General features: G+C 40.7%; 59 non-coding genes across 59 annotated transcripts; all 59 read left to right on the plus strand.

The window, feature by feature from the left end:
- The first annotated feature begins 20,168 nt into the window (after positions 1-20,168).
- Positions 20,169-20,240, plus strand: TRNAE-UUC (transfer RNA glutamic acid (anticodon UUC)). The gene has a single exon. It is a non-coding gene; the product is annotated as a tRNA-Glu (tRNA).
- Positions 20,241-20,906: 666 nt separating this feature from the next.
- Positions 20,907-20,978, plus strand: TRNAE-UUC (transfer RNA glutamic acid (anticodon UUC)). Its single transcript has one exon. It is a non-coding gene; the product is annotated as a tRNA-Glu (tRNA).
- Positions 20,979-21,645: 667 nt separating this feature from the next.
- Positions 21,646-21,717, plus strand: TRNAE-UUC (transfer RNA glutamic acid (anticodon UUC)). Its single transcript has one exon. It is a non-coding gene; the product is annotated as a tRNA-Glu (tRNA).
- Positions 21,718-21,796: 79 nt separating this feature from the next.
- TRNAE-UUC (transfer RNA glutamic acid (anticodon UUC)) lies at positions 21,797-21,868 on the plus strand. The gene has a single exon. It is a non-coding gene; the product is annotated as a tRNA-Glu (tRNA).
- A 367-nt stretch (positions 21,869-22,235) lies between these two features.
- Positions 22,236-22,307, plus strand: TRNAE-UUC (transfer RNA glutamic acid (anticodon UUC)). Its single transcript has one exon. It is a non-coding gene; the product is annotated as a tRNA-Glu (tRNA).
- Positions 22,308-22,674: 367 nt separating this feature from the next.
- Positions 22,675-22,746, plus strand: TRNAE-UUC (transfer RNA glutamic acid (anticodon UUC)). The gene has a single exon. It is a non-coding gene; the product is annotated as a tRNA-Glu (tRNA).
- A 518-nt stretch (positions 22,747-23,264) lies between these two features.
- TRNAE-UUC (transfer RNA glutamic acid (anticodon UUC)) lies at positions 23,265-23,336 on the plus strand. Its single transcript has one exon. It is a non-coding gene; the product is annotated as a tRNA-Glu (tRNA).
- A 79-nt stretch (positions 23,337-23,415) lies between these two features.
- Positions 23,416-23,487, plus strand: TRNAE-UUC (transfer RNA glutamic acid (anticodon UUC)). Its single transcript has one exon. It is a non-coding gene; the product is annotated as a tRNA-Glu (tRNA).
- A 1,257-nt stretch (positions 23,488-24,744) lies between these two features.
- TRNAE-CUC (transfer RNA glutamic acid (anticodon CUC)) lies at positions 24,745-24,816 on the plus strand. Its single transcript has one exon. It is a non-coding gene; the product is annotated as a tRNA-Glu (tRNA).
- Positions 24,817-25,044: 228 nt separating this feature from the next.
- Positions 25,045-25,116, plus strand: TRNAE-UUC (transfer RNA glutamic acid (anticodon UUC)). Its single transcript has one exon. It is a non-coding gene; the product is annotated as a tRNA-Glu (tRNA).
- Positions 25,117-25,333: 217 nt separating this feature from the next.
- Positions 25,334-25,405, plus strand: TRNAE-UUC (transfer RNA glutamic acid (anticodon UUC)). The gene has a single exon. It is a non-coding gene; the product is annotated as a tRNA-Glu (tRNA).
- Positions 25,406-25,635: 230 nt separating this feature from the next.
- On the plus strand, positions 25,636-25,707 carry TRNAE-UUC (transfer RNA glutamic acid (anticodon UUC)). The gene has a single exon. It is a non-coding gene; the product is annotated as a tRNA-Glu (tRNA).
- Positions 25,708-26,527: 820 nt separating this feature from the next.
- TRNAE-UUC (transfer RNA glutamic acid (anticodon UUC)) lies at positions 26,528-26,599 on the plus strand. The gene has a single exon. It is a non-coding gene; the product is annotated as a tRNA-Glu (tRNA).
- Positions 26,600-27,117: 518 nt separating this feature from the next.
- TRNAE-UUC (transfer RNA glutamic acid (anticodon UUC)) lies at positions 27,118-27,189 on the plus strand. The gene has a single exon. It is a non-coding gene; the product is annotated as a tRNA-Glu (tRNA).
- A 78-nt stretch (positions 27,190-27,267) lies between these two features.
- TRNAE-UUC (transfer RNA glutamic acid (anticodon UUC)) lies at positions 27,268-27,339 on the plus strand. The gene has a single exon. It is a non-coding gene; the product is annotated as a tRNA-Glu (tRNA).
- A 669-nt stretch (positions 27,340-28,008) lies between these two features.
- Positions 28,009-28,080, plus strand: TRNAE-UUC (transfer RNA glutamic acid (anticodon UUC)). The gene has a single exon. It is a non-coding gene; the product is annotated as a tRNA-Glu (tRNA).
- A 518-nt stretch (positions 28,081-28,598) lies between these two features.
- On the plus strand, positions 28,599-28,670 carry TRNAE-UUC (transfer RNA glutamic acid (anticodon UUC)). The gene has a single exon. It is a non-coding gene; the product is annotated as a tRNA-Glu (tRNA).
- Positions 28,671-28,748: 78 nt separating this feature from the next.
- Positions 28,749-28,820, plus strand: TRNAE-UUC (transfer RNA glutamic acid (anticodon UUC)). Its single transcript has one exon. It is a non-coding gene; the product is annotated as a tRNA-Glu (tRNA).
- A 669-nt stretch (positions 28,821-29,489) lies between these two features.
- Positions 29,490-29,561, plus strand: TRNAE-UUC (transfer RNA glutamic acid (anticodon UUC)). The gene has a single exon. It is a non-coding gene; the product is annotated as a tRNA-Glu (tRNA).
- Positions 29,562-30,079: 518 nt separating this feature from the next.
- On the plus strand, positions 30,080-30,151 carry TRNAE-UUC (transfer RNA glutamic acid (anticodon UUC)). Its single transcript has one exon. It is a non-coding gene; the product is annotated as a tRNA-Glu (tRNA).
- Positions 30,152-30,229: 78 nt separating this feature from the next.
- On the plus strand, positions 30,230-30,301 carry TRNAE-UUC (transfer RNA glutamic acid (anticodon UUC)). Its single transcript has one exon. It is a non-coding gene; the product is annotated as a tRNA-Glu (tRNA).
- A 79-nt stretch (positions 30,302-30,380) lies between these two features.
- TRNAE-UUC (transfer RNA glutamic acid (anticodon UUC)) lies at positions 30,381-30,452 on the plus strand. Its single transcript has one exon. It is a non-coding gene; the product is annotated as a tRNA-Glu (tRNA).
- Positions 30,453-31,121: 669 nt separating this feature from the next.
- Positions 31,122-31,193, plus strand: TRNAE-UUC (transfer RNA glutamic acid (anticodon UUC)). Its single transcript has one exon. It is a non-coding gene; the product is annotated as a tRNA-Glu (tRNA).
- A 78-nt stretch (positions 31,194-31,271) lies between these two features.
- On the plus strand, positions 31,272-31,343 carry TRNAE-UUC (transfer RNA glutamic acid (anticodon UUC)). Its single transcript has one exon. It is a non-coding gene; the product is annotated as a tRNA-Glu (tRNA).
- Positions 31,344-31,422: 79 nt separating this feature from the next.
- Positions 31,423-31,494, plus strand: TRNAE-UUC (transfer RNA glutamic acid (anticodon UUC)). The gene has a single exon. It is a non-coding gene; the product is annotated as a tRNA-Glu (tRNA).
- Positions 31,495-32,163: 669 nt separating this feature from the next.
- TRNAE-UUC (transfer RNA glutamic acid (anticodon UUC)) lies at positions 32,164-32,235 on the plus strand. Its single transcript has one exon. It is a non-coding gene; the product is annotated as a tRNA-Glu (tRNA).
- Positions 32,236-32,464: 229 nt separating this feature from the next.
- Positions 32,465-32,536, plus strand: TRNAE-UUC (transfer RNA glutamic acid (anticodon UUC)). Its single transcript has one exon. It is a non-coding gene; the product is annotated as a tRNA-Glu (tRNA).
- Positions 32,537-33,054: 518 nt separating this feature from the next.
- Positions 33,055-33,126, plus strand: TRNAE-UUC (transfer RNA glutamic acid (anticodon UUC)). Its single transcript has one exon. It is a non-coding gene; the product is annotated as a tRNA-Glu (tRNA).
- Positions 33,127-33,204: 78 nt separating this feature from the next.
- TRNAE-UUC (transfer RNA glutamic acid (anticodon UUC)) lies at positions 33,205-33,276 on the plus strand. The gene has a single exon. It is a non-coding gene; the product is annotated as a tRNA-Glu (tRNA).
- Positions 33,277-33,355: 79 nt separating this feature from the next.
- On the plus strand, positions 33,356-33,427 carry TRNAE-UUC (transfer RNA glutamic acid (anticodon UUC)). The gene has a single exon. It is a non-coding gene; the product is annotated as a tRNA-Glu (tRNA).
- A 669-nt stretch (positions 33,428-34,096) lies between these two features.
- TRNAE-UUC (transfer RNA glutamic acid (anticodon UUC)) lies at positions 34,097-34,168 on the plus strand. The gene has a single exon. It is a non-coding gene; the product is annotated as a tRNA-Glu (tRNA).
- A 228-nt stretch (positions 34,169-34,396) lies between these two features.
- TRNAE-UUC (transfer RNA glutamic acid (anticodon UUC)) lies at positions 34,397-34,468 on the plus strand. The gene has a single exon. It is a non-coding gene; the product is annotated as a tRNA-Glu (tRNA).
- A 668-nt stretch (positions 34,469-35,136) lies between these two features.
- Positions 35,137-35,208, plus strand: TRNAE-UUC (transfer RNA glutamic acid (anticodon UUC)). The gene has a single exon. It is a non-coding gene; the product is annotated as a tRNA-Glu (tRNA).
- A 971-nt stretch (positions 35,209-36,179) lies between these two features.
- Positions 36,180-36,251, plus strand: TRNAE-UUC (transfer RNA glutamic acid (anticodon UUC)). The gene has a single exon. It is a non-coding gene; the product is annotated as a tRNA-Glu (tRNA).
- A 380-nt stretch (positions 36,252-36,631) lies between these two features.
- On the plus strand, positions 36,632-36,703 carry TRNAE-UUC (transfer RNA glutamic acid (anticodon UUC)). Its single transcript has one exon. It is a non-coding gene; the product is annotated as a tRNA-Glu (tRNA).
- A 518-nt stretch (positions 36,704-37,221) lies between these two features.
- TRNAE-UUC (transfer RNA glutamic acid (anticodon UUC)) lies at positions 37,222-37,293 on the plus strand. Its single transcript has one exon. It is a non-coding gene; the product is annotated as a tRNA-Glu (tRNA).
- Positions 37,294-38,264: 971 nt separating this feature from the next.
- Positions 38,265-38,336, plus strand: TRNAE-UUC (transfer RNA glutamic acid (anticodon UUC)). Its single transcript has one exon. It is a non-coding gene; the product is annotated as a tRNA-Glu (tRNA).
- A 79-nt stretch (positions 38,337-38,415) lies between these two features.
- On the plus strand, positions 38,416-38,487 carry TRNAE-UUC (transfer RNA glutamic acid (anticodon UUC)). Its single transcript has one exon. It is a non-coding gene; the product is annotated as a tRNA-Glu (tRNA).
- A 669-nt stretch (positions 38,488-39,156) lies between these two features.
- On the plus strand, positions 39,157-39,228 carry TRNAE-UUC (transfer RNA glutamic acid (anticodon UUC)). Its single transcript has one exon. It is a non-coding gene; the product is annotated as a tRNA-Glu (tRNA).
- A 380-nt stretch (positions 39,229-39,608) lies between these two features.
- TRNAE-UUC (transfer RNA glutamic acid (anticodon UUC)) lies at positions 39,609-39,680 on the plus strand. Its single transcript has one exon. It is a non-coding gene; the product is annotated as a tRNA-Glu (tRNA).
- A 518-nt stretch (positions 39,681-40,198) lies between these two features.
- Positions 40,199-40,270, plus strand: TRNAE-UUC (transfer RNA glutamic acid (anticodon UUC)). Its single transcript has one exon. It is a non-coding gene; the product is annotated as a tRNA-Glu (tRNA).
- A 971-nt stretch (positions 40,271-41,241) lies between these two features.
- TRNAE-UUC (transfer RNA glutamic acid (anticodon UUC)) lies at positions 41,242-41,313 on the plus strand. The gene has a single exon. It is a non-coding gene; the product is annotated as a tRNA-Glu (tRNA).
- A 230-nt stretch (positions 41,314-41,543) lies between these two features.
- Positions 41,544-41,615, plus strand: TRNAE-UUC (transfer RNA glutamic acid (anticodon UUC)). The gene has a single exon. It is a non-coding gene; the product is annotated as a tRNA-Glu (tRNA).
- Positions 41,616-41,982: 367 nt separating this feature from the next.
- Positions 41,983-42,054, plus strand: TRNAE-UUC (transfer RNA glutamic acid (anticodon UUC)). Its single transcript has one exon. It is a non-coding gene; the product is annotated as a tRNA-Glu (tRNA).
- A 229-nt stretch (positions 42,055-42,283) lies between these two features.
- On the plus strand, positions 42,284-42,355 carry TRNAE-UUC (transfer RNA glutamic acid (anticodon UUC)). Its single transcript has one exon. It is a non-coding gene; the product is annotated as a tRNA-Glu (tRNA).
- A 669-nt stretch (positions 42,356-43,024) lies between these two features.
- Positions 43,025-43,096, plus strand: TRNAE-UUC (transfer RNA glutamic acid (anticodon UUC)). Its single transcript has one exon. It is a non-coding gene; the product is annotated as a tRNA-Glu (tRNA).
- Positions 43,097-43,463: 367 nt separating this feature from the next.
- Positions 43,464-43,535, plus strand: TRNAE-UUC (transfer RNA glutamic acid (anticodon UUC)). Its single transcript has one exon. It is a non-coding gene; the product is annotated as a tRNA-Glu (tRNA).
- A 229-nt stretch (positions 43,536-43,764) lies between these two features.
- On the plus strand, positions 43,765-43,836 carry TRNAE-UUC (transfer RNA glutamic acid (anticodon UUC)). Its single transcript has one exon. It is a non-coding gene; the product is annotated as a tRNA-Glu (tRNA).
- A 971-nt stretch (positions 43,837-44,807) lies between these two features.
- TRNAE-UUC (transfer RNA glutamic acid (anticodon UUC)) lies at positions 44,808-44,879 on the plus strand. The gene has a single exon. It is a non-coding gene; the product is annotated as a tRNA-Glu (tRNA).
- Positions 44,880-45,397: 518 nt separating this feature from the next.
- Positions 45,398-45,469, plus strand: TRNAE-UUC (transfer RNA glutamic acid (anticodon UUC)). The gene has a single exon. It is a non-coding gene; the product is annotated as a tRNA-Glu (tRNA).
- Positions 45,470-45,988: 519 nt separating this feature from the next.
- On the plus strand, positions 45,989-46,060 carry TRNAE-UUC (transfer RNA glutamic acid (anticodon UUC)). Its single transcript has one exon. It is a non-coding gene; the product is annotated as a tRNA-Glu (tRNA).
- Positions 46,061-46,139: 79 nt separating this feature from the next.
- TRNAE-UUC (transfer RNA glutamic acid (anticodon UUC)) lies at positions 46,140-46,211 on the plus strand. The gene has a single exon. It is a non-coding gene; the product is annotated as a tRNA-Glu (tRNA).
- A 1,107-nt stretch (positions 46,212-47,318) lies between these two features.
- TRNAE-UUC (transfer RNA glutamic acid (anticodon UUC)) lies at positions 47,319-47,390 on the plus strand. Its single transcript has one exon. It is a non-coding gene; the product is annotated as a tRNA-Glu (tRNA).
- A 230-nt stretch (positions 47,391-47,620) lies between these two features.
- On the plus strand, positions 47,621-47,692 carry TRNAE-UUC (transfer RNA glutamic acid (anticodon UUC)). Its single transcript has one exon. It is a non-coding gene; the product is annotated as a tRNA-Glu (tRNA).
- A 668-nt stretch (positions 47,693-48,360) lies between these two features.
- Positions 48,361-48,432, plus strand: TRNAE-UUC (transfer RNA glutamic acid (anticodon UUC)). Its single transcript has one exon. It is a non-coding gene; the product is annotated as a tRNA-Glu (tRNA).
- Positions 48,433-50,127: 1,695 nt separating this feature from the next.
- Positions 50,128-50,199, plus strand: TRNAE-UUC (transfer RNA glutamic acid (anticodon UUC)). The gene has a single exon. It is a non-coding gene; the product is annotated as a tRNA-Glu (tRNA).
- A 971-nt stretch (positions 50,200-51,170) lies between these two features.
- TRNAE-UUC (transfer RNA glutamic acid (anticodon UUC)) lies at positions 51,171-51,242 on the plus strand. Its single transcript has one exon. It is a non-coding gene; the product is annotated as a tRNA-Glu (tRNA).
- Positions 51,243-53,241: 1,999 nt separating this feature from the next.
- On the plus strand, positions 53,242-53,313 carry TRNAE-UUC (transfer RNA glutamic acid (anticodon UUC)). The gene has a single exon. It is a non-coding gene; the product is annotated as a tRNA-Glu (tRNA).
- A 230-nt stretch (positions 53,314-53,543) lies between these two features.
- TRNAE-UUC (transfer RNA glutamic acid (anticodon UUC)) lies at positions 53,544-53,615 on the plus strand. Its single transcript has one exon. It is a non-coding gene; the product is annotated as a tRNA-Glu (tRNA).
- Positions 53,616-64,308: the final 10,693 nt, after the last annotated feature.

Here is a 64,308-nt window from a genome sequence, read left to right on the forward strand (position 1 = left end):
TTTGGTTTTCCCAACTTGTTAGAATGTACAACAGGCCTGGGAGCAATTGACCGATGCGACAACTTCTAGTCATCTGCTCCTGTTATTACAACATAAATAATTTCATTTTCTTACAATTTCAGTGTTTATGTTTATAAATGGATCGAGTATGGCAAATATTCGAATTTTGGAGACCTCCTTAAATATGACGTATACCTGGCTTCGTATTATATTAATTTTGCGAGAAATATTACGGAATTTAGATATCTGAAGAGGAAGGGCGAGACTTAATCATACTTTTATTCATTGGCAGGGTTTAGATTTGGCCTTAGATGTCCATGGAATAAATGAGGATGATTTAAAAACTACCAAATATACGAACATCTTTTACGTTGAGAAGTTAATCATTCTCTCTATTAATCCCAAAGCCCACCCAGAAACCATCAGTGGAAAACTTTTTGCTATCGACTCCCAAGTAAGATCTATATAAATACCATAAGTTCATAAGTTATGTTCCATAAGTTTGTCACTGGTTACTGAGAGCTTGTGACGTAGATGAAACGTAAAAGATTCCCGTAAAACGACGCCTGGTGAGGCGCTGTCAATCTAAATTTAACCTAACTTTACCTGACCTAATATTATTGGGGTTCAAATAACCAAAGGAAACCTCACCTGACCTAATATTTTTGAGTTTCAAATAACAAAGCCAAACCTAACCTTACCTGACCTAATACTATTGGGGTTAAAATAACCAAATCTACATCATCACGAACGACTGTCGTCCTCACAGGTATGCTACCGATTGGGCGTGTTATCAAAACAGCATTGTCCAAAACGGCTTTTTCATAAACGCGTTTGCCATTATAGCCATTTCTCGTTTTAGCGCATTTTGATTACAGCGTTTATATCTTGAGCGTTGTTTCGTACGCCTTTTCCAAAATATTGTTGTTTATCTTCATTGACTTCCAAAAATAATATGTCTTTTCCAAAAAATTATATTTTATATTTACTTCCGATATAACATTACTCCTTTTTGCATAATATTGTTCTTTGTCCTATATACTTAATATAATAGAGATTTCCCTCCCTATCAATCACAGTTTGGGCGGAAACAGCAACCGCGGTTTTGCTTCCACGCGGTTTTGCAAACCGCTGTTTTGGGAACCGCTTTATTCCAAAACGCTCTTTTGAAAATCGCTCAACTACCCGTGAACCGTTTTCACATCCCGTTAGAGAACTGCTTTAACGTACGGGAAACAGCTTTTTAGGGAACCGCGATTATGAGAGCTTCTCCATTTGAATGATTCAGTGATAATTTGGTTAATGATTTCCAGGATTCATTACCTAAGAACATTTGTTCCATTTTTACTCTTTGCAGATCTGCTTGATTTTTCTGATTACTTACGTTGTGATTTCTTGTCTTTTGGCTGTTGACTTTAACATTCGATCGTCGTTTCGCACCTTGGATAATAAAATTAATTGCGGACCAAAACTAAAGCTTTTAAAAGGATTTTTCTATAACCTATGGTGATTATATGCAAATATTTTTCTACAAGGTATATATAGAAACGTTTCAAACGTTATACACTTCTGCAAAGAAATTATACTTAATGATCTACTAGACTATTTATTATCTTTTGCAGGGTCGATTCTTCAAGCCAAGCACACATTGACCAGGTTTATTTTCGGATTATGGTTGATCAGTGTATTTTTCGGATCCTGCGCTTTCATGAGCAACATGAAATCAGATGTTCCAACTGAATGGGACCTTATCGGCAGAATTCAAGATGTCGCTGCGAAACCGTCTCTTGTTCCAGTCTTACAAAATGAACATCATTACTCTAATAGGTTTTTAAAAGTAAGCCAAAGGTGTAACAAGCCATAACAGTTCGTATAGTCCCCTCTTATCTAGCCCCTTTTTTTCATGTCATCTCCCTTCTTTTGAGGAAATAGATAATGTACAAATAGCTTTAGCCTCTGTTACTAGGGAGAAATGAGGTAAGTGGGAGTGGAAATGATGATGGGCGACCTGCGGCACTGAAACTGTCCCAATGTACCTTGCGCATGCCCTTATCCTTAGGTAGGCGATTGTTAAGTGTTGCGCCATTGTATTTGTATGAGTTTTTAAGATACAGGGGCGTCATTTACGATTCAGTAATGTACGACCCTACCTAAACGCTGAGGATGCTTTTAGGCCTACGGTGCCATAGCTGGGGTACAGAGCCCACATTTTAGGTACGGGGGTTACTACTCCATCCCACACTCCCTCAAGCTGGTACCATCTTCGCAAACATGCATTTTTCAGGATGTCCAGAAGTTAGGTGCTTCTCGGACTTCTCCTAATCTATTTGAATTCAATTTCTAAACAGAATCGATATGGAGAAATTGGTCAAACTATTTACGAACGTGCTGAACGCAATGAGGCTTTGGTTTTTGCGGAGTTATTATACGAACTTGAAATGGGAATGACGTGGGAAACAGAATTTGTCCGATTTTTTCTTGACCCACGCGACTCAATGTGGCCAGTTGATTACTCGTTTCCATTCTTCAATAAGTCGAAGGACCTATACTACATCGGTAAAGAAGCAGTCTTTGAAACCTTTATGGCAGCGCCGATAAACCCAAAAGTTTCTCAGGAATGTATGGATATCGTAAATGCAGGGTAAGTATAGCAATAATGTTTCAAGCTTGTAATAAAGATAAGACCCTAATGCCGATGGATTAGCAACGTTCATAATATATACACTAAGAAAAACGCGTACAAATGTTACACAACGCCTTGAACAACTGCCTCGACGTATTGAGAGTGCAAAATATAGTAACCACTACGCGTAATGATGTATTTTTTTATCTACAACAATTTTTTTCTAAAATGACCTTGAATTACACCTCAGACTCTTATTGGCTAAAGGGGGCTAAAAACTGGCTCGCCTGCCGCTCATCTTATTCGCCTGAGTACTAACGCTAGTGGTGCTACCTCTTTTATACCCCAGAGGGCGATAAATATTATTTTCTTGAATCGCGTTTCTCCTGCGCAGTCTCCTTATATACCGCTTCACTGTCTTATATTTCTACCTTCCTTTGGCAACATTTAAACTATAACATTCTCCTCTACCTTTTAGAATGTACCGTATGATCGAAATGGAGCCTTATCAATTCCACCACGTTAATGAAAAATTGAAATTCATGCCCTATATATGGCAACCAACTGAACAAGATAACTGTGTCTTTACCTTGCGCGAAGCTTACGTGGTTTTTGTCATTTACCTCGGCGGAATTACTCTTAGTTTGGTTATATTCATTTTCGAGTTGGCTGTGAAAATGGCTTTAATGAGATTAAATTAAATTCAATTATATCGAACTTACAAGGGCATCAAAACACTGGAAGAAGGCAATAAGATGCAGGTGGAAAATCAAATTCAATGAAGCATAATTTATTTCGAAAATTAAAACTTTGGGAATTTTCGCTGTAATCTCGTGAAAAACATTTACTAAGCCTCCACTCTCGATCCATGTCGAGTCTTTGTATCTTTGCGTCACGTGGTGCCTGTGACGTATTTTAAATAATTTTTACTATGATTTCTTTACAGTCAATTTAATACACAGCAGTACACATGTCATATTTAAAGGAAGTTAACTATATAAATTGTGTTTCCGATTATTAATAGTAAAATAGATATCTAACGCGTAGTGAGTGATTTAGGTTAAAATTCACGTTCAATTATTCATTCTGTCTCTCACGACTTTTGCTTTCGAATTTCCCTCATCAAGATGCATTCATGTATCTAAGTATGATCAGGAATATACTGTATACTGATAATAGTAATTATTGTGCCCCATATCTCCCAAGTTAATTTCTATGGTGGGCCAGGCTTGAGTACTATCCGTCATGCCTCAAAACTCTGACGTTTATCATTGCTTTAGAATTTTCGCGAGAAAAACTTGTCATACCTAAAAATTAGTCTAGCTCTTCCCACGAAATCCGCCTGGAGACGTTGAGAAAATGGCTGCACAATGATTCCTAATAGCTGTATGAATTCCGGGTATAATTAATAGTTTTGACTTAGCTAAATAATAAATATATTTACTGGAGCATGCAGAGAAAGTAAGTAAACGTTCCAAAAACTATGGAAAAAGTGCAATTAAATCTAGGTATATAATTTGAGAATAATAATGCGTGTCCACAATGGACTGTAATTACATTTCTTCATATGCAATTTACGTATTCCAAAACTAGGGAGGCTGGTCTATAAACAGTGGCCCAACCCTTTTGCATTATGATAAGTTATACAAAGAAAGGGTTTAAAAGGTTTTCATAGCAGAAAAGAAACCCAACCCTTCGTTGCCCTTTTCGCACTCGTCCATAAATTCAATAATATTTCGTCTGACGTTACTAAAGTATAACTCAATCTGTGCATGGATTAACTAACGCTAGGGATTGTTCATCCCCCTAAAGGATAAAACACGCGTGTTCCAAACGCCCCCTAGCAGCAGTCACTATCCCTAACAGGAAGTTATAAGAAAATTGGACCAAATATCATATGTCCTATGACGTCAAAATTGAAATCCTTCCTAAATTGGGCGCCGCCATCTTTAAAATCCGCAAATTTTATTTATTTTGCCTAGAGATGGCGCTATATCTACATCCGTTTTGGTCCAATAAATTTAGGGGATTAAGAGGGGAATCGAGGAATAATTCGGAACATGTAGTTGGCGATAGCGTTACATGGGACACCCGATTAGTTAACAATCCCTTGCGTTAGTTAATCCATGATCTGTGATTATGGGTTTATTTTATGTTTATTGATAGGACTAAATATTTTTTAAAAAAGCAACATCATTCCATATCTACCTAATTTTTTGATGAAAAATTGTTATTGTCGCATTCAGATAGCAATAGAGATCTAAGATTGCTGACATAAATTACTCGGCCATACAGGTGGAGGAAAGCTGAAACCCACCAATATAGCTGACTTAGGAGGCTGTGCCATAGTGGCTAGCCACCACCCCTCTATGCATTGTAATGTAGCTATGTATGCTATAGCTGGTTCGTCTGTATTTACACTGTACTTGGAACTGATAGAACTAACTAGAGATGGGCCGATACCGATGCCATATCGGTATCGGTACTTATACTGGCTTTAACCGATATATCGGTATCGGTTATAAATGAACCGATATTTCTAGCCGATTTTTTTAAAGAAAATAAATACTTATGTTGAGAGTAGATGGCGCCATAAGACCTAAACTCTGAGACAGCACAGTTTTTCATCTCATTTTGGATAACGTTACTAGTGTCCAAAATGGGTTTGTCGTATATGATAAGCCAGTTTTATAGTTTCAAGTACCGAAATTGGATCGAGAATCATCTTATAGAGATGGGCCGATACCGATGCCATATCGGTATCGGTTTGATATCGGTTTAATCGAAGGATCGGGTAAAATATCGGTATCGGTACGTATCGGTTTCCGAAGTATCGGATCATATCGGTATCGGTTTAAATTGGTATCGGCCCATCTCTAGAACTAACACCTTTATTATTTCCCAACTTTAATTACAAGGATTCTTAATGCGTATATTTATTCCATGCTACGTGTCTAAAGAAAAATGCTTTTCCACATACTACACTACACTATACTATAGTATAGGAGGAACGCTGAAACCTACCAATATGGCTGCCAGAGCTGTGGTAAAGCTTAGAAGGGTGTGACCATGAATCTATATAACTATGAATATACAGCTCTATCATATGCCCCTTCTATCATGTCGATTTGGTGTGGGTGTTACCCTCCTAGCTTTGACGCGTTTTGCGTAGCTCTAATAGCCAATCACGAGACGAGATGAAGTGACGTTTCGAATTTACACACCCCCGGACTCCCTCTCCCTTCTCCCGCTCCTATCACTAGCAGACACGTGATTGATGTCTTCTTTCGCTAAGCCACGCCCAAACCTTACCGAGAGGTTAGACAGCGTAACGCAACTGTATATTCAGAGTTATGTAGATTCAAGGTGTGACGTACCACTAACACACAATCTAACCTCTCTATTCCCCTACTACTAAGTTGTATATATTAAATCACGGGTAATATTGTAAAATGCGTATTATACTCTTTAATATAAAACATGGTTAAGATGAAATTATCTTATTTCGATAAATATATGCGTACTTTATTGCGTGACTTGGATAAAATATAATTATAACCAGGCCTAGATAGATATGGATTTACTTTTTACCTCTCCGTGTGACGTAGTCCAGGAGAGGTTCTGTAACGGCCGTGTCTGTGTGTGTGTCTGTCTGTCTGCCCGTTGTTACAACCACGTGACCGCGATCGCAGTTTGCGTATCGGAGCAAACGTGTTCGCCATTTCCGAACTGCTTTCACAGTCACGGAAATGGCTCCTCTACTTGAGTTCTCACACCACCATCTTCTGGTCTTTGTCCATCCCACACGGACACCAGTCTGTTCTTACTGGCTTCTAATTACCACCATTTTCTGTTCTTTGTCAATCCCACATTGACACCAGTCTGCACTTACACTGGCTTCTAATCACCACCATTTACTGTTCTTTGTCAATCCCACATTGACACCAGTGTGCACTTACACTGGCTTCTAATCACCGCCATTTTCTGTTCTTTCTCAATCCCACATTGACACCAGTCTGCACTTACACTGGCTTCTAACACCACCATCCACTGGTCTTCCGTCTATTCCATATAGACACCAATCTGTATCATTGGCTTCTACTCCATTATCATCGTTTGGTTTTAGGATATACGCGGCGATCAGCTAGGGTTACGAGAAACGTCTAGCCTCCATAAGGTGGGATCGACCACCAGAGGTTTCGCAATTGCGCTTTTTCCTTACTATTATAATGGAAACGAATCGTATATATACCCCAAATTTGAAAAAAGCGGGCAAGAGGGGTACCCTTCACTTTAAACGTCAATATTAGCAAAGTTTGAGAAGATAATAGGTATATCTTTATTTTAAACGATTTAACTATTATTAATGTTAATTATTGAAGATTAAAATAATTAAAAATAATTATATTTATTTAAATATTAAAGATAAACCACTCGTGCAAAGAGAGAGATTATCATTGCCTCCTATATCTACCAAGGCCCGTGCATGCGATATATTTCCTTCATTGCCTCCTATATCTATCAAGGCCCGTGCATTGTGATATATTTCATTCATTGCCTCCTATATCTATCAAGGCCCGTGCATTGTGATATATTTCATTCATTGCCTCCTATATCTATCATTGCGATATATTTTTCAAAACAACAACAAAAATGGGAAACCCCAACTCAGAAACATAATAACGTTTTCATTGGATACTTAAGTTTATATAATCTTCTTGACACGGAGAGGTAATATTTTGGTTTTCCCAACTTGTAATAATGCTGAAATCTCACTTCTAATAATATCTGACCTTTAGTAAGTAATTGCGTTCCGAAAGTGAAATTAATGTGGACCTTTTAAGTTAACCAGGTCAAGGAGGGAGAGGAAAGCAATAATCCCGCTTCCTTCCCCCAGTAACAGAAAGCAAAACTTGATATATATATTAAGAATATTTTTAAAGTTGTGTAAGTTTTGATAGTTAAAGTTTCGAAGCAGTTGAAGGGAAGTAAATAAATTAGTCATAAGAAACACGGCAAACAATTTCGTCTCTAGTAGATCTATTTCCCAAGACGACATATATAAAATACACCCTTTTCAAATGAGGGCGGAGTATCGTCTGCTTGGATTACAAGACGCTAGATGAAGCTTCAAAGTATCAGTTAAACAAAGCTCTTTTGTTCGAAGCCACATGATCTAACGTCTTTGGATCCATCTAGCGGATGTTTCGTCTTATGAAAACGATACGGGCATACACCATATTATATTTTACACCCAACTTTTGAAAATGGTATGTTTATGGTGGAATTCATAAACGTCGGACGTTAAGCAATTAAGCACAGGCGAAGGCAGAGTGTCGTGCGCAAACGTCTGCTTTTTGCGTACGAAGCCCTGCCTTCGCCTGTACTACATTGTGTTGCGTCCGACGTTTATGAATTCCACCTTTAAAGTCTAATTTTCATGCAGCTGTCTGTGTTTTTACGTGCAAGAGAAACGCCGTTACGTTTAAAGATTTTTGGCAGAGTTCCTTACTCCTTGTATATTTACTGTTGGCGTGCATAATACAAGGAAATGGCGTTACACTACTCTACACGAGCTACGAAAGTCATTAAAATTATTTCTGGAAATTGCGGTCAGCTTTTGCGTTGAACTTTGCACATTTAAGGGCGATTTCGCGTTTGCCTACCATTTTCAAAGAAGGATCTCGAACCAAACGAACTCAAAATATTCGCGAATTCGACCGACTTTGAATGTCGTTAAATATTTTCATTAGTTTGTAATCCATAGTTCAGATTCAATAGCATAAACCAAAAAGCACGCTGTTATCGGAAGTTTTCGCTGTTGGTACGTTTCTTGCGACACGTCCTAATGCTATATAAAAGAAGAAGTATATAATACTTATATCCGAGAGAAGTGTACCTCAAAGCTGGGGTGATACTAACATGATTTTTCCCAACATCTGAACATTTGGAGCAAGGTTACTAAACCGAATCTCATAAAACTCGCTTAACTATTTGGTAAGACGAGCTTGTGGATTTTTGTCCCACGTCAAGACAATCAAGGTTTGTGAGTTGATTGCTAAGTGTTTAGTACTTTAGTACCAAATAGTTATTGCCTTCATCCCCAGGGCACGATGCCCATCTGAAGTTAGATGAGGAGGAGAACAAACATAGAAGGGTTTGGGATGGTAATTTACCACCGAATTCTCGTTTCGTTCTCTTGGAAAATGGTCTAAAAGCTCCATGTTTTGCCTGTGAAATCCTGATTTCACATAATCATTATTTATTTTTTTGTGATAGAAAGACAAAAAAAAATAAAATAAAAATGAAATGATGATTTTGTTAAATTCTTCATAAACTTTCAAAAATAAAAATAAGCGTGTTCTAGTTTTGTCATAACAGATTGGACACGAGATTTGTTTTATCAGTTGAAAATTGAGAAATGGCAGAAAATGAAATTGAATTTCTTGGCAATGATCGTTATTTTAAATACAGGTAAGATCTGAATTAATAAATGTGAAATTTTACTCATTGGTTTTAAAAATGCCTCAATTATCACAGGTACGCTAATGAAACTCCCATAAACTATGCGACAATTACGGTGAGCTCGCAGACCGAAATCTTTTTATTGAAAAAGATGGTAAATATACTTCAAATTCTTACCAGGAAACCTGGGGGATGGCGAACGCGGTGTCGGCGTACAGAAGTACGGCAGATAACTTAAAACGATCCTATAACATAAAGTAATCTTTGTTGTATTTTGAAGTAATTTCAATTATTGCACTCAAACAAACTCGATTTAAAAAACAAAAACTGAGGAATTTGAAAATACGATGTTAATTATTATTGTGAAGTCTTTGTGAAGTTGGATGGCACTTTTAAGTTTCTCACTCTTTACCTCTCCGAGTGACGTATGTCACGGAGAGGCTCTAATTTCGACGTGTCTGTCTGATGTTACACCCCAGGGGACCACGTTCGCAGTTTGCAAATTGGTGCAAACGCACTCTCAAATTCCGGACCGCAATCACAGTTCCCGGAAATCTGGAAAATGTTATTGCACTTACACTGGCTAACAGCACCATCTTATGAGTTTTGTCTGTCCTGACTGCCTTCTAAACTCGGCCATATTCTTGGACACAAGTTTGCAGTTACTGGCTTCTAAACACCACCATCTTCTGGTCTTTGTCCATCCCACTTGGACACCAGTCTGTACTTACTGGCTTCTAAACACAACCATTTCTGGTTGATTTCCATCGCACTTGGACACCAGCCTGTACTTACTGGCTTCTAAACACAGCCATTTTCTGGTTTTTGTCCATCCCACATGGACACCAGTCTGATCTTACTGGCTTCTAATTACCACCATCATCTGATCTTTGTTCATCACAAATGGACACCAGTCTGTACATACTGGCTTCTATTCCATCATCATTAAGGTTAAGATGTGCGCGGCGATCGGCTAGAGTTACGAGAAACGTCTAGCATCACAATGGCGGGGCTTCCACCAAAGGTTCACGCAATTGCGCTGTTCTTATCTATAGCTGCGATTCGAAAACTTTATATACTACCGATTTGAGTTCGGTGAAACAACAGGCGTATGCTTCGTTTCAAACGTCATTATTAGTCAAGTCTCTCAAAGTCAAATACACATTTAAATAAACAGATTAAGGTGTTCATAGTGGTTACTTGATTAGTTAAAGTTCTGATTATAATAGAGTTATAGCTTCGGAGTTTCCATAAATTTTTGTGCGCGTGCACTTTCAGTGCGGCTAGCCACAAATAAGCTACGGTATAATGATGACAAACTAAGAATATTGTTGAGGTGAAACGAAAAGATAGTGTTTACATGCCAACCCAGCTGTGAATCTAGCTTTATACAGGTGAGGAGTACACAATTGAGCCTTTACCAATATAAGGGACTATCTCGCCAAACCTTTTACTCTCATTTCCTGTTTTTTTTCTTCTCCCCATTGGATGATAGCCTTGGGCACATGACATACCCTTATTGGATGAAAATTTCGTCTGCTTTACTGTAAATTCTCTAAGCTTTGAATAATTCATTAATTTTAACTTCTGCAATTGTTTATCAATAAAGAGCGATCCAATTCTACATAATAAAGTTTGTAGGTACTCCCCATCTTGAATCGGAGAGGTAAAATTTTGGTTTTCCCAACTTGTTTAGCCAATAAATTCAGTAATAAATGTTTTTGAAGTGAGCCAAGTAGAAATGATTTGCCTCGATTATATATGTCAGGAATGAAATTCTAATTTACAAATACACATTTCTGTAACTCAATTTTATTGCTGACCTCTGTCAGGAATGAAATTTTAATTTATGATCATTCACACATTTCTCTTCGAACGTAATTGTAACTTAATTTAATTGCTGCTTCTAGAACAATATTCGAAAGTCATAAATTGGACTTTTTAGAAACTATTAAAATATTTAATGAACCTAATGTAGCAAACGTAAGTGAATTTTAGGCTAATAAAAAATACAAAATAGTGTTATGACATAAATTTGACCCCAATTTAGAAAGTTCATTGTGTCATGATTCCCATGCCTTTATCATTTTTCAACGGCCGAAAGGAATATTTCAGTCCGTCTTCGCCCTTTGGAGCGTCCAGAACTATTATCGTGTCCGCCGCCCCGAAAAGGGTCGTGTCAACTTCGCCCTCTTTCTTAAATATGGAGACGCCAGTAAGTTTCACTCAGTTACAATCCAGTACCCAATCATAAATACGTTTTTGATTTCATAAGGTGGTGACTTTAATGGCGGTAACCGTGGTCCTTCTTGCGGTTTTACTCGTCATTCATTCGGTAGTAATGAACAAATATAAACATTTGTCTAAAACGAAAATTGTTAAGAAATTAGTCCAAGAAACGCTGGGAAATGTCTGGGATAACGCGTCGCTCTTGTGTGCTGAACGTAAGAAAGTTTTTTTTATTGGTGGCCCTGGTTTTGGCGTAAAAATAATTCTGATCGCGGTTGGGGATGTACCACCTTTGAGAGGAGACTGGTGGGCTGAGCTCCCAGAAAAATTTCAGCTCTATGAATTTTATAATTGGAAAATATTTTCTATAGCGATTTCAACCGTTCTGCCACATTTTACTTGTCGTCTGCTAGCCTCGTCGTGGCTCATCGGAGTGACTTTCATTCTGTTTTTCTTGGGTTGTTTCTTGCGCACCGAGTTCACGACTGAGAGTTACGATTGCATCGACACTCTCTCGGACTTGATCAAATCGGGAATTCCACCTGTTATGATGGAAGGCAGTGGAACATTCGAATATCTGCAAGTTTTGGTGAGTATTCTTTTAAATATTATGTCCTCTGTTCACTTGACGTCATTGGTTTGTATTTAGGCTGCCAAGGATCCAGTTGTTCAGGAATGGCTAGACGCACTCGATATGGAAAACATTTTCAAAAGTATTGTGGATTTTGTAGTGGTTGACGGATACATTCCGATAATTTCTGGGAAAGAAGCTCTGATCATATCAGACAAATACCTGACTTGGTTCTTGGGAGAAGTCTTGGCCGCTGAAGCTGAGGCTAAAGAGCTCTTTGCGAACCAAGGAGGACTTTACTTTTCGCAGGAAGAAATGGGTTTCGAATTCTTACACATTGCTTACAATTCATCTTGGATGAGAAGCAGTCCAATAGTGCACGAGCTTGGACAATTGAGGTCAGTATGAATTTTATAGTAAATTGAAAAGGACTGACCACTCTTTATTGCAGTATAGGACCAATGTTCGAAACGCAAGTTTTCAAATATCTGGAGTTCGTCTACCATCACCCTATGGAATATATCACTTGGAAAAAACCGGTGAAAAGCTCTTCGGACTTGGGTCTCAGTAGCGTCACCGTTCCTTTCTACTTGTTTTTCATTCTGATGTCAGCATCAGTAGCCGTTGTTATTACCGAGATTTGCTTCGAACAGCTTTCTAAACGTTGAAATAAGCCATGGTCTTTAAATTGTTTATCGTACCATAAATCAATTAAACAAATTCCCAATAGCGACATAATATTAATGTCTGCTATAGCGGGTTTGTTTTCTCAAAGTCTGTATATATTTAAACTAATTAAGGATGTAATAGAACTTACACCTCTATATTTCCCTAACTATAATTACAAAGTTTCTTTATGCGTATAGCTTTTCGCTTTTCATTCCACTCTACAAAACTAAAGAAAAATACCTTTCCACGTACTAAACTACGTACTATTGTGGCACCGAAGAAACCAAGCTTTATTTTTGAAACATATTGGTTGCCGACCCACAACCTGCATTTAGACAGTCTCGGCACAAGTTAACCGAGAAATTTGAGAGTCGGAATAAATCTACCTTCTCCAGTCTGAGAACATGCCAAAAACGTGGTAGATGGTCCCACGAAGGTTTGAATGAGTCGGAATGAAGTATAGATAAGCTGTTATTTATGCCTGCTTCATTTATATAAATAAATTCCGGTAATATTGCAATTTTTTCATCGGTGTTCCATGTATTATCTATGTAGTTTTTTTATGTTATTGACGAATAAAATACTATCTCAAGCTTCCTCACATGTGTTTGCACCAAATTCAAAGCCAAGTCATGGGTTAATTTGATAAGCTACATAATTTGCTAAAGATGAATGCGAGTTCCTAGGTGCGCGCATGGCGCAACGAAATAGATTATTCGCAGACATTATGAATAGTCTGACTCTTCCCTCAAAATGAAATTAAATACGTTGAGAAAAAAGCTACACGATGATTCCAATTAGCTGTTGGTATTCCAGGTGCCAATAAGTGTAAATATGATGAGTCAGAGTTACCCATTCATTCCCCCCCCCCCACACTAAATTGTACCTTGACGTGTTTTTTAGCCACATCGTAGTATACGATGAGGCTCTTAGTTTGACCCGAGCCGTAGTAGTAGTAGTAACAGTAGTGGCCGGAGTTTTCGCTATCGTTATCGTTATATTTTAGCTTAAAAGGAACTCGATAGTACCTAAACCAACCAATAGGGGTAGCTGAGCTCTGTTTGAGATTTTATTTCAATTAAAATTTTTTCTCGTCGCACCCGGGAATTGAACCCGGGTCGCTGGCGCAGCAGTAAGTCTCGCTACCACTGAACCATAGAGACTCAATAGAATACTCGAGTTTTTATCGTTAAATAGATAACGATTTTCCCCGTTTCCTACCGCGCTCCTCATGTGTTTCGTTCTCGTTCGGTAGCTATCGCCATCTATGTTATGTTTGACTGGAACTTTTTGGCGGTTAATTCAAATCTGGGTTTAGATAAAGCTACTATGTTGTAAATGAGCGTTATGCGTTTGATCATTTTAGCATTGCTAAAGGTAATTCGAGGGTATAATCACTAAAATGGGTAATCACAATAATTGAACTTTCTCTTTCAAAAGTTTCTGGGCATAAGTCTTTGTTAGAAATTTATAAGTTGCGATAAATGTGCATCGGCATAAGTCTATGTTGTAAACTCATCGAGGGGATTATCACTAAAACTATCTGTTCTTCGATTCGCCGGAATATTGGAATTACAGCATAATTAAATTTATACGGTTATAATTTTATCACTGTTTAGAGTAGGGCATCGAGGGGCCATTTACTCTGATTTTATGCATGGTAAATCATTTAAGCATGGTAAAAGATAGCGCTTTTCACTCATTAGGGTAAGTTACAGAGGGGTTATCCACTCATTAGGGTAGGGTATAGAGGGGCTATTCACTCGTACGATGTGGCTACTATTACGAGCCCTTGGGCCGTCTTGTTTTTCCTATAGTGGGAACTTGGTCTATAGATGCTCTATTAAACATGAAAATGATAAAAAAAACCTTTTCAGTATTGTCCATTCAAAAATATTCGAATAACACTACTCTAATTGTTTTTAGCATTCCAATAAATGCAGAAGCAAGCCACGTGTCTCGCCTTTTAGTAAATGAGTTCATGGGGGAAACGCTGTCCGATTTTGTTCCGAGGTGTTAACGTTTACATGAGCGTTAATTTTATTTTGGCCTGTTTCTACATTTTCTAGTGGCTATTTAAAATTAATTGTGCCTATGAAAGTCGCCCTCAAATCGCTCGACTCCCATCGAATGAACCAACTCTGTGACATTGTCTGTAAAACTTCCATCGATTACAATTGCGTGAGTATGACGCCGTTGATACTAAAGATCTGCCATCTAGAGTAGTATGAAATAATAAACAGCAACGATAAAACTAACTATAAATTATCGAGAAAACCCTAATTTAATTTATGGTCAAATTAAAAGCGCTAATTTACTTGGTAAATACAGTTTTTAATAACGACGTTAACGTTAACATTTTAAACTTCAACTTTATCGAACCGAAATTCAAAATTGATCGATGCAGTAAGCTTCTCCATCCACATAGTATATTACTAGGTAATGGAATATAATTATAAATTACAATTTCATTACATACTGTGGTAATGCCGAAATATTAGCCTGAGCGTATAATTATTAGCATTCCCAAGTTACAGCGTCTACTAGCAAGAATTCATTGACGTTATTAAGTATACGGGCAAATGGTTTCAGCCTCTGGTACCATCCTAGCACACATTGTCGCTAAAGTTCGTCTGCTAACACTGATAAAATGTAAAGAGCGCCCTAAAATCTCCAACAAGATTTAGTGAGTAGCCCCTCGATGATTATCCATAATGCAGACGCAACCCTTAATTCCCTTCCGTTTTAAAATAGTCAATGAAAATGAACAATTAACAAGAATAAATAACCAGTTAATAATTCTGGCTATTTACTTGACGTTCATCTTCGATAGAGTACTTTCAACCAAAACTTGGAAATTTCTATCGATATCAGCGGGTGTCATTTCATCCGGTTATTATAGTAACTATAGTGTAAAAACTTGAAAAGAAAAATTGTATTTTCCCAAATTATTTTACCATCTGACGTTAAAGATCAGAACAACGCAATTTTTATCGACATGCTACAAGTATCGATTTGCTATTTCGATATTTTTTAAAGTATCGATATTTGAACCCGATATCAACACCCTTAATGCCTACACACAGGCGGATATCCAATATATCTCTGTATATCATTTGTTCTAAGGATTTGAGAGTCCCATATAGAATCTGTAATTTTCACTTTTCGGTGACTTATAGAATAAATTATATACTTATATTGTCAATACCGACTTAATGACCAAACGAACAATTCCGGACACGATCGAGCTTCTGTAAATAAGAAACAAACACGGTTTTGCCGTTGTTCTCATTGTCACGTGATATTGTCGCGTCGATATTTTTAAGTGCAAGTCGGAACAGGCTGATTCCTAAGTGAGACGACGGTTGGTAGGTACGTTTAAAGCTAAATTAAATACTTTAATTATTAACGTGGCATGAATTTTGATCTGCGTCTCCCACATGGAATTATGTCATCAATTCCGGTTTGTGCATTAAAATGAAATTTTTGCAATAATTTTTCTTAATAGAAAAACACACTATAAACATATTTGTTTGAAAACGTAGCTTAGCTATCTGGACTAAATATTTAAAGTTTTATAGCGTTATGCAGTTTTTTTTTTCAAGTATATACTTCACAAATTATGTACAATTTTAGCGAATTAATCCACAGTGTTAACTGTTAAATCATTGATAGCCTAATATCAATTTTCTATAATGTTATCTTTACCTTTATAAGTACTGTTCATTTTCTCATATATTGACTCTGACTCCGTTTGTGTTTAAATGTCAATAATGACGTTGAACCTCTTTGGGTTGAAATTTATACTGACGTCATAAACATTAATTAGATTAAAGGAAAACTATGTTGCATTTGACCAGCTGCAAAAGTTTAGAACACAAATTGTTACATGAACATTTAGGATTAAGTTGATTTTACGTGACTATGGAAACGATATTTCGGCGTAAACAAAGGAAATTTTGATTCAAAATGTATCACAAAAAACGGCCAAGATTGAAATGATTTAATTAGTGATTTCAGAACTTGTTCAAAGTTTGCTTTTTTGTCACAGTTCGACGCAAAGCACTACGGAGTACCACTAATTGTCGACAAGTAACACCTGACTGCTTTGTTCAAACGGGGGTAGTCCTCAGTGCTTCGCGGATAAACCTCACGCGTAGTGTTCATTACAAGCCATTATGGAAACTTAATTGCTCGTATCATCTTTAATATTGTAGATAGAAACATGGTTTCAATTGATTTTATCGTTATTTTAGGAGCTTTTTCGATTAAAGAAGGAATAATTCTAGTCCGGAGTATCCCTTTAAGTTATGTCGCTTTGCGCTGAAAGAAGCCAGCAATTCAGAATAAGCCACGCATACTTCGTAGGTCCACATCATTCTGGAAGAGTTATCGTATTGGTCAGAAACGTGGTCTGTACGTAATATCAAAAAGCCTAATCCCGTGTCAAGCCTTGTCCACTTTTATGAATAATAATAGGTGAATAAGTCCAATTTAGTTGGTAGAAACGGAATGTTTTACTGTATTATTTCAAATTCTAGAATCTAGATCACTGTAAAATTTGGATTTTTACTTATCATGAAGGCTCTTGATAATTATACAAAATTAGCAAATATAGCGATTAATATGGTAATAATAAACAATGATTAAAAGCAAAACCATTTAATCATGAATTCCGAGATAACATTTCAAATCACTTGCAGAATATGTATGATTGTGCACCGGAGTATAGACTGTGGGTTGAGAGAATTATTCATTTATTTAAACTCTGTAACACAAGGTAAATATCAAAAAGTGTCTATGTAGTATGATTTTAATTATTGTTCGAGAATTTTCCATGTTCCAAACCCGATGATTTATGCCTGCCCTTGTTTTACTACTACTACAGACAGTTGAAATAATAATTTACAAAACAAAAATTTTAAACGAAAACTTTTCATAATATCGTGTTTCTCATTTTTGTTTTCCGATAGTGTAACATTGCATTACGAAGCCGAAACGGGTGAATCGTGGGGGGAATGGTTAAATCAACTAGGAAAAGAGGTAGATTTGTTAGAAAACTCAGATGATGTTAAAGATCATAGAGCAGGGTCATTTCAGAGCCCTTTGAACTTTTGGGTCTCTTACCCCAAAAGCGATACAGGATGGAAGAGATTAGACCATGGATATGTATAAATACTAACGTATCCGTAGAAGTATTAATACATATCCATCATTAGTCTATTTCCTCTTAAGACGTTATGAATGGTTTTAATTTGCAGGGTTACGATATGGTTGTTTACGGTACCGCTGTTACTGAGGAGAAGCTACGTGACACGAGATTTACAAGCTTTTTCTACGTAGAAAAAATAACCCTTCTAAGCACTAATCCAAAACCAATTGATGCTACGTTAAATGGCAAATTTTTTCAATCGATTCGGGTGTAAGTTTATATTCAGATTTGGTTAGTTACATCTTGAACGAGACACGAATGAAATGAAAACCATTGATTATTTAAGTTTTAATTAACTGTTTCGTGTATACTCCGTTCAGTTGTCACATGACGATGTGCAACTGCGCGGCTTTCCCTTACGACTTTTATTCAACACTAATTGCAGTTTTGCCTTATGTTTTACATTAGGTGTGCATTTTTCTAGCGTTTCTGTATCTGATGGTCTCAGTTCTTTTGGCAATTGAAAATTATATACATTTGGTACATGATGAAAGACGTAGAAAGTTAACATATCAAGCTAGAAAAAGAAAGCGTTCCAACAACTTTAGATATATAATTTCGAGCATGCTATGGAAACTTTTTCCTAACATTTTTCTGCAAGTTGATTTTCCCCCGTTGATATTGTTGAATTAAGTTAACGTAGTTTACAAAAGTTTCTCGTTGGCTAACTAATAATTTCATTCATTATTCAGAAAGTTCTCTGCGAATGGAAAGAAATCTGAGCAGATTCATTTACGCCTTATGGCTGATCTCCGTTTTCTTCGTATCACTGGCTTTTCTGAGCGAAATGCAATCGGACTCTCCTACGTTATGGGACACCATCGACAGCCTCGAAGATGTCGTAGCTAAAAAAGACTTGATACCCATTATCAGAGAAGGGCATTATTCTACTGAATATCTTAAAGTATTGTTGTTACTAAATAAAGCTATTTCAATTCGGGGGGGGGGGGGGGTAAGGAGAGTTTTTGAAGCAAACGAAAGTACAAAAATACTATTACGACCTTAAATCTAAGAAAGAGGCCAATAAAGGTACAGCATGATTTTCACTTGCCGTAAATCACGACTTTTCGCCCGACGTCAAGGGACCACCGAATAAAAACATGGTTACGCTGGACAGAAATTACGTTGAGTGTGGCGATGTTAGCTTTCTATTTTTTCGGTCGCGTTCAACGTTAACGTTCTGCGCAAATCAATCATCAATAAGCTTGAGTCTTGACGTCATTTTCAGCCACGCGTGTTCGGAAAAAGACGTCCGCAATCCGAAGTTTTTATTTCGTTCATAATCGAGTCGGTTACTAGTACAAATCCCAGAGAATGCCGAAGTTCAATGCTGAAATTTTTATTGAAAAGGTTAGTAACCATCCATATCTTTATGATATTAGACACAAAGATTACAGAAAAGAAAGAAAATAGATGGGCTGCAATTGGTGTAATGCTCAGTTTATCTGTTAAGCCTTGGTTTCATTATTTGCGGTAACACGCTAAGTGAAAACGCTATAACGCTGGGCGACAACGTAAAAAACAAATCTGACGTTTGACGTCCAGCTGCAAAGTCGTTTTTTGTCAAGTGAAAACCATGCTTACGCCACGCAAGGCGACTGTGAGAGTAGATTTGGTGTGACTGGCTGCTGCTAGAACGGAACTAACTCGAACTAATTGCTGTCGGACCTTTTACCCAGGATTCCTTTGGTTTATTTCGGAAAGGCCTATTTACTGAATGGTGACCTAGTTCCTAACTCTCTAGAAGAAAAACCAGAAAATGAACCTCATGACTATGACGATAAAACCGTAAACATTGATTATCAGACTGATTCGGATGATGAACCAGATGACGTTTAAAATGTAACATTTTTGTATCTCTCTTTGCATTAAATAATAATTGAACGTTAGAAGTTTTCATTGAATAAGTTTGAAATAAAATGGGCCTGTGTAGAGCTACATCAGTTGAAGGGAGAAACGTCACAGTTGGGCCTAGTGTCTAGGATATCTGGCTTTCACCCAGAAGGCCCGGGTTCGATTCCCGGTATCGGAGCGAGTGCTTTTGCACCGGTTTTGAAGAATAGACTTAAGGATATAGGTTTTTGAATAGAATTAAGACTTGGTTGAGCAAGTCCGATATGGTCTAGTGGGTAGGATACCTGGCTTTCACCCAGAAGGCACGGGTTCGATTCCCGGTATCGGAGACTGTGCTTTGTACGACTTTTAAAGAATAAATTTAAAGACACATTTATAGGAATAATATCTATGGTTGCTCAAACCAGTCCGATATGGTCTAGTGGCTAGGATATCGGGCTTTCACCCAGGAGGCCCGGTGTCGGAGCGAGTGCTTTTGTACCGGTTTTGAAGAATAGACTAAAGGATATAGGTTTATGAATAGAATTAAGACTTCGTTAAGCAAGTCCGATATGGTCTAGTGGCTAGGATATCTGGCTTTCACCCAGAAGGCCCGGGTTCGATTCCCGGTATCGGAGCGAGTGCTTTGCACCGGTTTTGAAGAATAGACTTAAGGATATAGGTTTATGAATAGAATTAAGACTTGGTTAAGCAAGTCCGATATGGTCTAGTGTCTAGGATATCTGGCTTTCACCCAGAAGGCACGGGTTCGATTCCCGGTATCGGAGCGAGTGCATTTGCACCGGTTTTGAAGAATAGACTTAAGGATATAGGTTTATGAATGGAATTAAGACTTTGTTCAGCAAGTCCGATATGGTCTAGTGGCTAGGATATGTGGCTTTCACCCAGAAGGCACGGTTGATTCCCGGTATCGGAGCGAGTGCTTTTGCACCGGTTTTGAAGAATAGACTTAAGAATATAGGTTTATGAATAGAATTAAGACTTGGTTAAGCAAGTCCGATATGGTCTAGTGGCTAGGATATCTGGCTTTCACCCAGAAGGCACGGGTTCGATTCCCGGTACCGGAGACTGTGCTTTGTACGGCTTTTAAAGAATAAATTTAAAGACACATTTATAGGAATAATATCTAGGGTTGCTCAAACCAGTCCGATATGGTCTAGTGGCTAGGATATCTGGCTTTCACCCAGGAGGCCCGGTGTCGGAGCGAGTGCTTTTGTACCGGTTTTGAAGAATAGACTAAAGGATATAGGTTTATGAATAGAATTAAGACTTCGTTAAGCAAGTCCGATATGGTCTAGTGGCTAGGATATCTGGCTTTCACCCAGAAGGCCCGGGTTCGATTCCCGGTATCGGAGCGAGTGCTTTGCACCGGTTTTGAAGAATAGACTTAAGGATATAGGTTTATGAATAGAATTAAGACTTGGTTAAGCAAGTCCGATATGGTCTAGTGTCTAGGATATCTGGCTTTCACCCAGAAGGCACGGGTTCGATTCCCGGTATCGGAGCGAGTGCATTTGCACCGGTTTTGAAGAATAGACTTAAGGATATAGGTTTATGAATGGAATTAAGACTTTGTTCAGCAAGTCCGATATGGTCTAGTGGCTAGGATATGTGGCTTTCACCCAGAAGGCACGGTTGATTCCCGGTATCGGAGCGAGTGCTTTTGCACCGGTTTTGAAGAATAGACTTAAGAATATAGGTTTATGAATAGAATTAAGACTTGGTTAAGCAAGTCCGATATGGCCTAGTGTCTAGGATATCTGGCTTTCACCCAGAAGGCCCGGGTTCGATTCCCGGTATCGGAGCGAGTGCTTTTGCACCGGTTTTGAAGAATAGACTTAAGGATATAGGTTTATGAATGGAATTGAGACTTTGGTCAGCAAGTCCGATATGGTCTAGTGGCTAGGATATCTGGCTTTCACCCAGGAGGCCCGGTGTCGGAGCGAGTGCTTTTGTACCGGTTTTGAAGAATAGACTAAAGGATATAGGTTTATGAATAGAATTAAGACTTCGTTAAGCAAGTCCGATATGGTCTAGTGTCTAGGATATCTGGCTTTCACCCAGAAGGCCCGGGTTCGATTCCCGGTATCGGAGCGAGTGCATTTGCACCGGTTTTGAAGAATAGACTTAAGGATATAGGTTTATGAATGGAATTAAGACTTTGTTCAGCAAGTCCGATATGGTCTAGTGGCTAGGATATGTGGCTTTCACCCAGAAGGCCCGGGTTCGATTCCCGGTATCGGAGCGAGTGCTTTTGCACCGGTTTTGAAGAATAGACTTAAGGATATAGGTTTATGAATAGAATTAAGACTTGGGTGAGCAAGTCCGATATGGTCTAGTGGGTAGGATACCTGGCTTTCACCCAGAAGGCACGGGTTCGATTCCCGGTGCCGGAGACTGTGCTTTGTACGGCTTTTAAAGAATAAATTTAAAGACACATTTATAGGAATAATATCTAGGGTTGCTCAAACCACTCCGATATGGTCTAGTGGCTAGGATATCTGGCTTTCACCCAGGAGGCCCGGTGTCGGAGCGAGTGCTTTTGTACCGGTTTTGAAGAATAGACTAAAGGATATAGGTTTATGAATAGAATTAAGACTTCGTTAAGCAAGTCCGATATGGTCTAGTGGCTAGGATATCTGGCTTTCACCCAGAAGGCCCGGGTTCGATTCCCGGTATCGGAGCGAGTGCTTTTGCACCGGTTTTGAAGAATAGATTTAAGTATATAGGTTTTTGAATAGAATTAAGACTTGGTTCAGCAAGTCCGATATGGTCTAGTGGGTAGGATACCTGGCTTTCACCCAGAAGGCACGGGTTCGATTCCCGGTACCGGAGACTGTGCTTTGTACGGCTTTTAAAGAATAAATTTAAAGACACATTTATAGGAATAATATCTAGGGTTGCTCAAACCACTCCGATATGGTCTAGTGGCTAGGATATCTGGCTTTCACCCAGGAGGCCCGGTGTCGGAGCGAGTGCTTTTGTACCGGTTTTGAAGAATAGACTAAAGGATATAGGTTTATGAATAGAATTAAGACTTCGTTAAGCAAGTCCGATATGGTCTAGTGGCTAGGATATCTGGCTTTCACCCAGAAGGCCCGGGTTCGATTCCCGGTATCGGAGCGAGTGCTTTTGCACCGGTTTTGAAGAATAGATTTAAGTATATAGGTTTTTGAATAGAATTAAGACTTGGTTCAGCAAGTCCGATATGGTCTAGTGGGTAGGATACCTGGCTTTCACCCAGAAGGCCCGGGTTCGATTCCAGGTATCGGAGCGAGTGCTTTTGCACCGGTTTTGAAGAATAGACTTAAATGTATAGGTTTATGAATAGAATTAAGACTTGGGTGAGCAAGTCCGATATGGTCTAGTGGGTAGGATACCTGGCTTTCACCCAGAAGGCACGGGTTCGATTCCCGGTACCGGAGACTGTGCTTTGTACGGCTTTTAAAGAATAAATTTAAAGACACATTTATAGGAATAATATCTAGGGTTGCTCAAACCACTCCGATATGGTCTAGTGGCTAGGATATCTGGCTTTCACCCAGGAGGCCCGGTGTCGGAGCGAGTGCTTTTGTACCGGTTTTGAAGAATAGACTAAAGGATATAGGTTTATGAATAGAATTAAGACTTCGTTAAGCAAGTCCGATATGGTCTAGTGGCTAGGATATCTGGCTTTCACCCAGAAGCCCCGGGTTCGATTCCCGGTATCGGAGCGAGTGCTTTTGCACCGGTTTTGAAGAATAGACTTAAGGATATAGGTTTATGAATGGAATTAAGACTTTGGTCAGCAAGTCCGATATGGTCTAGTGGCTAGGATATGTGGCTTTCACCCAGAAGGCCCGGGTTCGATTCCCGGTATCGGAGCGAGTGCTTTTGCACCGGTTTTGAGGAATAGACTTAAGCATATAGGTTTATGAATGGAATTAAGACTTTGTTCAGCAAGTCCGATATGGTCTAGTGGGTAGGATACCTGGCTTTAACCCAGAAGGCCCGGGTTCGATTCCCGGTTTCGGAGCGAGTGCTTTTGCACCGGTTTTGAAGAATAGACTTAAGTATATAGGTTTATGAATAGAATTAACACTTGGTTGAGCAAGTCCGATATGGTGTAGTGGGTAGGATACCTGGCTTTCAACCAGAAGGCCCGGGTTCGATTCCAGGTATCGGAGCGAGTGCTTTTGCACCGGTTTTGAAGAATAGACTTAAGTGTATAGGTTTAAGAATAGAATTAAGACTTGGTTGAGCAAGTCCGATATGGTCTAGTGGGTAGGATACCTGGCTTTCACCCAGAAGGCACGGGTTCGATTCCCGGTACCGGAGACAGTGCTTTGTACGGCTTTTAAAGAATAAATTTAAAGACACATTTATAGGAATAATATCTAGGGTTGCTCAAACCAGTCCGATATGGTCTAGTGGCTAGGATATCGGGCTTTCACCCAGGAGGCCCGGTGTCGGAGCGAGTGCTTTTGTACCGGTTTTTAAGAATAGACTAAAGGATATAGGTTTATGAATAGAATTAAGACTTCGTTAAGCAAGTCCGATATGGTCTAGTGGCTAGGATATCTGGCTTTCACCCAGAAGGCACGGGTTCGATTCCCGGTACCGGAGACTGTGCTTTGTACGGCTTTTAAAGAATAAATTTAAAGACACATTTATAGGAATAATATCTAGGGTTGCTCAAACCAGTCCGATATGGTCTAGTGGCTAGGATATCTGGCTTTCACCCAGGAGGCCCGGTGTCGGAGCGAGTGCTTTTGTACCGGTTTTGAAGAATAGACTTAAGGATATAGGTTTATGAATAGAATTAAGACTTGGTTAAGCAAGTCCGATATGGTCTAGTGTCTAGGATATCTGGCTTTCACCCAGAAGGCACGGGTTCGATTCCCGGTATCGGAGCGAGTGCATTTGCACCGGTTTTGAAGAATAGACTTAAGGATATAGGTTTATGAATGGAATTAAGACTTTGTTCAGCAAGTCCGATATGGTCTAGTGGCTAGGATATGTGGCTTTCACCCAGAAGGCACGGTTGATTCCCGGTATCGGAGCGAGTGCTTTTGCACCGGTTTTGAAGAATAGACTTAAGAATATAGGTTTATGAATAGAATTAAGACTTGGTTAAGCAAGTCCGATATGGTCTAGTGTCTAGGATATCTGGTTCTCACCCAGAAGGCCCGGGTTCGATTCCCGGTATCGGAGCGAGTGCATTTGCACCGGTTTTGAAGAATAGACTTAAGGATATAGGTTTATAAATGGAATTAAGACTTTGTTCAGCAAGTCCGATATGGTCTAGTGGCTAGGATATGTGGCTTTCACCCAGAAGGCACGGTTGATTCCCGGTATCGGAGCGAGTGCTTTTGCACCGGTTTTGAAGAATAGACTTAAGGATATAGGTTTATGAATAGAATTAAGACTTGGTTAAGCAAGTCCGATATGGTCTAGTGTCTAGGATATCTGGCTTTCACCCAGAAGGCCCGGGTTCGATTCCCGGTATCGGAGCGAGTGCTTTTGCACCGGTTTTGAAGAATAGACTTAAGGATATAGGTTTATGAATGGAATTAAGACTTTGGTCAGCAAGTCCGATATGGTCTAGTGGCTAGGATATCTGGCTTTCACCCAGGAGGCCCGGTGTCGGAGCGAGTGCTTTTGTACCGGTTTTGAAGAATAGACTAAAGGATATAGGTTTATGAATAATATTAAGACTTCGTTAAGCAAGTCCGATATGGTCTAGTGTCTAGGATATCTGGCTTTCACCCAGAAGGCCCGGGTTCGATTCCCGGTATCGGAGCGAGTGCATTTGCACCGGTTTTGAAGAATAGACTTAAGGATATAGGTTTATGAATGGAATTAAGACTTTGTTCAGCAAGTCCGATATGGTCTAGTGGCTAGGATATGTGGCTTTCACCCAGAAGGCCCGGGTTCGATTCCCGATATCGGAGCGAGTGCTTTTGCACCGGTTTTGAAGAATAGACTTAAGGATATAGGTTTATGAATGGAATTAAGACTTTGGTCAGCAAGTCCGATATGGTCTAGTGGCTAGGATATGTGGCTTTCACCCAGAAGGCCCGGGTTCGATTCCCGGTATCGGAGCGAGTGCTTTTGCACCGGTTTTGAGGAATAGACTTAAGGATATAGGTTTATGAATGGAATTAAGACTTTGTTCAGCAAGTCCGATATGGTCTAGTGGGTAGGATACCTGGCTTTAACCCAGAAGGCCCGGGTTCGATTCCCGGTTTCGGAGCGAGTGCTTTTGCACCGGTTTTGAAGAATAGACTTAAGTATATAGGTTTATGAATAGAATTAACACTTGGTTGAGCAAGTCCGATATGGTCTAGTGGGTAGGATACCTGGCTTTCAACCAGAAGGCCCGGGTTCGATTCCAGGTATCGGAGCGAGTGCTTTTGCACCGGTTTTGAAGAATAGACTTAAGTGTGTAGGTTTAAGAATAGAATTAAGACTTGGTTGAGCAAGTCCGATATGGTCTAGTGGGTAGGATACCTGGCTTTCACCCAGAAGGCACGGGTTCGATTCCCGGTACCGGAGACAGTGCTTTGTACGGCTTTTAAAGAATAAATTTAAAGACACATTTATAGGAATAATATCTAGGGTTGCTCAAACCAGTCCGATATGGTCTAGTGGCTAGGATATCGGGCTTTCACCCAGGAGGCCCGGTGTCGGAGCGAGTGCTTTTGTACCGGTTTTGAAGAATAGACTAAAGGATATAGGTTTATGAATAGAATTAAGACTTCGTTAAGCAAGTCCGATATGGTCTAGTGGCTAGGTTATGTGGCTTTCACCCAGAAGGCCCGGGTTCGATTCCCGGTATCGGAGCGAGTGCTTTTGCACCGGTTTTGAAGAATAGACTTAAGGATATAGGTTTATGAATGGAATTAAGACTTTGTTCAGCAAGTCCGATATGGTCTAGTGGCTAGGATATCTGGCTTTCACCCAGAAGGCCCGGGTTCGATTCCCGGTATCGGAGCGAGTGCTTTTGCACCGGTTTTGAAGAATAGACTTAAGTATATAGGTTTATGAATAGAATTAAGACTTGGTTCAGCAAGTCCGATATGGTCTAGTGGGTAGGATACCTGGCTTTCACCCAGAAGGCCCGGGTTCGATTCCAGGTATCGGAGCGAGAGCTTTTGCACCGGTTTTGAAGAATAGACTTAAATGTATAGGTTTATGAATAGAATTAAGACTTGGGTGAGCAAGTCCCATATGGTCTAGTGGGTAGGATACCTGGCTTTCACCCAGAAGGCACGGGTTCGATTCCCGGTACCGGAGACTGTGCTTTGTACGGCTTTTAAAGAATAAATTTAAAGACACATTTATAGGAATAATATCTAGGGTTGCTCAAACCACTCCGATATGGTCTAGTGGCTAGGATATCTGGCTTTCACCCAGGAGGCCCGGTGTCGGAGCGAGTGCTTTTGTACCGGTTTTGAAGAATAGACTAAAGGATATAGGTTTATGAATAGAATTAAGACTTCGTTAAGCAAGTCCGATATGGTCTAGTGGCTAGGATATCTGGCTTTCACCCAGAAGGCCCGGGTTCGATTGCCGGTATCGGAGCGAGTGCTTTGCACCGGTTTTGAAGAATAGACTTAAGGATATAGGTTTATGAATAGAATTAAGACTTGGTTAAGCAAGTCCGATATGGTCTAGTGTCTAGGATATCTGGCTTTCACCCAGAAGGCCCGGGTTCGATTCCCGGTATCGGAGCGAGTGCATTTGCACCGGTTTTGAAGAATAGACTTAAGGATATAGGTTTATGAATGGAATTAAGACTTTGCTCAGCAGGTCCGATATGGTCTAGTGGCTAGGATATGTGGCTTTCACCCAGAAGGCCCGGGTTCGATTCCAGGTATCGGAGCGAGTGCTTTTGCACCGGTTTTGAAGAATAGACTTAAGTGTATAGGTTTAAGAATAGAATTAAGACTTGGTTGAGCAAGTCCGATATGGTCTAGTGGGTAGGATACCTGGCTTTCACCCAGAAGGCACGGGTTCGATTCCCGGTACCGGAGACAGTGCTTTGTACGGCTTTTAAAGAATAAATTTAAAGACACATTTATAGGAATAATATCTAGGGTTGCTCAAACCAGTCCGATATGGTCTAGTGGCTAGGATATCGGGCTTTCACCCAGGAGGCCCGGTGTCGGAGCGAGTGCTTTTGTACCGGTTTTGAAGAATAGACTAAAGGATATAGGTTTATGAATAGAATTAAGACTTCGTTAAGCAAGTCCGATATGGTCTAGTGGCTAGGTTATGTGGCTTTCACCCAGAAGGCCCGGGTTCGATTCCCGGTATCGGAGCGAGTGCTTTTGCACCGGTTTTGAAGAATAGACTTAAGGATATAGGTTTATGAATGGAATTAAGACTTTGTTCAGCAAGTCCGATATGGTCTAGTGGCTAGGATATCTGGCTTTCACCCAGAAGGCCCGGGTTCGATTCCCGGTATCGGAGCGAGTGCTTTTGCACCGGTTTTGAAGAATAGACTTAAGTATATAGGTTTATGAATAGAATTAAGACTTGGTTCAGCAAGTCCGATATGGTCTAGTGGGTAGGATACCTGGCTTTCACCCAGAAGGCCCGGGTTCGATTCCAGGTATCGGAGCGAGAGCTTTTGCACCGGTTTTGAAGAATAGACTTAAATGTATAGGTTTATGAATAGAATTAAGACTTGGGTGAGCAAGTCCCATATGGTCTAGTGGGTAGGATACCTGGCTTTCACCCAGAAGGCACGGGTTCGATTCCCGGTACCGGAGACTGTGCTTTGTACGGCTTTTAAAGAATAAATTTAAAGACACATTTATAGGAATAATATCTAGGGTTGCTCAAACCACTCCGATATGGTCTAGTGGCTAGGATATCTGGCTTTCACCCAGGAGGCCCGGTGTCGGAGCGAGTGCTTTTGTACCGGTTTTGAAGAATAGACTAAAGGATATAGGTTTATGAATAGAATTAAGACTTCGTTAAGCAAGTCCGATATGGTCTAGTGGCTAGGATATCTGGCTTTCACCCAGAAGGCCCGGGTTCGATTGCCGGTATCGGAGCGAGTGCTTTGCACCGGTTTTGAAGAATAGACTTAAGGATATAGGTTTATGAATAGAATTAAGACTTGGTTAAGCAAGTCCGATATGGTCTAGTGTCTAGGATATCTGGCTTTCACCCAGAAGGCCCGGGTTCGATTCCCGGTATCGGAGCGAGTGCATTTGCACCGGTTTTGAAGAATAGACTTAAGGATATAGGTTTATGAATGGAATTAAGACTTTGCTCAGCAGGTCCGATATGGTCTAGTGGCTAGGATATGTGGCTTTCACCCAGAAGGCCCGGGTTCGATTCCAGGTATCGGAGCGAGTGCTTTTGCACCGGTTTTGAAGAATAGACTTAAGTGTATAGGTTTAAGAATAGAATTAAGACTTGGTTGAGCAAGTCCGATATGGTCTAGTGGGTAGGATACCTGGCTTTCACCCAGAAGGCACGGGTTCGATTCCCGGTACCGGAGACAGTGCTTTGTACGGCTTTTAAAGAATAAATTTAAAGACACATTTATAGGAATAATATCTAGGGTTGCTCAAACCAGTCCGATATGGTCTAGTGGCTAGGATATCGGGCTTTCACCCAGGAGGCCCGGTGTCGGAGCGAGTGCTTTTGTACCGGTTTTGAAGAATAGACTAAAGGATATAGGTTTATGAATAGAATTAAGACTTCGTTAAGCAAGTCCGATATGGTCTAGTGGCTAGGTTATGTGGCTTTCACCCAGAAGGCCCGGGTTCGATTCCCGGTATCGGAGCGAGTGCTTTTGCACCGGTTTTGAAGAATAGACTTAAGGATATAGGTTTATGAATGGAATTAAGACTTTGTTCAGCAAGTCCGATATGGTCTAGTGGCTAGGATATCTGGCTTTCACCCAGAAGGCCCGGGTTCGATTCCCGGTATCGGAGCGAGTGCTTTTGCACCGGTTTTGAAGAATAGACTTAAGTATATAGGTTTATGAATAGAATTAAGACTTGGTTCAGCAAGTCCGATATGGTCTAGTGGGTAGGATACCTGGCTTTCACCCAGAAGGCCCGGGTTCGATTCCAGGTATCGGAGCGAGAGCTTTTGCACCGGTTTTGAAGAATAGACTTAAATGTATAGGCTTATGAATAGAATTAAGACTTGGGTGAGCAAGTCCCATATGGTCTAGTGGGTAGGATACCTGGCTTTCACCCAGAAGGCACGGGTTCGATTCCCGGTACCGGAGACTGTGCTTTGTACGGCTTTTAAAGAATAAATTTAAAGACACATTTATAGGAATAATATCTAGGGTTGCTCAAACCACTCCGATATGGTCTAGTGGCTAGGATATCTGGCTTTCACCCAGGAGGCCCGGTGTCGGAGCGAGTGCTTTTGTACCGGTTTTGAAGAATAGACTAAAGGATATAGGTTTATGAATAGAATTAAGACTTCGTTAAGCAAGTCCGATATAATCTAGTGGCTAGGATATCTGGCTTTCACCCAGAAGGCCCGGGTTCGATTCCCGGTATCGGAGCGAGTGCTTTGCACCGGTTTTGAAGAATAGACTTAAGGATATAGGTTTATGAATAGAATTAAGACTTGGTTAAGCAAGTCCGATATGGTCTAGTGTCTAGGATATCTGGCTTTCACCCAGAAGGCCCGGGTTCGATTCCCGGTATCGGAGCGAGTGCATTTGCACCGGTTTTGAAGAATAGACTTAAGGATATAGGTTTATGAATGGAATTAAGACTTTGTTCAGCAAGTCCGATATGGTCTAGTGGCTAGGATATGTGGCTTTCACCCAGAAGGCCCGGGTTCGATTCCCGGTATCGGAGCGAGTGCTTTTGCACTGGTTTTGAAGAATAGACTTAAGGATATAGGTTTATGAATAGAATTAAGACTTGGTTAAGCAAGTCCGATATGGTCTAGTGTCTAGGATATCTGGCTTTCACCCAGAAGGCCCGCGTTCGATTCCCGGTATCGGAGCGAGTGCTTTTGCACCGGTTTTGAAGAATAGACTTAAGGATATAGGTTTATGAATAGAATTAAGACTTGGTTCAGCAAGTCCGATATGGTCTAGTGGGTAGGATACCTGGCTTTCACCCAGAAGGCCCGGGTTCGATTCCAGGTATCGGAGCGAGTGCTTTTGCACCGGTTTTGAAGAATAGACTTAAATGTATAGGTTTATGAATAGAATTAAGACTTGGGTGAGCAAGTCCGATATGGTCTAGTGGGTAGGATACCTGGCTTTCACCCAGAAGGCACGGGTTAGATTCCCGGTACCGGAGACTGTGCTTTGTACGGCTTTTAAAGAATAAATTTAAAGACACATTTATAGGAATAATATCTAGGGTTGCTCAAACCACTCCGATATGGTCTAGTGGCTAGGATATCTGGCTTTCACCCAGGAGGCCCGGTGTCGGAGCGAGTGCTTTTGTACCGGTTTTGAAGAATAGACTAAAGGATATAGGTTTATGAATAGAATTAAGACTTCGTTAAGCAAGTCCGATATGGTCTAGTGGCTAGGATATCTGGCTTTCACCCAGAAGGCCCGGGTTCGATTGCCGGTATCGGAGCGAGTGCTTTGCACCGGTTTTGAAGAATAGACTTAAGGATATAGGTTTATGAATAGAATTAAGACTTGGTTAAGCAAGTCCGATATGGTCTAGTGTCTAGGATATCTGGCTTTCACCCAGAAGGCCCGGGTTCGATTCCCGGTATCGGAGCGAGTGCATTTGCACCGGTTTTGAAGAATAGACTTAAGGATATAGGTTTATGAATGGAATTAAGACTTTGCTCAGCAGGTCCGATATGGTCTAGTGGCTAGGATATGTGGCTTTCACCCAGAAGGCCCGGGTTCGATTCCCGGTATCGGAGCGAGTGCTTTTGCACCGGTTTTGAAGAATAGACTTAAGTATATAGGTTTATGAATAGAATTAAGACTTGGTTCAGCAAGTCCGATATGGTCTAGTGGGTAGGATACCTGGCTTTCACCCAGAAGGCCCGGGTTCGATTCCAGGTATCGGAGCGAGTGCTTTTGCACCGGTTTTGAAGAATAGACTTAAGTATATAGGTTTATGAATAGAATTAAGACTTGGTTCAGCAAGTCCGATATGGTCTAGTGGGTAGGATACCTGGCTTTCACCCAGAAGGCCCGGGTTCGATTCCAGGTATCGGAGCGAGAGCTTTTGCACCGGTTTTGAAGAATAGACTTAAATGTATAGGTTTATGAATAGAATTAAGACTTGGGTGAGCAAGTCCCATATGGTCTAGTGGGTAGGATACCTGGCTTTCACCCAGAAGGCACGGGTTCGATTCCCGGTACCGGAGACTGTGCTTTGTACGGCTTTTAAAGAATAAATTTAAAGACACATTTATAGGAATAATATCTAGGGTTGCTCAAACCACTCCGATATGGTCTAGTGGCTAGGATATCTGGCCTTCACCCAGGAGGCCCGGTGTCGGAGCGAGTGCTTTTGTACCGGTTTTGAAGAATAGACTAAAGGATATAGGTTTATGAATAGAATTAAGACTTCGTTAAGCAAGTCCGATATGGTCTAGTGGCTAGGATATCTGGCTTTCACCCAGAAGGCCCGGGTTCGATTGCCGGTATCGGAGCGAGTGCTTTGCACCGGTTTTGAAGAATAGACTTAAGGATATAGGTTTATGAATAGAATTAAGACTTGGTTAAGCAAGTCCGATATGGTCTAGTGTCTAGGATATCTGGCTTTCACCCTGAAGGCCCGGGTTCGATTCCCGGTATCGGAGCGAGTGCATTTGCACCGGTTTTGAAGAATAGACTTAAGGATATAGGTTTATGAATGGAATTAAGACTTTGCTCAGCAGGTCCGATATGGTCTAGTGGCTAGGATATGTGGCTTTCACCCAGAAGGCCCGGGTTCGATTCCCGGTATCGGAGCGAGTGCTTTTGCACCGGTTTTGAAGAATAGACTTAAGTATATAGGTTTATGAATAGAATTAAGACTTGGTTCAGCAAGTCCGATATGGTCTAGTGGGTAGGATACCTGGCTTTCACCCAGAAGGCCCGGGTTCGATTCCAGGTATCGGAGCGAGTGCTTTTGCACCGGTTTTGAAGAATAGACTTAAATGTATAGGTTTATGAATAGAATTAAGACTTGGGTGAGCAAGTCCGATATGGTCTAGTGGGTAGGATACCTGGCTTTCACCCAGAAGGCACGGGTTAGATTCCCGGTACCGGAGACTGTGCTTTGTACGGCTTTTAAAGAATAAATTTAAAGACACATTTATAGGAATAATATCTAGGGTTGCTCAAACCACTCCGATATGGTCTAGTGGCTAGGATATCTGGCTTTCACCCAGGAGGCCCGGTGTCGGAGCGAGTGCTTTTGTACCGGTTTTGAAGAATAGACTAAAGGATATAGGTTTATGAATAGAATTAAGACTTCGTTAAGCAAGTCCGATATAATCTAGTGGCTAGGATATCTGGCTTTCACCCAGAAGGCCCGGGTTCGATTCCCGGTATCGGAGCGAGTGCTTTGCACCGGTTTTGAAGAATAGACTTAAGGATATAGGTTTATGAATAGAATTAAGACTTGGTTAAGCAAGTCCGATATGGTCTAGTGTCTAGGATATCTGGCTTTCACCCAGAAGGCCCGGGTTCGATTCCCGGTATCGGAGCGAGTGCATTTGCACCGGTTTTGAAGAATAGACTTAAGGATATAGGTTTATGAATGGAATTAAGACTTTGTTCAGCAAGTCCGATATGGTCTAGTGGCTAGGATATGTGGCTTTCACCCAGAAGGCCCGGGTTCGATTCCCGGTATCGGAGCGAGTGCTTTTGCACCGGTTTTGAAGAATAGACTTAAGGATATAGGTTTATGAATAGAATTAAGACTTGGTTAAGCAAGTCCGATATGGTCTAGTGTCTAGGATATCTGGCTTTCACCCAGAAGGCCCGCGTTCGATTCCCGGTATCGGAGCGAGTGCTTTTGCACCGGTTTTGAAGAATAGACTTAAGGATATAGGTTTATGAATAGAATTAAGACTTGGTTCAGCAAGTCCGATATGGTCTAGTGGGTAGGATACCTGGCTTTCACCCAGAAGGCCCGGGTTCGATTCCAGGTATCGGAGCGAGTGCTTTTGCACCGGTTTTGAAGAATAGACTTAAATGTATAGGTTTATGAATAGAATTAAGACTTGGGTGAGCAAGTCCGATATGGTCTAGTGGGTAGGATACCTGGCTTTCACCCAGAAGGCACGGGTTAGATTCCCGGTACCGGAGACTGTGCTTTGTACGGCTTTTAAAGAATAAATTTAAAGACACATTTATAGGAATAATATCTAGGGTTGCTCAAACCACTCCGATATGGTCTAGTGGCTAGGATATCTGGCTTTCACCCAGGAGGCCCGGTGTCGGAGCGAGTGCTTTTGTACCGGTTTTGAAGAATAGACTAAAGGATATAGGTTTATGAATAGAATTAAGACTTCGTTAAGCAAGTCCGATATGGTCTAGTGGCTAGGATATCTGGCTTTCACCCAGAAGGCCCGGGTTCGATTGCCGGTATCGGAGCGAGTGCTTTGCACCGGTTTTGAAGAATAGACTTAAGGATATAGGTTTATGAATAGAATTAAGACTTGGTTAAGCAAGTCCGATATGGTCTAGTGTCTAGGATATCTGGCTTTCACCCAGAAGGCCCGGTTCGATTCCCGGTATCGGAGCGAGTGCATTTGCACCGGTTTTGAAGAATAGACTTAAGGATATAGGTTTATGAATGGAATTAAGACTTTGCTCAGCAGGTCCGATATGGTCTAGTGGCTAGGATATGTGGCTTTCACCCAGAAGGCCCGGGTTCGATTCCCGGTATCGGAGCGAGTGCTTTTGCACCGGTTTTGAAGAATAGACTTAAGTATATAGGTTTATGAATAGAATTAAGACTTGGTTCAGCAAGTCCGATATGGTCTAGTGGGTAGGATACCTGGCTTTCACCCAGAAGGCCCGGGTTCGATTCCAGGTATCGGAGCGAGTGGTTTTGCACCGGTTTTGAAGAATAGACTTAAATGTATAGGTTTATGAATAGAATTAAGACTTGGGTGAGCAAGTCCGATATGGTCTAGTGGGTAGGATACCTGGCTTTCACCCAGAAGGCACGGGTTAGATTCCCGGTACCGGAGACTGTGCTTTGTACGGCTTTTAAAGAATAAATTTAAAGACACATTTATAGGAATAATATCTAGGGTTGCTCAAACCACTCCGATATGGTCTAGTGGCTAGGATATCTGGCTTTCACCCAGGAGGCCCGGTGTCGGAGCGAGTGCTTTGCACCGGTTTTGAAGAATAGACTTAAGGATATAGGTTTATGAATAGAATTAAGACTTGGTTAAGCAAGTCCGATATGGTCTAGTGTCTAGGATATCTGGCTTTCACCCAGAAAGCCCGGGTTCGATTCCCGGTATCGGAGCGAGTGCATTTGCACCGGTTTTGAAGAATAGACTTAAGGATATAGGTTTATGAATGGAATTAAGACTTTGTTCAGCAAGTCCGATATGGTCTAGTGGCTAGGATATGTGGCTTTCACCCAGAAGGCCCGGGTTCGATTCCCGGTATCGGAGCGAGTGCTTTTGCACCGGTTTTGAAGAATAGACTTAAGGATATAGGTTTATGAATAGAATTAAGACTTGGTTAAGCAAGTCCGATATGGTCTAGTGTCTAGGATATCTGGCTTTCACCCAGAAGGCCCGCGTTCGCTTCCCGGTATCGGAGCGAGTGCTTTTGCACCGGTTTTGAAGAATAGACTTAAGTATATAGGTTTATGAATGGAATTAAGACTATGGTCAGCAAGTCCGATATAATCTAGTGGCTAGGATATGTGGCTTTCACCCAGAAGGTCCGGGTTCGATTCCCGGTATCGGAGCGAGTGCTTTTGCACCGGTTTTGAAGAATAGACTTAAGGATATAGGTTTATGAATGGAATTAAGACTTTGTTCAGCAAGTCCGATATGTTCTAGTGGGTAGGATACCTGGCTTTCACCCAGAAGGCCCGGGTTCGATTCCCGGTATCGGAGCGAGTGCTTTTGCACCGGTTTTGAAGAATAGACTTAAGTATATAGGTTTATGAATAGAATTAAGACTTGGTTGAGCAAGTCCGATATGGTCTAGTGGGTAGGATACCTGGCTTTCACCCAGAAGGCACGGGTTCAATTCCCGGTACCGGAGACAGTGCTTTGTACGGCTTTTAAAGAATAAATTTAAAGACACATTTATAGGAATAATATCTAGGGTTGCTCAAACCAGTCCGATATGGTCTAGTGGCTAGGATATCGGGCTTTCACCCAGGAGGCCCGGTGTCGGAGCGAGTGCTTTTGTACCGGTTTTGAAGAATAGACTAAAGGATATAGGTTTATGAATAGAATTAAGACTTCGTTAAGCAAGTCCGATATGGTCTAGTGGCTAGGATATGTGGCTTTCGCCCAGAAGGCCCGGGTTCGATTCCCGGTATCGGAGCGAGTGCTTTTGCACCGGTTTTTAAGAATAGACTTAAGGATATAGGTTTATGAATGGAATTAAGACTTTGTTCAGCAAGTCCGATATGGTCTAGTGGCTAGGATATCTGGCTTTCACCCAGAAGGCCCGGGTTCGATTCCCGGTATCGGAGCGAGTGCTTTTGCACCGGTTTTGAAGAATAGACTTAAGTATATAGGTTTATGAATAGAATTAAGACTTGGTTCAGCAAGTCCGATATGGTCTAGTGGGTAGGATACCTGGCTTTCACCCAGAAGGCCCGGGTTCGATTTCCGGTATCGGAGCGAGTGCTTTGCACCGGTTTTGAAGAATAGACTTAAGGATATAGGTTTATGAATAGAATTAAGACTTGGTTAAGCAAGTGCGATATGGTCTAGTGTCTAGGATATCTGGCTTTCACCCAGAAGGCCCGGGTTCGATTCCCGGTATCGGAGCGAGTGCATTTGCACCGGTTTTGAAGAATAGACTTAAGGATATAGGTTTATGAATGGAATTAAGACTTTGCTCAGCAGGTCCGATATGGTCTAGTGGCTAGGATATGTGGCTTTCACCCAGAAGGCCCGGGTTCGATTCCCGGTATCGGAGCGAGTGCTTTTGCACCGGTTTTGAAGAATAGACTTAAGTATATAGGTTTATGAATAGAATTAAGACTTGGTTCAGCAAGTCCGATATGGTCTAGTGGGTAGGATACCTGGCTTTCACCCAGAAGGCCCGGGTTCGATTCCAGGTATCGGAGCGAGTGCTTTTGCACCGGTTTTGAAGAATAGACTTAAATGTATAGGTTTATGAATAGAATTAAGACTTGGGTGAGCAAGTCCGATATGGTCTAGTGGGTAGGATACCTGGCTTTCACCCAGAAGGCACGGGTTAGATTCCCGGTACCGGAGACTGTGCTTTGTACGGCTTTTAAAGAATAAATTTAAAGACACATTTATAGGAATAATATCTAGGGTTGCTCAAACCACTCCGATATGGTCTAGTGGCTAGGATATCTGGCTTTCACCCAGGAGGCCCGGTGTCGGAGCGAGTGCTTTTGTACCGGTTTTGAAGAATAGACTAAAGGATATAGGTTTATGAATAGAATTAAGACTTCGTTAAGCAAGTCCGATATAATCTAGTGGCTAGGATATCTGGCTTTCACCCAGAAGGCCCGGGTTCGATTCCCGGTATCGGAGCGAGTGCATTTGCACCGGTTTTGAAGAATAGACTTAAGGATATAGGTTTATGAATGGAATTAAGACTTTGTTCAGCAAGTCCAATATGGTCTAGTGGCTAGGATATGTGGCTTTCACCCAGAAGGACCGGGTTCGATTCCCGGTATCGGAGCGAGCGCTTTTGCACCGGTTTTGAAGAATAGACTTAAGGATATAGGTTTATGAATAGAATTAAGACTTGGTTAAGCAAGTCCGATATGGTCTAGTGTCTAGGATATCTGGCTTTCACCCAGAAGGTCCGGGTTCGATTCCCGGTATCGGAGCGAGTGCTTTTGCACCGGTTTTGAAGAATAGACTTAAGGATATAGGTTTATGAATGGAATTAAGACTTTGTTCAGCAAGTCCGATATGTTCTAGTGGGTAGGATACCTGGCTTTCACCCAGAAGGCCCGGGTTCGATTCCCGGTATCGGAGCGAGTGCTTTTGCACCGGTTTTGAAAATTAGACTTAAGTATATAGGTTTATGAATAGAATTAAGACTTGGTTGAGCAAGTCCGGTATGGTCTAGTGGGTAGGATACCTGGCTTTCACCCAGAAGGCACGGGTTCAATTCCCGGTACCGGAGACAGTGCTTTGTACGGCTTTTGAAGAATAAATTTAAAGACACATTTATAGGAATAATATCTAGGGTTGCTCAAACCAGTCCGATATGGTCTAGTGGCTAGTATATCGGGCTTTCACCCAGGAGGCCCGGTGTCGGAGCGAGTGCTTTTGTACCGGTTTTGAAGAATAGACTAAAGGATATAGGTTTATGAATAGAATTAAGACTTCGTTAAGCAAGTCCGATATGGTCTAGTGGCTAGGATATGTGGCTTTCGCCCAGAAGGCCCGGGTTCGATTCCCGGTATCGGAGCGAGTGCTTTTGCACCGGTTTTTAAGAATAGACTTAAGGATATAGGTTTATGAATGGAATTAAGACTTTGTTCAGCAAGTCCGATATGGTCTAGTGGCTAGGATATCTGGCTTTCACCCAGAAGGCCCGGGTTCAATTCCCGGTATCGGAGCGAGTGCTTTTGCACCGGTTTTGAAGAATAGACTTAAGTATATAGGTTTATGAATAGAATTAAGACTTGGTTCAGCAAGTCCGATATGGTCTAGTGGGTAGGATACCTGGCTTTCACCCAGAAGGCCCGGGTTCGATTCCCGGTATCGGAGCGAGTGCTTTTGCACCGGTTTTGAAGAATAGACTTAAGGATATAGGTTTATGAATGGAATTAAGACTTTGTTCAGCAAGTCCGATATGTTCTAGTGGGTAGGATACCTGGCTTTCACCCAGAAGGCCCGGGTTCGATTCCCGGTATCGGAGCGAGTGCTTTTGCACCGGTTTTGAAGAATAGACTTAAGTATATAGGTTTATGAATAGAATTAAGACTTGGTTGAGCAAGTCCGATATGGTCTAGTGGGTAGGATACCTGGCTTTCACCCAGAAGGCACGGGTTCAATTCCCGGTACCGGAGACAGTGCTTTGTACGGCTTTTAAAGAATAAATTTAAAGACACATTTATAGGAATAATATCTAGGGTTGCTCAAACCAGTCCGATATGGTCTAGTGGCTAGGATATCGGGCTTTCACCCAGGAGGCCCGGTGTCGGAGCGAGTGCTTTTGTACCGGTTTTGAAGAAAAGACTAAAGGATATAGGTTTATGAATAGAATTAAGACTTCGTTAAGCAAGTCCGATATGGTCTAGTGGCTAGGATATGTGGCTTTCGCCCAGAAGGCCCGGGTTCGATTCCCGGTATCGGAGCGAGTGCTTTTGCACCGGTTTTTAAGAATAGACTTAAGGATATAGGTTTATGAATGGAATTAAGACTTTGTTCAGCAAGTCCGATATGGTCTAGTGGCTAGGATATCTGGCTTTCACCCAGAAGGCCCGGGTTCGATTCCCGGTATCGGAGCGAGTGCTTTTGCACCGGTTTTGAAGAATAGACTTAAGTATATAGGTTTATGAATAGAATTAAGACTTGGTTCAGCAAGTCCGATATGGTCTAGTGGGTAGGATACCTGGCTTTCACCCAGAAGGCCCGGGTTCGATTTCCGGTATCGGAGCGAGTGCTTTGCACCGGTTTTGAAGAATAGACTTAAGGATATAGGTTTATGAATAGAATTAAGACTTGGTTAAGCAAGTGCGATATGGTCTAGTGTCTAGGATATCTGGCTTTCACCCAGAAGGCCCGGGTTCGATTCCCGGTATCGGAGCGAGTGCATTTGCACCGGTTTTGAAGAATAGACTTAAGGATATAGGTTTATGAATGGAATTAAGACTTTGCTCAGCAGGTCCGATATGGTCTAGTGGCTAGGATATGTGGCTTTCACCCAGAAGGCCCGGGTTCGATTCCCGGTATCGGAGCGAGTGCTTTTGCACCGGTTTTGAAGAATAGACTTAAGTATATAGGTTTATGAATAGAATTAAGACTTGGTTCAGCAAGTCCGATATGGTCTAGTGGGTAGGATACCTGGCTTTCACCCAGAAGGCCCGGGTTCGATTCCAGGTATCGGAGCGAGTGCTTTTGCACCGGTTTTGAAGAATAGACTTAAATGTATAGGTTTATGAATAGAATTAAGACTTGGGTGAGCAAGTCCGATATGGTCTAGTGGGTAGGATACCTGGCTTTCACCCAGAAGGCACGGGTTAGATTCCCGGTACCGGAGACTGTGCTTTGTACGGCTTTTAAAGAATAAATTTAAAGACACATTTATAGGAATAATATCTAGGGTTGCTCAAACCACTCCGATATGGTCTAGTGGCTAGGATATCTGGCTTTCACCCAGGAGGCCCGGTGTCGGAGCGAGTGCTTTTGTACCGGTTTTGAAGAATAGACTAAAGGATATAGGTTTATGAATAGAATTAAGACTTCGTTAAGCAAGTCCGATATAATCTAGTGGCTAGGATATCTGGCTTTCACCCAGAAGGCCCGGGTTCGATTCCCGGTATCGGAGCGAGTGCATTTGCACCGGTTTTGAAGAATAGACTTAAGGATATAGGTTTATGAATGGAATTAAGACTTTGTTCAGCAAGTCCAATATGGTCTAGTGGCTAGGATATGTGGCTTTCACCCAGAAGGACCGGGTTCGATTCCCGGTATCGGAGCGAGCGCTTTTGCACCGGTTTTGAAGAATAGACTTAAGGATATAGGTTTATGAATAGAATTAAGACTTGGTTAAGCAAGTCCGATATGGTCTAGTGTCTAGGATATCTGGCTTTCACCCAGAAGGTCCGGGTTCGATTCCCGGTATCGGAGCGAGTGCTTTTGCACCGGTTTTGAAGAATAGACTTAAGGATATAGGTTTATGAATGGAATTAAGACTTTGTTCAGCAAGTCCGATATGTTCTAGTGGGTAGGATACCTGGCTTTCACCCAGAAGGCCCGGGTTCGATTCCCGGTATCGGAGCGAGTGCTTTTGCACCGGTTTTGAAAAATAGACTTAAGTATATAGGTTTATGAATAGAATTAAGACTTGGTTGAGCAAGTCCGGTATGGTCTAGTGGGTAGGATACCTGGCTTTCACCCAGAAGGCACGGGTTCAATTCCCGGTACCGGAGACAGTGCTTTGTACGGCTTTTGAAGAATAAATTTAAAGACACATTTATAGGAATAATATCTAGGGTTGCTCAAACCAGTCCGATATGGTCTAGTGGCTAGGATATCGGGCTTTCACCCAGGAGGCCCGGTGTCGGAGCGAGTGCTTTTGTACCGGTTTTGAAGAATAGACTAAAGGATATAGGTTTATGAATAGAATTAAGACTTCGTTAAGCAAGTCCGATATGGTCTAGTGGCTAGGATATGTGGCTTTCGCCCAGAAGGCCCGGGTTCGATTCCCGGTATCGGAGCGAGTGCTTTTGCACCGGTTTTTAAGAATAGACTTAAGGATATAGGTTTATGAATGGAATTAAGACTTTGTTCAGCAAGTCCGATATGGTCTAGTGGCTAGGATATCTGGCTTTCACCCAGAAGGCCCGGGTTCAATTCCCGGTATCGGAGCGAGTGCTTTTGCACCGGTTTTGAAGAATAGACTTAAGTATATAGGTTTATGAATAGAATTAAGACTTGGTTCAGCAAGTCCGATATGGTCTAGTGGGTAGGATACCTGGCTTTCACCCAGAAGGCCCGGGTTCGATTTCCGGTATCGGAGCGAGTGCTTTTGCACCGCATTTAAAGAATAGACTTAAGGATATAGGTTTATGAATAGAATTAAGACTTGTTTAAGCAAGTCCGATATGGTCTAGTGGCTAGGATATCTGGCTTTCGCCCAGAAGGCCCGGGTTCGATTCCCGGTATCGGAGCGAGTGCTTTTGCACCGGTTTTGAAGAATAGACTTAAGTATATAGGTTTATGAATAGAATTAAGACTTGGTTGAGCAAGTCCGATAAGGTCTAGTGGGTAGGATACCTGGCTTTCACCCAGAAGGCACGGGTTCGATTCCCGGTATCGGAGACTGTGCTTTGTACGGCTTTTAAAGAATAAATTTAAAGACACATTTATAGGAATAATATCTAGGGTTGCTCAAACCAGTCCGATATGGTCTAGTGGCTAGGATATCTGGCTTTCACCCAGGAGGCCCGGTGTCGGAGCGAGTGCTTTTGTACCGGTTTTGAAGAATAGACTAAAGAATATAGGTTTATTAATAGAATTAAGACTTCGTTAAGCAAGTCCGATATAATCTAGTGGCTAGGATATCTGGCTTTCACCCAGAAGGCCCGGGTTCGATTCCCGGTATCGGAGCGAGTGCTTTGCACCGGTTTTGAAGAATAGACTTAAGGATATAGGTTTATGAATAGAATTAAGACTTGGTTAAGCAAGTCCGATATGGTCTAGTGTCTAGGATATCTGGCTTTCATCCGGAAGGCCCGGGTTCGATTCCCGGTATCGGAGCGAGTGCATTTGCACCGGTTTTGAAGAATAGACTTAAGGATATAGGTTTATGAATGGAATTAAGACTTTGTTCAGCAAGTCCGATATGGTCTAGTGGCTAGGATATGTGGCTTTCACCCAGAAGGCCCGGGTTCGATTCCCGGTATCGGAGCGAGTGCTTTTGCACCGGTTTTGAAGAATAGACTTAAGGATATAGGTTTATGAATGGAATTAAGACTTTGTTCAGCAAGTCCGATATGTTCTAGTGGGTAGGATACCTGGCTTTCACCCAGAAGGCCCGGGTTCGATTCCCGGTATCGGAGCGAGTGCTTTTGCACCGGTTTTGAAGAATAGACTTAAGTATATAGGTTTATGAATAGAATTAAGACTTTTTTGAGCAAGTCCGATATGGTCTAGTGGGTAGGATACCTGGCTTTCACCCAGAAGGCACGGGTTCAATTCCCGGTACCGGAGACAGTGCTTTGTACGGCTTTTAAAGAATAAATTTAAAGACACATTTATAGGAATAATATCTAGGGTTGCTCAAAGCAGTCCGATATGGTCTAGTGGCTAGGATATCTAGCTTTCACCCAGGAGGCCCGGTGTCGGAGCGAGTGCTTTTGTACCGGTTTTGAAGAATAGACTAAAGGATATAGGTTTATGAATAGAATTAAGACTTCGTTAAGCAAGTCCGATATGGTCTAGTGGCTAGGATATGTGGCTTTCGCCCAGAAGGCCCGGGTTCGATTTCCGGTATCGGAGCGAGTGCTTTTGCACCGGTTTTTAAGAATAGACTTAAGGATATAGGTTTATGAATGGAATTAAGACTTTGTTCAGCAAGTCCGATATGGTCTAGTGGCTAGGATATCTGGCTTTCACCCAGAAGACCCGGGTTCGATTCCCGGTATCGGAGCGAGTGCTTTTGCACCGGTTTTGAAGAATAGACTTAAGTATATAGGTTTATGAATAGAATTAAGACTTGGTTGAGCAAGTCCGATAAGGTCTAGTGGGTAGGATACCTGGCTTTCACCCAGAAGGCACGGGTTCGATTCCCGGTATCGGAGACTGTGCTTTGTACGGCTTTTAAAGGATAAATTTAAAGACACATTTATAGGAATAATATCTAGGGTTGCTCAAACCAGTCCGATATGGTCTAGTGGCTAGGATATCTGGCTTTCACCCAGGAGGCCCGGTGTCGGAGCGAGTGCTTTTGTACCGGTTTTGAAGAATAGACTAAAGAATATAGGTTTATGAATAGAATTAAGACTTCGTTAAGCAAGTCCGATATAATCTAGTGGCTAGGATATCTGGCTTTCACCCAGAAGGCCCGGGTTCGATTCCCGGTATCGGAGCGAGTGCTTTGCACCGGTTTTGAAGAATAGACTTAAGGATATAGGTTTATGAATAGAATTAAGACTTGGTTAAGCAAGTCCGATATGGTCTAGTGTCTAGGATATCTGGCTTTCATCCGGAAGGCCCGGGTTCGATTCCCGGTATCGGAGCGAGTGCATTTGCACCGGTTTTGAAGAATAGACTTAAGGATATAGGTTTATGAATGGAATTAAGACTTTGTTCAGCAAGTCCGATATGGTCTAGTGGCTAGGATATGTGGCTTTCACCCAGAAGGCCCGGGTTCGATTCCCGGTATCGGAGCGAGTGCTTTTGCACCGGTTTTGAAGAATAGACTTAAGGATATAGGTTTATGAATGGAATTAAGACTTTGTTCAGCAAGTCCGATATGTTCTAGTGGGTAGGATACCTGGCTTTCACCCAGAAGGCCCGGGTTCGATTCCCGGTATCGGAGCGAGTGCTTTTGCACCGGTTTGGAAGAATAGACTTAAGTATATAGGTTTATGAATAGAATTAAGACTTTTTTGAGCAAGTCCGATATGGTCTAGTGGGTAGGATACCTGGCTTTCACCCAGAAGGCACGGGTTCGATTCCCGGTATCGGAGACTGTGCTTTGTACGGCTTTTAAAGAATAAATTTAAAGACACATTTATAGGAATAATATCTAGGGTTGCTCAAACCAGTCCGATATGGTCTAGTGGCTAGGATATCTGGCTTTCACCCAGGAGGCCCGGTGTCGGAGCGAGTGCTTTTGTACCGGTTTTGAAGAATAGACTAAAGAATATAGGTTTATGAATAGAATTAAGACTTCGTTAAGCAAGTCCGATTTGGTCTAGTGGCTAGGATATCTGGCTTTCACCCAGAAGGCGCGGGTTTGATTCCCGGTATCGGAGCGAGTGCTTTTGCACCGGTTTTGAAGAATAGACTTAAGGATATAGGTTTATGAATAGAATTAAGACTTAGTTCAGCAAGTCCGATATGGTCTAGTGGCTATGATATCTGGCTTTCACCCAGAAGGCCCGGGTTCGATTCCCGTTATCGGACCGAGTGCTTTTGCACCGGTTTTGAAGAATAGACTTAAGGATATAGGTTTATGAATGGAATTAAGACTTAGTTCAGCAAGTCCGATATGGTCTAGTGGCTAGGATATCTGGCTTTCACCCAGAAGGCGCGGGTTTGATTCCCGGTATCGGAGCGAGTGCTTTTGCACCGGTTTTGAAGAATAGACTTAAGGATATAGGTTTATGAATGGAATTGAGACTTTGTTCAGCAAGTCCGATATGGTCTAGTGGCTAGGATATCTGGCTTTCACCCAGAAGGCCCGGGTTCGATTCCCGGTATCGGAGCGAGTGCTTTTGCACCGGTTTTGAAGAATAGACTTAAGTATATAGGTTTATGAATAGAATTAAGACTTGGTTCAGCAAGTCCGATATGGTCTAGTGGGTAGGATACCTGGCTTTCACCCAGAAGGCCCGGGTTCGATTCCAGGTATCGGAGCGAGTGCTTTTGCACCGGTTTTGAAGAATAGACTTAAATGTATAGGTTTATGAATAGAATTAAGACTTGGGTGAGCAAGTCCGATATGGTCTAGTGGGTAGGATACCTGGCTTTCACCCAGAAGGCACGGGTTCGATTCCCGGTACCGGAGACTGTGCTTTGTACGGCTTTTAAAGAATAAATTTAAAGACACATTTATAGGAATAATATCTAGGGTTGCTCAAACCACTCCGATATGGTCTAGTGGCTAGGATATCTGGCTTTCACCCAGGAGGCCCGGTGTCGAAGCGAGTGCTTTTGTACCGGTTTTGAAGAATAGACTAAAGGATATAGGTTTATGAGTAGAATTAAGACTTCGTTAAGCAAGTCCGATATGGTCTAGTGGCTAGGATATGTGGCTTTCACCCAGAAGGCCCGGGTTCGATTCCCGGTATCGGAGCGAGTGCTTTTGCACCGGTTTTGAAGAATAGACTTAAGTATATAGGTTTATGAATAGAATTAAGACTTGGTTGAGCAAGTCCGATATGGTCTAGTGGGTAGGATACCTGGCTTTCACCCAGAAGGCACGGGTTCAATTCCCGGTATCGGAGCGAGTGCTTTTGCACCGGTTTTGAAGAATAGACTTAAGTATATAGGTTTATGAATAGAATTAAGACTTGGTTGAGCAAGTCCGATATGGTCTAGTGGCTAGGATATCTGGCTTTCACCCAGGAGGCCCGGTGTCGGAGCGAGTGCTTTTGTACCGGTTTTGAAGAATAGACTAAAGGATATAGGTTTATGAATAGAATTAAGACTTCGTTAAGCAAGTCCGATATGGTCTAGTGGCTAGGATATGTGGCTTTCGCCCAGAAGGCCCGGGTTCGATTCCCGGTATCGGAGCGAGTGCTTTTGCACCGGTTTTGAAGAATAGACTTAAGGATATAGGTTTATGAATGGAATTAAGACTTTGTTCAGCAAGTCCGATATGGTCTAGTGGCTAGGATATCTGGCTTTCACCCAGAAGGCCCGGGTTCGATTTCCGGTATCGGAGCGAGTGCTTTTGCACCGCATTTAAAGAATAGACTTAAGGATATAGGTTTATGAATAGAATTAAGACTTGTTTAAGCAAGTCCGATATGGTCTAGTGGCTAGGATATCTGGCTTTCGCCCAGAAGGCCCGGGTTCGATTCCCGGTATCGGAGCGAGTGCTTTTGCACCGGTTTTGAAGAATAGACTTAAGTATATAGGTTTATGAATAGAATTAAGACTTGGTTGAGCAAGTCCGATAAGGTCTAGTGGGTAGGATACCTGGCTTTCACCCAGAAGGCACGGGTTCGATTCCCGGTATCGGAGACTGTGCTTTGTACGGCTTTTAAAGAATAAATTTAAAGACACATTTATAGGAATAATATCTAGGGTTTCTAAAACCAGTCCGATATGGTCTAGTGGCTAGGATATCTGGCTTTCACCCAGAAGGCACGGGTTCGATTCCCGGTACCGGAGACTGTGCTTTGTACGGCTTTTAAAGAATAAATTTAAAGACACATTTATAGGAATAATATCTAGGGTTGCTCAAACCACTCCGATATGGTCTAGTGGCTAGGATATCTGGCTTTCACCCAGGAGGCCCGGTGTCGGAGCGAGTGCTTTTGTACCGGTTTTGAAGAATAGACTAAAGGATATAGGTTTATGAGTAGAATTAAGACTTCGTTAAGCAAGTCCGATATGTTCTAGTGGGTAGGATACCTGGCTTTCACCCAGAAGGCCCGGGTTCGATTCCCGGTATCGGAGCGAGTGCTTTTGCACCGGTTTTGAAGAATAGACTTAAGTATATAGGTTTATGAATAGAATTAAGACTTGGTTGAGCAAGTCCGATATGGTCTAGTGGGTAGGATACCTGGCTTTCACCCAGAAGGCACGGGTTCAATTCCCGGTACCGGAGACAGTGCTTTGTACGGCTTTTAAAGAATAAATTTAAAGACACATTTATAGGAATAATATCTAGGCTTGCTCAAACCAGTCCGATATGGTCTAGTGGCTAGGATATCGGGCTTTCACCCAGGAGGCCCGGTGTCGGAGCGAGTGCTTTTGTACCGGTTTTGAAGAATAGACTAAAGGATATAGGTTTATGAATAGAATTAAGACTTCGTTAAGCAAGTCCGATATGGTCTAGTGGCTAGGATATGTGGCTTTCGCCCAGAAGGCCCGGGTTCGATTCCCGGTATCGGAGCGAGTGCTTTTGCACCGGTTTTGAAGAATAGACTTAAGGATATAGGTTTATGAATGGAATTAAGACTTTGTTCAGCAAGTCCGATATGGTCTAGTGGCTAGGATATCTGGCTTTCACCCAGAAGGCCCGGGTTCGATTCCCGGTATCGGAGCGAGTGCTTTTGCACCGGTTTTGAAGAATAGACTTAAGTATATAGGTTTATGAATAGAATTAAGACTTGGTTCAGCAAGTCCGATATGGTCTAGTGGGTAGGATACCTGGCTTTCACCCAGAAGGCCCGGGTTCGATTTCCGGTATCGGAGCGAGTGCTTTTGCACCGCATTTAAAGAATAGACTTAAGGATATAGGTTTATGAATAGAATTAAGACTTGTTTAAGCAAGTCCGATATGGTCTAGTGGCTAGGATATCTGGCTTTCGCCCAGAAGGCCCGGGTTCGATTCCCGGTATCGGAGCGAGTGCTTTTGCACCGGTTTTGAAGAATAGACTTAAGTATATAGGTTTATGAATAGAATTAAGACTTGGTTGAGCAAGTCCGATAAGGTCTAGTGGGTAGGATACCTGGCTTTCACCCAGAAGGCACGGGTTCGATTCCCGGTATCGGAGACTGTGCTTTGTACGGCTTTTAAAGAATAAATTTAAAGACACATTTATAGGAATAATATCTAGGGTTGCTCAAACCAGTCCGATATGGTCTAGTGGCTAGGATATCGGGCTTTCACCCAGGAGGCCCGGTGTCGGAGCGAGTGCTTTTGTACCGGTTTTGAAGAATAGACTAAAGGATATAGGTTTATGAATAGAATTAAGACTTCGTTAAGCAAGTCCGATATGGTCTAGTGGCTAGGATATCTGGCTTTCACCCAGAAGGCGCGGGTTTGATTCCCGGTATCGGAGCGAGTGCTTTGGACCGGTTTTGAAGAATAGACTTAAGGATATAGGTTTATGAATAGAATTAAGACTTAGTTCAGCAAGTCCGATATGGTCTAGTGGCTAGGATATCTGGCTTTCACCCAGAAGGCGCGGGTTTGATTCCCGGTATCGGAGCGAGTGCTTTTGCACCGGTTTTGAAGAATAGACTTAAGGATATAGGTTTATGAATGGAATTAAGACTTAGTTCAGCAAGTCCGATATGGTCTAGTGGCTATGATATCTGGCTTTCACCCAGAAGGCACGGGTTCGATTCCCGTTATCGGAGCGAGTGCTTTTGCACCGGTTTTGAAGAATAGACTTAAGGATATAGGTTTATGAATGGAATTAAGACTTTGTTCAGCAAGTCCGATATGGTCTAGTGGGTAGGATACCTGGCTTTCACCCAGAAGGCGCGGGTTTGATTCCCGGTATCGGAGCGAGTGCTTTTGCACCGGTTTTGAAGAATAGACTTAAGGATATAGGTTTATGAATGGAATTAAGACTTTGTTCAGCAAGTCCGATATGGTCTAGTGGGTAGGATACCTGGCTTTCACCCAGAAGGCCCGGGTTCGATTCCAGGTATCGGAGCGAGTGCTTTGTACGGCTTTTAAAGAATAAATTTAAAGACACATTTATAGGAATAATATCTAGGGTTGCTCAAACCACTCCGATATGGTCTAGTGGCTAGGATATCTGGCTTTCACCCAGGAGGCCCGGTGTCGGAGCGAGTGCTTTTGTACCGGTTTTGAAGAATAGACTAAAGGATATAGGTTTATGAATAGAATTAAGACTTCGTTAAGCAAGTCCGATATGGTCTAGTGGCTAGGATATCTGGCTTTCACCCAGAAGGCACGGGTTCGATTACCGGTACCGGAGTTGTGCTTTGTACGGCTTTTAAAGAATAAATTTAAAGACACATTTATAGGAATAATATCTAGGGTTGCTCAAACCAGTCCGATATGGTCTAGTGGCTAGGATATCTGGCTTTCACCCAGGAGGCCCGGTGTCGGAGCGAGTGCTTTTGTACCGGTTTTGAAGAATAGACTAAAGGATATAGGTTTATGAATAGAATTAAGACTTCGTTAAGCAAGTCCGATATGGTCTAGTGGCTAGGATATCTGGCTTTCACCCAGAAGGCACGGGTTCGATTACCGGTACCGGAGTTGTGCTTTGTACGGCTTTTAAAGAATAAATTTAAAGACACATTTATAGGAATAATATCTAGGGTTGCTCAAACCAGTCCGATATGGTCTAGTGGCTAGGATATCTGGCTTTCACCCAGGAGGCCCGGTGTCGGAGCGAGTGCTTTTGTACCGGTTTTGAAGAATAGACTAAAGGATATAGGTTTATGAATAGAATTAAGACTTCGTTAAGCAAGTCCGATTAGGTCTAGTGGCTTGAATATCTGGCGTTCACCCAGAAGGCCCGGGTTCGATTCTAGGTATTTGAGCGAGTGCTTTCGCACCGGTTTTGAAGAATAGACTTAAGGATATAGGTTTATGAATAGAATTAAGACTTGGTTCAGCAAGTCCGATATGGTCTAGTGGCTAGGATATGTGGCTTTCACCCAGAAGGCCCGGGTTCGATTCCCGGTGTCGGAGCGAGTGCTTTTGCACCGGTTTTGAAGAATAGACTTAAGGATATAGGTTTATGAATAGAATTAAGACTTGTTTGAGCAAGTCCGATATTGTCTAGTGGCTAGGATATCTGGCTTTCACCCAGAAGGCCCGGGTTCGATTTCCGGTATCGGAGCGAGTGCTTTTGCACCGCATTTAAAGAATAGACTTAAGGATATAGGTTTATGAATAGAATTAAGACTTGTTTAAGCAAGTCCGATATGGTCTAGTGGCTAGGATACCTGGCTTTCACCCAGAAGGCGCGGGTTTGATTCCCGGTATCGGAGCGAGTGCTTTGGACCGGTTTTGAAGAATAGACTTAAGGATATAGGTTTATGAATAGAATTAAGACTTAGTTCAGCAAGTCCGATATGGTCTAGTGGCTAGGATATCTGGCTTTCACCCAGAAGGCCCGGGTTCGATTCCCGGTATCGGAGCGAGTGCTTTTGCACCGGTTTTGAAGAATAGACTTAAGTATATAGGTTTATGAATAGAATTAAGACTTGGTTGAGCAAGTCCGATAAGGTCTAGTGGGTAGGATACCTGGCTTTCACCCAGAAGGCACGGGTTCGATTCCCGGTATCGGAGACTGTGCTTTGTACGGCTTTTAAAGAATAAATTTAAAGACACATTTATAGGAATAATATCTAGGGTTGCTCAAACCACTCCGATATGGTCTAGTGGCTAGGATATCTGGCTTTCACCCAGGAGGCCCGGTGTCGGAGCGAGTGCTTTTGTACCGGTTTTGAAGAATAGACTAAAGGATATAGGTTTATGAATAGAATTAAGACTTCGTTAAGCAAGTCCGATATGGTCTAGTGGCTAGGATATCTGGCTTTCACCCAGAAGGCGCGGGTTTGATTCCCGGTATCGGAGCGAGTGCTTTTGCACCGGTTTTGAAGAATAGACTTAAGGATATAGGTTTATGAATAGAATTAAGACTTAGTTCAGCAAGTCCGATATGGTCTAGTGGCTAGGATATCTGGCTTTCACCCAGAAGGCGCGGGTTTGATTCCCGGTATCGGAGCGAGTGCTTTTGCACCGGTTTTGAAGAATAGACTTAAGGATATAGGTTTATGAATGGAATTAAGACTTAGATCAGCAAGTCCGATATGGTCTAGTGGCTATGATCTCTGGCTTTCACCCAGAAGGCCCGGGTTCGATTCCCGTTATCGGAGCGAGTGCTTTTGCACCGGTTTTGAAGAATAGACTTAAGGATATAGGTTTATGAATGGAATTAAGACTTAGTTCAGCAAGTCCGATATGGTCTAGTGGCTAGGATATCTGGCTTTCACCCAGAAGGCGCGGGTTTGATTCCCGGTATCGGAGCGAGTGCTTTTGCACCGGTTTTGAAGAATAGACTTAAGGATATAGGTTTATGAATGGAATTAAGACTTAGTTCAGCAAGTCCGATATGGTCTAGTGGCTATGATATCTGGCTTTCACCCAGAAGGCACGGGTTCGATTCCCGTTATCGGAGCGAGTGCTTTTGCACCGGTTTTGAAGAATAGACTTAAGGATATAGGTTTATGAATGGAATTAAGACTTTGTTCAGCAAGTCCGATATGGTCTAGTGGGTAGGATACCTGGCTTTCACCCAGAAGGCGCGGGTTTGATTCCCGGTATCGGAGCGAGTGCTTTTGCACCGGTTTTGAAGAATAGACTTAAGTATATAGGTTTATGAATAAAATTAAGACTTGGTTCAGCAAGTCCGATATGGTCTAGTGGGTAGGATACCTGGCTTTCACCCAGAAGGCCCGGGTTCGATTCCAGGTATCGGAGCGAGTGCTTTTGCACCGGTTTTGAAGAATAGACTTAAATGTATAGGTTTATGAATAGAATTAAGACTTGGGTGAGCAAGTCCGATATGGTCTAGTGGGTAGGATACCTGGCTTTCACCCAGAAGGCACGGGTTCGATTCCCGGTACCGGAGACTGTGCTTTGTACGGCTTTTAAAGAATAAATTTAAAGACACATTTATAGGAATAATATTTAGGGTTGCTCAAACCACTCCGATATGGTCTAGTGGCTAGGATATCTGGCTTTCACCCAGGAGGCCCGGTGTCGGAGCGAGTGCTTTTGTACCGGTTTTGAAGAATAGACTAAAGGATATAGGTTTATGAATAGAATTAAGACTTCGTTAAGCAAGTCCGATATGGTCTAGTGGCTAGGATATCTGGCTTTCACCCAGAAGGCACGGGTTCGATTACCGGTACCGGAGTTGTGCTTTGTACGGCTTTTAAAGAATAAATTTAAAGACACATTTATAGGAATAATATCTAGGGTTGCTCAAACCAGTCCGATATGGTCTAGTGGCTAGGATATCTGGCTTTCACCCAGGAGGCCCGGTGTCGGAGCGAGTGCTTTTGTACCGGTTTTGAAGAATAGACTAAAGGATATAGGTTTATGAATAGAATTAAGACTTCGTTAAGCAAGTCCGATTTGGTCTAGTGGCTAGGATATCTGGCTTTCACCCAGAAGGCCCGGGTTCGATTCTAGGTATTTGAGCGAGTGCTTTTGCACCGGTTTTGAAGAATAGACTTAAGGATATAGGTTTATGAATAGAATTAAGACGTGGTTCAGCAAGTCCGATATGGTCTAGTGGCTAGGATATGTGGCTTTCACCCAGAAGGCCCGGGTTCGATTCCCGGTGTCGGAGCGAATGCTTTTGCACCGGTTTTGAAGAATAGACTTAAGGATATAGGTTTATGAATAGAATTAAGAATTGTTTGAGCAAGTCCGATATTGTCTAGTGGCTAGGATATCTGGCTTTCACCCAGAAGGCCCGGGTTCGATTTCCGGTATCGGAGCGAGGGCTTTTGCACCGCATTTAAAGAATAGACTTAAGGATATAGGTTTATGAATAGAATTAAGACTTGTTTAAGCAAGTCCGATAAGGTCTAGTGGGTAGGATACCTGGCTTTCACCCAGAAGGCACGGGTTCGATTCCCGGTATCGGAGACTGTGCTTTGTACGGCTTTTAAAGAATAAATTTAAAGACACATTTATAGGAATAATATCTAGGGTTGCTCAAACCAGTCCGATATGGTCTAGTGGCTAGGATATCTGGCTTTCACCCAGGAGGCCCGGTGTCGGAGCGAGTGCTTTTGTACCGGTTTTGAAGAATAGACTAAAGGATATAGGTTTATGAATAGAATTAAGACTTCGTTAAGCAAGTCCGATATGGTCTAGTGGCTAGGATATCTGGCTTACACCCAGAAGGCGCGGGTTTGATTCCCGGTATCGGAGGGAGTGCTTTTGCACCGGTTTTGAAGAATAGACTTAAGGATATAGGTTTATGAATAGAATTAAGACTTAGTTCAGCAAGTCCGATATGGTCTAGTGGCTAGGATATCTGGCTTTCACCCAGAAGGCGCGGGTTTGATTCCCGGTATCGGAGCGAGTGCTTTTGCACCGGTTTTGAAGAATAGACTTAAGGATATAGGTTTATGAATGGAATTAAGACTTATTTCAGCAAGTCCGATATGGTCTAGTGGCTATGATATCTGGCTTTCACCCAGAAGGCCCGGGTTCGATTCCCGTTATCGGAGCGAGTGCTTTTGCACCGGTTTTGAAGAATAGACTTAAGGATATAGGTTTATGAATGGAATTAAGACTTAGTTCAGCAAGTCCGATATGGTCTAGTGGCTAGGATATCTGGCTTTCACCCAGAAGGCGCGGGTTTGATTCCCGGTATCGGAGCGAGTGCTTTTGCACCGGTTTTGAAGAATAGACTTAAGGATATAGGTTTATGAATGGAATTAAGACTTTGTTCACCAAGTCCGATATGGTCTAGTGGCTAGGATATCTGGCTTTCACCCAGAAGGCCCGGGTTCGATTCCCGGTATCGGAGCGAGTGCTTTTGCACCGGTTTTGAAGAATAGACTTAAGTATATAGGTTTATGAATAGAATTAAGACTTGGTTCAGCAAGTCCGATATGGTAGAGAATATAGACGCCTGTATACCGAATTAATTCGGTATACAGGCTGCCTTTACGTAGCCCCATTTGTTGCCCCCCCTTTTCTATCTATCTCGTTCCTCTAGATGGTACCGTGCCCGAGGGGAAATTGCAAGGGATTGAGATTGATGACGTCGCGTATCACGTGATTTTGTTGGCGGGAAATTTGAATTGTAACGCCCACTAGTTGTGGCGGAAGATTTAGTTGATTATTAAGGTGATGGCGCGAAATTTGAATTTATATTTCAGTGTATTGGTATAACGTCACGTGACTTGGTAAAGGTATGTAGTGCCCTTAGTAGTATTGTAGGATATTGTGTACATTTAGGGTATGATTTATTGGTGATTCAATACGTTCAATAGGCCATTTCTACACCCAACCTTTCCGTAATGTTATTCTGTGTATGATTTTAAGGTATCTCAATGTATGTTTATGTTATTCGTATATTACAAGAACTAGATATGGTTTACGTAGTTTATTGAAAAAGGTTCAAATAACCCTATGATGCGGTTCTAGGTACTCATGTTTTGTATTGTAATTATTTGGTGTATCTTTAGGATATTGCGTACATTTAGGGTATGATTTAGTGGTAATTCTATAGGTTTAGTAGACCGTTTCTACACGTACCCTTCCCTTGTTATTTTTTGTATGATTTTGAAGTCTCTCCGTGTATGCTTATGTTATACTAAAGAAACAGTTTTAATTGAGATATGGTTTACGTAGTTTATTGAAAAAGGTTCAAATAACCCTATGATGCGGTTCTAGGTACTCATGTTTTGTATTGTTATTATTTGGTGTATCTTTAGGATATTGCGTACATTTAGGGTATGATTTAGTGGTAATTCTATAGGTTTAGTAGACCGTTTCTACACGTACCCTTCCCTTGTTATTTTTTGTATGATTTTGAAGTCTCTCCGTGTATGCTTATGTTATACTAAAGAAACAGTTTTAATTGAGATCTGGTTTACGTAGTTTAAGCTACGATGATGTTCTAGGTGTTCTCCTGTTTTTATATTGGGTATTGAGTTACAGGGTTAAAACAATAGTACATTTTAATATCATAAAAGGGGAATTACGGCAGTTTTCACACAATTAGTAGGCTTTTTATATGGTAGATTCTGGTTGGTTTATGCTACATTAGATCTTGTAAGATAGTTTTATGCTATTGGAGGCTTACCCTATGGTAGATCCTGGTAGGATTATGCTATATTAGATCATGAAAGATAGGTTTATGATAGGCTTAGTCTATGGTAAATGCCAAAAAAGATAGCTTTACGCTATTGTAGGCTTATTTTATGGTAGATCCTGGTAGGCTTATGCTATTGTAGATCATGAAAGATAGGCTTATGCTAGGTTTATTCTTTGGTAAATGCTGAAAAAGATAGGCTTTTGGTATTTTAGACTTATTCTATGGTAGATCCTGGCAGGCTTATGCTGTATTAGATTCTTTGGTAATTGCTGTAAAAATATACTCTAATGCTATCTTATTCTATGGTAGATCCTAGGCGTTTTTAAAATAGCTTCGCACATGCATTTTATAACTTGATCATTCAAAAGGTTGTAGTGCAATTTATCGTTCAGTTTCCCTGCCTCGGCCTTTGTTAGAGTGAAGACGCTACCCTCGTTGAATACTATCTCCCCTCCATAACGGTTATTTTTATTTTCAAGTTCAAGTAATGATAATTACCCCAGTCGCTGAATGGATCTCCGTCCACTCCTCCATAAATTCCTTCAAAACGTCTTCGGTAACAATAGTTCCCTCCTTCTTTGTCAAACACCGCAGAGCATTCATTACTTAGTCTAACACGGGCGTTCACGCGGTAATCTCCGACATTGGTGGACATTCTTACGACAGGTCTTTACAGCTTAAAAGGTTACAACCGAATGATCTTTATTGCGAGATTTTGTTGATAGCGGGGTTGATAATTAGCCTGAGGGTATATTGACTGATGCTTTTTTATTGTCCTTTATTGGCTACATACCAGGTGGTTTAAGACCTTAAAAGGGGGCGCGGCTAAACCATTTGTATTATCAATGGAATCTGTATTTAGAGTGATTTATGACTCACACAAACGTGTTAAGACATTCCATCTGTTTTTTATTTATACGTAACCACGTTCAGACGTTCTATGTTAGATCCTTAAAGTTAGTCTTATGTTATTTTAGGCTTATGCTGTATTAGTTCTGGAAATATAGGCTTTTGCTAGGTTTATTCTTTGGTAAATGCTGAAAAATATAGTCTTATGCTAGGTTATTCTATGTTACTGGAAAGTTTATGCTATATTAGAGCTTGAAAGATAGGTTTATGCTAATGTAATCTTATTACGACATTCAGTGTCACTTAACTCTAGAGGTATTGTAGGATATTGTGTACATTTAGGGGATGTTTTATTGGTAATTCCATAGGCTCAGTAGACCCTTTCTACACCCACCCATCCTGTAATGCTATTCTCTGTATGATTTTGAGGTATCTATGTATGCTTCTGCCAGCCTTATACTGAAGACACAGTTTTAATTGAGATATGGTTTACATTGAAAAAGGTACAAATTAAGCTACGATGATGTTCTAGGTGTACACCTGTTTTGTATTGGATAGTAAACGAGTTACAGGGTTTAAAGGATAGCACATTTTAATATCATAAAAGGGGAATTACGACATTTTTTACACTAATCGGTAGCCGATAATTAGTTAAAAGGAACAAATATTACTAAAAAAACTCAGAACCTAAGGATTACACTAGTTTTGATACGATTTGGTAATAAATATAATACTAATTGACTAAAATTCAAAGGCTTATGCTATTGTAGATCCTGAAAAATATAGGTTTATGCTATTGCAGGCTTACTCTATGGTAAATCCTGGTAGGTTTATGTTATATTAGAGCTTGAAAGATAGGTTTATGCTAATGTAAGCTTATTACGACATTCAGTGTCACTTAACTCCAGGGGTATTGTAGGATATTGTGTACATTTAGGGGATGATTTATTGGTAATTCTATTGGTTCAGTAGGCCCTTTCTACACCCACCCATCATGTAATGCTATTCTCTGTATGATTTTGAGGTCTCCATGTATACTTATGTTATTCTTATACTAAAGAACTAGTTTTAATTGAGATATGGTTTACATTGAAAATGGAATAAATTTAACTACGACGCGGTTCTAGGTATATGCATGTTTTGTATTGTTATTATTAGGTGTATCTTTAGGATATTGTGTACATTTAGGGTGTGATTTATTGGTAATTCTATAGGTTCAATAGACCCTTTTTACACACACCCTTCCTGTAATGTTATTTTTTGTATGATTTTAAGGTCTCCATGTGTGCTTATGTTTCTCTTCTATTAAAGAACCAGTTTTAATTGAGATATGGTTTACATTGCAAACGGTACAAATTAAGCTACGATGATGTTCTAGGTGTACTCATGTTTTGTATTGTTGTTATTTGGTGTATCTTTAGGATATTGTGTACATTTGGGGTATGATTTATTGGTAATTCCATGGGCTCAGTAGACCCTTTCTACACTCACCCTTCCCGTAATGCTATTCCCTGTATGATTTTGAGGTCTCCATGTATGCTTATGCCAGTCTTATACTGAAGAACCAGTTTTAATTGAGATAAGGTTTACGTAGTTTATTGAAAAGGGTACAAATTAAGATACGATGATGTTCTAGGTGTACACCGGTTTTTGTATTGGCTAGTAAACGAGTTACAGGGTTAAAAGGATAGCACATTTTAATATCATAAAAGGGGAATTACGACATTTTTACACTAATCGGTAGCCGATAATTAGTTAAAATGAACAAATATTACTAAAAAACCCAGAACATAAGGATTACACTAGCTTTGATACGATTTGGTGAATAAATACAATACTAATTGATTAAAATACAAAGGCTTATGCTACTATAGATCCTGAAAAATATAGGTTTATGCTATTGTAGGCTTATGCTACTATTGATCCTGAAAAATATAGGTTTATGCTATTGTAGGCTTATTCTATGGTAGATCGTGGTAGGTTTATGCTATACTTGTTCTTGAAAGATAGGTTTATGCTAGGTTATTCTATCATACTGGTAGGTTTATGCTATGTTATTCTATGGTAGAGCCTGGTAGGTTTATGCTAGGCTTATTGATCCGGGTAGGTTTATGTTATATAAGGCTCAATCTATGGTAGATCCTGGTAGGTTTATGCTAATGTAAGCTTATGTTAGATCCTGGTGGGCTTATGCTAGGTTATTCTATGATAGATCCTGAAAGAGAAGTTCATGCTAGTTTATTCTAGTTGTATAGGCGGAAGAATCAGAGTTTGTATTGGGTTTAGAACATTGAACACTACTAAAATACACATGAATATTGATTAAAATACTAACATTTCCATAATACTATCTTAAAAACCCCAATTTTACCATGCACAAGTGCCTTATTATAAACTAAAGCTGAATTTCATACGAATAATACTAAACTGCAAGGGATTTATATAAAATACATGCAAAAGTTATAGCCGAATACTGGCTAAAATACACATGACTATTGATTAAAATACTGGCATTTATATAACACAAGCTAAAAAAACAACAATTTTACCATGCACAAGTGGATTATTAGAAATTAATACTGAATTTCATACGAACAATACTGAATCACACTTGATTTATATACGATACATGCAAAAGTTATAGCAGAATACTACTAAAATGCACATGAATATTGATTAAAATACTGGCATTTACTTATTACTACCTAAAAAACACCAATTCTACCATGCACAAGTTCCTTATTAGAAATTAATACTGAACTTCATACGAATAATACTAAAGTACACAAGAATATTGACTAAAATATCCATATTGTTATAATGCAAAGTGAAACATACCCCTTTTTATGAAGCAAAAGATGCTTTGTATTAACTATCATGCTTCCACAATTCTATTTCATCTCGAAAGTCACTGCCGTACCTGATTTAAATCTCTGGTGAATCAGCTGTCCATTCGTCATATGTTTTCTATTTAGCACACATTTTAAGGGACATTTTTACCAAAACAAGAATTACATATTACGTAAGGTGCATCGGAGGAAACACGTGATTTCTTACTAATCTTGCCAACAACCTTTTTCTCCAGAGTTCGGAAGTGAAATGACTCTCTATAGTTTACAAAAGCCCCTTTTGGCCACCCAACAGGTGTGTGTTATATGACATTAAGGGGAAGGAGGGGGTCAAACTTGGTTCATAACAAAAGAATTTATCCCCATCTGTTTTTATTTATACGTAAACACGTTCAGACGTGTCTAGATTTTTGAGATGGGGGGGGGGGGGAGAACGCAGTTCCATTTGATTCCTGGCTATGTTATCAATGGAATTTATTTTGTCCTTTCCTTAATTGGACCACCCACCAGGTTTTATGACATTATAAGTGGGGCGAGGGTTAACATTTATCCCCATCTGTTTTTTAGTTATACGTAAACATGCCCAGACGTGTCTTAATGGCTTGGGAGGGGGCGTGGTCGAATCATTTGTATTGTTATGAATGGAGTGTGATTTATTGCTTTGTTAATTGGCGAAGGGTGCCAAACATTTAATTGATTCCAGGTTGTTGCCCCGAGGGCATTATCCTGACAAGTCTCAACAAGTTATGTTTTTGTAGCGTTAGCAGAAATCAATAAGTATTATTAGACCGAAACATTAACTATACTATATTTATCAAAAATATCGGCCGTGTAATCAAAAATGTGTGGCAAAACGTAAAACAGTAATGTAAGAAGCATCATTCACAACAAATTTCGTGTTAGAAGTAAAAATCCATCGAAACGTTTTTGATCATTTGGGTTACAATTGACCGAAACAAAAACGCTAATTTACAATTCCTAAAATCCCATAGTAATACATGAGAAAATGAATAAACCACCGAAACGAAATCAGTCGTGTAGCATACATTTAACCGAAACGAAAAGGGTCATTTGAAAAACATTTGAAATTGTTAAAAACGTTGAGTTAAATTTTAGCTAAATTTATCAAAATTACTCTATGTTTCACCAAAAACACTTTTAATTTCAGCAAAATTTCACACCCATTAAGAATTTGTTATGCATACCTTAACGGTGCATACTCCACAAACTATAAGCCTACACAATCAATCAAATATTGACAGGTTGAGAAAAAGAGAAGAGTACGTAAAACCCGGTCCACGCCTTAACACACAGAAATCCACCACCAATTCAAATTTTCCCGCCAACATCATCATGTGACGTCATCAATTCCTCCTCTCCCCCATCCCCCCAACCCATTCGTTTTAGTCTATGAGAGTTCCACAAAGTTGGACTATTTCCAATTCGACGTAGAATAAAAGCTAAGAGACAACCCACTAGAAATGGCCCACATCGAACGAATGGCATATTGTACATAAACGACCCTTCTTCGCTATCAATTAAAAACGGACATGTAATTTTATGATTGATATGTCGTGTAAGTTTCTGATTATTATAAGCGTGTTTAATTGATTGATTTCTGCTAACGCTACAAAAACATAACTTGTTGAGACTTGTCAGGATAATGCCCTCGGGGCAACAACCTGGAATCAATTAAATGTTTGGCACCCTTCGCCAATTAACAAAGCAATAAATCACACTCCATTCATAACAATACAAATGATTCGACCACGCCCCCTCCCAAGCCATTAAGACACGTCTGGGCATGTTTACGTATAACTAAAAAACAGATGGGGATAAATGTTAACCCTCGCCCCACTTATAATGTCATAAAACCTGGTGGGTGGTCCAATTAAGGAAAGGACAAAATAAATTCCATTGATAACATAGCCAGGAATCAAATGGAACTGCGTTCTCCCCCCCCATCTCAAAAATCTAGACACGTCTGAACGTGTTTACGTATAAATAAAAACAGATGGGGATAAATTCTTTTGTTATGAACCAAGTTTGACCCCCTCCTTCCCCTTAATGTCATATAACACACACCTGTTGGGTGGCCAAAAGGGGCTTTTGTAAACTATAGAGAGTCATTTCACTTCCGAACTCTGGAGAAAAAGGTTGTTGGCAAGATTAGTAAGAAATCACGTGTTTCCTCCGATGCACCTTACGTAATATGTAATTCTTGTTTTGGTAAAAATGTCCCTTAAAATGTGTGCTAAATAGAAAACATATGACGAATGGACAGCTGATTCACCAGAGATTTAAATCAGGTACGGCAGTGACTTTCGAGATGAAATAGAATTGTGGAAGCATGATAGTTAATACAAAGCATCTTTTGCTTCATAAAAAGGGGTATGTTTCACTTTGCATTATAACAATATGGATATTTTAGTCAATATTCTTGTGTACTTTAGTATTATTCGTATGAAGTTCAGTATTAATTTCTAATAAGGAACTTGTGCATGGTAGAATTGGTGTTTTTTAGGTAGTAATAAGTAAATGCCAGTATTTTAATCAATATTCATGTGCATTTTAGTAGTATTCTGCTATAACTTTTGCATGTATCGTATATAAATCAAGTGTGATTCAGTATTGTTCGTATGAAATTCAGTATTAATTTCTAATAATCCACTTGTGCATGGTAAAATTGTTGTTTTTTTAGCTTGTGTTATATAAATGCCAGTATTTTAATCAATAGTCATGTGTATTTTAGCCAGTATTCGGCTATAACTTTTGCATGTATTTTATATAAATCCCTTGCAGTTTAGTATTATTCGTATGAAATTCAGCTTTAGTTTATAATAAGGCACTTGTGCATGGTAAAATTGGGGTTTTTAAGATAGTATTATGGAAATGTTAGTATTTTAATCAATATTCATGTGTATTTTAGTAGTGTTCAATGTTCTAAACCCAATACAAACTCTGATTCTTCCGCCTATACAACTAGAATAAACTAGCATGAACTTCTCTTTCAGGATCTATCATAGAATAACCTAGCATAAGCCCACCAGGATCTAACATAAGCTTACATTAGCATAAACCTACCAGGATCTACCATAGATTGAGCCTTATATAACATAAACCTACCCGGATCAATAAGCCTAGCATAAACCTACCAGGCTCTACCATAGAATAACATAGCATAAACCTACCAGTATGATAGAATAACCTAGCATAAACCTATCTTTCAAGAACAAGTATAGCATAAACCTACCACGATCTACCATAGAATAAGCCTACAATAGCATAAACCTATATTTTTCAGGATCAATAGTAGCATAAGCCTACAATAGCATAAACCTATATTTTTCAGGATCTATAGTAGCATAAGCCTTTGTATTTTAATCAATTAGTATTGTATTTATTCACCAAATCGTATCAAAGCTAGTGTAATCCTTATGTTCTGGGTTTTTTAGTAATATTTGTTCATTTTAACTAATTATCGGCTACCGATTAGTGTAAAAATGTCGTAATTCCCCTTTTATGATATTAAAATGTGCTATCCTTTTAACCCTGTAACTCGTTTACTAGCCAATACAAAAACCGGTGTACACCTAGAACATCATCGTATCTTAATTTGTACCCTTTTCAATAAACTACGTAAACCTTATCTCAATTAAAACTGGTTCTTCAGTATAAGACTGGCATAAGCATACATGGAGACCTCAAAATCATACAGGGAATAGCATTACGGGAAGGGTGAGTGTAGAAAGGGTCTACTGAGCCCATGGAATTACCAATAAATCATACCCCAAATGTACACAATATCCTAAAGATACACCAAATAACAACAATACAAAACATGAGTACACCTAGAACATCATCGTAGCTTAATTTGTACCGTTTGCAATGTAAACCATATCTCAATTAAAACTGGTTCTTTAATAGAAGAGAAACATAAGCACACATGGAGACCTTAAAATCATACAAAAAATAACATTACAGGAAGGGTGTGTGTAAAAAGGGTCTATTGAACCTATAGAATTACCAATAAATCACACCCTAAATGTACACAATATCCTAAAGATACACCTAATAATAACAATACAAAACATGCATATACCTAGAACCGCGTCGTAGTTAAATTTATTCCATTTTCAATGTAAACCATATCTCAATTAAAACTAGTTCTTTAGTATAAGAATAACATAAGTATACATGGAGACCTCAAAATCATACAGAGAATAGCATTACATGATGGGTGGGTGTAGAAAGGGCCTACTGAACCAATAGAATTACCAATAAATCATCCCCTAAATGTACACAATATCCTACAATACCCCTGGAGTTAAGTGACACTGAATGTCGTAATAAGCTTACATTAGCATAAACCTATCTTTCAAGCTCTAATATAACATAAACCTACCAGGATTTACCATAGAGTAAGCCTGCAATAGCATAAACCTATATTTTTCAGGATCTACAATAGCATAAGCCTTTGAATTTTAGTCAATTAGTATTATATTTATTACCAAATCGTATCAAAACTAGTGTAATCCTTAGGTTCTGAGTTTTTTTAGTAATATTTGTTCCTTTTAACTAATTATCGGCTACCGATTAGTGTAAAAAATGTCGTAATTCCCCTTTTATGATATTAAAATGTGCTATCCTTTAAACCCTGTAACTCGTTTACTATCCAATACAAAACAGGTGTACACCTAGAACATCATCGTAGCTTAATTTGTACCTTTTTCAATGTAAACCATATCTCAATTAAAACTGTGTCTTCAGTATAAGGCTGGCAGAAGCATACATAGATACCTCAAAATCATACAGAGAATAGCATTACAGGATGGGTGGGTGTAGAAAGGGTCTACTGAGCCTATGGAATTACCAATAAAACATCCCCTAAATGTACACAATATCCTACAATACCTCTAGAGTTAAGTGACACTGAATGTCGTAATAAGATTACATTAGCATAAACCTATCTTTCAAGCTCTAATATAGCATAAACTTTCCAGTAACATAGAATAACCTAGCATAAGACTATATTTTTCAGCATTTACCAAAGAATAAACCTAGCAAAAGCCTATATTTCCAGAACTAATACAGCATAAGCCTAAAATAACATAAGACTAACTTTAAGGATCTAACATAGAACGTCTGAACGTGGTTACGTATAAATAAAAAACAGATGGAATGTCTTAACACGTTTGTGTGAGTCATAAATCACTCTAAATACAGATTCCATTGATAATACAAATGGTTTAGCCGCGCCCCCTTTTAAGGTCTTAAACCACCTGGTATGTAGCCAATAAAGGACAATAAAAAAGCATCAGTCAATATACCCTCAGGCTAATTATCAACCCCGCTATCAACAAAATCTCGCAATAAAGATCATTCGGTTGTAACCTTTTAAGCTGTAAAGACCTGTCGTAAGAATGTCCACCAATGTCGGAGATTACCGCGTGAACGCCCGTGTTAGACTAAGTAATGAATGCTCTGCGGTGTTTGACAAAGAAGGAGGGAACTATTGTTACCGAAGACGTTTTGAAGGAATTTATGGAGGAGTGGACGGAGATCCATTCAGCGACTGGGGTAATTATCATTACTTGAACTTGAAAATAAAAATAACCGTTATGGAGGGGAGATAGTATTCAACGAGGGTAGCGTCTTCACTCTAACAAAGGCCGAGGCAGGGAAACTGAACGATAAAT

The sequence above is a fragment of the Phalangium opilio genome, unplaced genomic scaffold (assembly GCF_054372755.1).
Source record: "Phalangium opilio isolate 3A_F unplaced genomic scaffold, DU_Popi_V2 ptg000078l_1, whole genome shotgun sequence".
NCBI classification, from domain to species: Eukaryota; Metazoa; Arthropoda; class Arachnida; order Opiliones; family Phalangiidae; genus Phalangium; species Phalangium opilio.